Source organism: Arachis hypogaea, unplaced genomic scaffold, assembly GCF_003086295.3.
Source record: "Arachis hypogaea cultivar Tifrunner unplaced genomic scaffold, arahy.Tifrunner.gnm2.J5K5 arahy.Tifrunner.gnm2.scaffold_21, whole genome shotgun sequence".
NCBI lineage: Eukaryota > Viridiplantae > Streptophyta > Magnoliopsida > Fabales > Fabaceae > Arachis > Arachis hypogaea.
This window is the reverse complement of record NW_027255449.1, coordinates 1046584-1113464: the sequence shown is the minus strand read 5'-3', so window position 1 is coordinate 1113464 and position 66881 is coordinate 1046584. Positions and strand designations below refer to the sequence as shown.

Below are 66881 nucleotides of genomic sequence, written 5' to 3'. Positions count from 1 at the left end.
TTTTCAACTTGTTGGTAAAAGATTATTTTTTAGTTTCAAATTTTAAAATAAAAAGTTTTCATCTTTTTTTCTTGTCTCTTAATATTTCTGGACTTTATTTTATTTTTCTATTTTAAATAAAAATTTAATTTTTAAATTTAAAAATTCAAAAAATAAAAAATTTTGTCTTTTGAAATCCTAAATATTTTTCAAGAATATTTTTTATTTTTTAATCACCGGATAGTTCTATTTTTTCAAAATATAGAATAAGTTAGTTTTAAAAATTTAAACTTTTTAAATTTTTGTTGATTGGATATTTTTGAAAATCTTTATTTTTCAACTTTTTGGTAAAAAGATTATTTTTTTAGTTTCAAATTTAAAATAAAAAGTTTTCAACTTTTTTTCTTGTCTTCGTAATATTTCTTGACTTTATTTTTTTTCTATTTTAAATAAAAATTTAATTTTTAAATTTAAAAATTCAAAAAAATAAAAAATTTTGTCTTTTGAAATCCTAAATATTTTTTCAAGAATATTTTTTTATTTTTTAATCACCGGATAGTTCTATTTTTTCAAAATATAGAATAAGTTAGTTTTAAAAATTTAAACTTTTAAATTTTTGTTGATTGGATATTTTTGAAAATCTTTATTTTTCAACTTTTTGGTAAAAAGATTATTTTTTTAGTTTCAAATTTAAAATAAAAAGTTTTCAACTTTTTTTCTTGTCTTCGTAATATTTCTTGACTTTATTTTTTTTCTATTTTAAATAAAAATTTAATTTTTAAATTTAAAAATTCAAAAAAATAAAAAATTTTGTCTTTTGAAATCCTAAATATTTTTTCAAGAATATTTTTTATTTTTTAACACCGGATAGTTCTATTTTTTCAAAAATATAGAATAAGTTATTTTAAAAATTTAAACTTTTTAAATTTTTGTTGATTGGATATTTTTGAAAATCTTTATTTTTCAACTTTTTGGTAAAAGATTATTTTTTAGTTTCAAATTTAAAAATAAAAAGTTTTCAACTTTTTTTCTTGTCTTCGTAATATTTATTGACTTTATTTTATTTTTCTATTTTAAATAAAAATTTAATTTTTAAATTTAAAAATTCAAAAAAAAAAAAATTTTTCTTTTGAAATCCTAAATTTTTTTCAAGAATATTTTTTTATTCACCGGATAGTGCTATTTTTTCACAATATAGAATAAATTTGGTTTAAAAATTAAAACTTTTTAAATTTTGTTGATTGGATATTTTTAAAATCTTTATTTTTCAACTTGTTGGTAAAAAGATTATTTTTTTAGTTTCAAATTTTAAAATAAAAAGTTTTCATCTTTTTTTCTTGTCTTCTTAATATTTCTGGACTTTATTTTATTTTTCTATTTTAAATAAAAATTTAATTTTTAAATTTAAAAATTCAAAAAATAAAAAATTTTGTCTTTTGAAATCCTAAATATTTTTCAAGAATATTTTTTTATTTTTTTAATCACCGGATAGTTCTATTTTTTCAAAAATATAGAATAAGTTAGTTTTAAAAATTTAAAACTTTTAAATTTTTTTGATTGGATATTTTTGAAAATCTTTATTTTTCAACTTTTTGGAAAAAGATTATTTTTTTAGTTTCAATATTTAAAATAAAAAGTTTTCAACTTTTTTTCTTGTCTTCGTAATATTTCTTGACTTTATTTTTTTCTATTTTACATAAAAAATTTAATTTTTAAATTTAAAAATTCAAAAAAATAAAAAATTTTGTCTTTTGAAATCCTAAATATTTTTTCAAGAATATTTTTTTATTTTTTAACACCGGATAGTTCTATTTTTTCAAAATATAGAATAAGTTATTTTAAAAATTTAACTTTTTAAATTTTTGTTGATTGGATATTTTTGAAAATCTTTATTTTTCAACTTTTTGGTAAAATGATTATTTTTTAGTTTCAATATTTAAAAATAAAAAGTTTTAACTTTTTTTCTTGTCTTCGTAATATTTATTGACTTTATTTTATTTTTCTATTTTAAATAAAAAATTTAATTTTTAAATTTAAAAATTCAAAAAAAAAAAAATTTTCTTTTGAAATCCTAAATTTTTTTCAAGAATATTTTTTTATTCACCGGATAGTGCTATTTTTTCAGAATATAGAATAAATTTGGTTTAAAAATTAAAACTTTTTAAATTTTGTTGATTGGATATTTTTAAAAATCTTTATTTTTCAACTTGTTGGTAAAAAGATTATTTTTTTAGTTTCAAATTTTAAAATAAAAAGTTTTCATCTTTTTTTCTTGTCATCTTAATATTTCTGGACTTTATTTTATTTTTCATTTTAAATAAAAATTTAATTTTTAAATTTAAAAATTCAAAAAAATAAAAAATTTTGTCTTTTGAAATCCTAAATATTTTTCAAGAATATTTTTTATTTTTTTAATCACCGGATAGTTCTATTTTTTCAAAAATATAGAATAAGTTAGTTTTAAAAATTTAAAACTTTTAAATTTTTTTGATTGGATATTTTTGAAAATCTTTATTTTTCAACTTTTTGGTAAAAAGATTATTTTTTTAGTTTCAAATTTAAAATAAAAAGTTTTCATCTTTTTTTCTTGTCTTCGTAATATTTCTTGACTTTATTTTTTTTCTATTTTAAATAAAAATTTAATTTTTAAATTTAAAAATTCAAAAAAATAAAAAATTTTGTCTTTTGAAATCCTAAATATTTTTTCAAGAATATTTTTTTATTTTTTAATCACCGGATAGTTCTATTTTTTCAAAAATATAGAATAAGTTAGTTTTAAAAATTTAAACTTTTTAAATTTTTGTTGATTGGATATTTTTGAAAATCTTTATTTTTCAACTTTTTGGTAAAAAGATTATTTTTTTAGTTTCAATATTTAAAATAAAAAGTTTTCAACTTTTTTTCTTGTCTTCGTAATATTTCTTGACTTTATTTTTTTCTATTTTAAATAAAAAATTTAATTTTTAAATTTAAAAATTCAAAAAAATAAAAAATTTTGTCTTTTGAAATCCTAAATATTTTTTCAAGAATATTTTTTATTTTTTAACACCGGATAGTTCTATTTTTTCAAAATATAGAATAAGTTATTTTAAAAATTTAAACTTTTTAAATTTTTGTTGATTGGATATTTTTGAAAATCTTTATTTTTCAACTTTTTGGTAAAATGATTATTTTTTAGTTTCAATATTTAAAAATAAAAAGTTTTCAACTTTTTTTCTTGTCTTCGTAATATTTATTGACTTTATTTTATTTTTCTATTTTAAATAAAAAATTTAATTTTTAAATTTAAAAATTCAAAAAAAAAAAAATTTTCTTTTGAAATCCTAAATTTTTTTCAAGAATATTTTTTTATTCACCGGATAGTCTATTTTTTCAAAATATAGAATAAATTTGGTTTAAAAATTAAAACTTTTTAAATTTTGTTGATTGGATATTTTTAAAAATCTTTATTTTTCAACTTGTTGGTAAAAAGATTATTTTTTTAGTTTCAAATTTTAAAATAAAAAGTTTTCATCTTTTTTTCTTGTCTCTTAATATTTCTGGACTTTATTTTATTTTTCTATTTTAAATAAAAATTTAATTTTTAAATTTAAAAATTCAAAAAAATAAAAAATTTTGTCTTTTGAAATCCTAAATATTTTTTCAAGAATATTTTTTTATTTTTTAATCACCGGATAGTTCTATTTTTTCAAAAATATAGAATAAGTTAGTTTTAAAAATTTAAAACTTTTAAATTTTTTTGATTGGATATTTTTGAAAATCTTTATTTTTCAACTTTTTGGTAAAAAGATTATTTTTTTAGTTTCAAATTTAAAATAAAAAGTTTTCAACTTTTTTTCTTGTCTTCGTAATATTTCTTGACTTTATTTTTTTCTATTTTAATAAAAATTTAATTTTTAAATTTAAAAATTCAAAAAAATAAAAAATTTTGTCTTTTGAAATCCTAAATATTTTTTCAAGAATATTTTTTATTTTTTAATCACCGGATAGTTCTATTTTTTCAAAATATAGAATAAGTTAGTTTTAAAAATTTAAACTTTTAAATTTTTTTGATTGGATATTTTTGAAAATCTTTATTTTTCAACTTTTTGGTAAAAAGATTATTTTTTTAGTTTCAAATTTAAAATAAAAAGTTTTCACTTTTTTTCTTGTCTTCGTAATATTTCTTGACTTTATTTTTTTCTATTTTAATAAAAATTTATTTTTAAATTTAAAAATTCAAAAAATAAAAAATTTTGTCTTTTGAAATCCTAAATATTTTTTCAAGAATATTTTTTTATTTTTTACACCGGATAGTTCTATTTTTTCAAAAATATAGAATAAGTTATTTTAAAAATTTAAACTTTTTAAATTTTTGTTGATTGGATATTTTTGAAAATCTTTATTTTTCAACTTTTTGGTAAAAGATTATTTTTTTAGTTTCAATATTTAAAAATAAAAAGTTTTAACTTTTTTTCTTGTCTTCGTAAATTTATTGACTTTATTTTATTTTTCTATTTTAAATAAAAAATTTAATTTTTAAATTTAAAAATTCAAAAAAAAAAAAATTTTCTTTTGAAATCCTAAATTTTTTTCAAGAATATTTTTTTATTCACCGGATAGTGCTATTTTTTCACAATATAGAATAAATTTGGTTTAAAAATTAAAACTTTTTAAATTTTGTTGATTGGATATTTTTAAAAATCTTTATTTTTCAACTTGTTGGTAAAAAGATTATTTTTTTAGTTTCAAATTTTAAAATAAAAAGTTTTCATCTTTTTTTCTTGTCTCTTAATATTTCTGGACTTTATTTTATTTTTCATTTTAAATAAAAATTTAATTTTTAAATTTAAAAATTCAAAAAATAAAAAATTTTGTCTTTTGAAATCCTAAATATTTTTTCAAGAATATTTTTTTATTTTTTAATCACCGGATAGTTCTATTTTTTCAAAATATAGAATAAGTTAGTTTTAAAAATTTAAAACTTTTAAATTTTTTTGATTGGATATTTTTGAAAATCTTTATTTTTCAACTTTTTGGTAAAAAGATTATTTTTTTAGTTTCAAATTTAAAATAAAAAGTTTTCACTTTTTTTCTTGTCTTCGTAATATTTCTTGACTTTATTTTTTTTCTATTTTAAATAAAAATTTAATTTTTAAATTTAAAAATTCAAAAAAATAAAAAATTTTGTCTTTTGAAATCCTAAATATTTTTTCAAGAATATTTTTTATTTTTTAATCACCGGATAGTTCTATTTTTTCAAAAATATAGAATAAGTTAGTTTTAAAAATTTAAACTTTTTAAATTTTTGTTGATTGGATATTTTTGAAAATCTTTATTTTTCAACTTTTTGGTAAAAAGATTATTTTTTTAGTTTCAAATTTAAAATAAAAAGTTTTCAACTTTTTTTCTTGTCTTCGTAATATTTCTTGACTTTATTTTTTTCTATTTTAATAAAAATTTAATTTTTAAATTTAAAAATTCAAAAAATAAAAAATTTTGTCTTTTGAAATCCTAAATATTTTTTCAAGAATATTTTTTTATTTTTTAACACCGGATAGTTCTATTTTTTCAAAATATAGAATAAGTTATTTTAAAAATTTAACTTTTTAAATTTTTGTTGATTGGATATTTTTGAAAATCTTTATTTTTCAACTTTTTGGTAAAAGATTATTTTTTAGTTTCAATATTTAAAAATAAAAAGTTTTAACTTTTTTTCTTGTCTTCGTAATATTTATTGACTTTATTTTATTTTTCTATTTTAAATAAAAATTTAATTTTTAAATTTAAAAATTCAAAAAAAAAAAAATTTTCTTTTGAAATCCTAAATTTTTTTCAAGAATATTTTTTTATTCACCGGATAGTGCTATTTTTTCACAATATAGAATAAATTTGGTTTAAAAATTAAAACTTTTTAAATTTTGTTGATTGGATATTTTTAAAAATCTTTATTTTTCAACTTGTTGGTAAAAAGATTATTTTTTTAGTTTCAAATTTTAAAATAAAAAGTTTTCATCTTTTTTTCTTGTCTCTTAATATTTCTGGACTTTATTTTATTTTTCTATTTTAAATAAAAATTTAATTTTTAAATTTAAAAATTCAAAAAAATAAAAAATTTTGTCTTTTGAAATCCTAAATATTTTTTCAAGAATATTTTTTATTTTTTAATCACCGGATAGTTCTATTTTTTCAAAAATATAGAATAAGTTAGTTTTAAAAATTTAAACTTTTTAAATTTTTTTGATTGGATATTTTTGAAAATCTTTATTTTTCAACTTTTTGGTAAAAAGATTATTTTTTTAGTTTCAAATTTAAAATAAAAAGTTTTCACTTTTTTTCTTGTCTTCGTAATATTTCTTGACTTTATTTTTTTTCTATTTTAATAAAAATTTAATTTTTAAATTTAAAAATTCAAAAAATAAAAAATTTGTCTTTTGAAATCCTAAATATTTTTTCAAGAATATTTTTTTATTTTTTAATCACCGGATAGTTCTATTTTTTCAAAATATAGAATAAGTTAGTTTTAAAAATTTAAACTTTTTAAATTTTTTTGATTGGATATTTTTGAAAATCTTTATTTTTCAACTTTTTGGTAAAAAGATTATTTTTTTAGTTTCAATATTTAAAATAAAAAGTTTTCAACTTTTTTTCTTGTCTTCGTAATATTTCTTGACTTTATTTTTTTTCTATTTTAATAAAAAATTTAATTTTTAAATTTAAAAATTCAAAAAAATAAAAAATTTTGTCTTTTGAAATCCTAAATATTTTTTCAAGAATATTTTTTTATTTTTTAACACCGGATAGTTCTATTTTTTCAAAAATATAGAATAAGTTATTTTAAAAATTTAACTTTTTAAATTTTTGTTGATTGGATATTTTTGAAAATCTTTATTTTTCAACTTTTTGGTAAAATGATTATTTTTTAGTTTCAATATTTAAAAATAAAAAGTTTTAACTTTTTTTCTTGTCTTCGTAACATTTATTGACTTTATTTTATTTTTCTATTTTAAATAAAAAATTTAATTTTTAAATTTAAAAATTCAAAAAAAAAAAAATTTTCTTTTGAAATCCTAAATTTTTTTCAAGAATATTTTTTTATTCACCGGATAGTGCTATTTTTTCAGAATATAGAATAAATTTGGTTTAAAAATTAAAACTTTTTAAATTTTGTTGATTGGATATTTTTAAAAATCTTTATTTTTCAACTTGTTGGTAAAAAGATTATTTTTTTAGTTTCAAATTTTAAAATAAAAAGTTTTCATCTTTTTTTCTTGTCTCTTAATATTTCTGGACTTTATTTTATTTTTCAATTTTAAATAAAAATTTAATTTTTAAATTTAAAAATTCAAAAAAATAAAAAATTTTGTCTTTTGAAATCCTAAATATTTTTCAAGAATATTTTTTTATTTTTTTAATCACCGGATAGTTCTATTTTTTCAAAATATAGAATAAGTTAGTTTTAAAAATTTAAAACTTTTAAATTTTTTTGATTGGATATTTTTGAAAATCTTTATTTTTCAACTTTTTGGAAAAAGATTATTTTTTTAGTTTCAATATTTGAAAATAAAAAGTTTTCAACTTTTTTTCTTGTCTTCGTAATATTTCTTGACTTTATTTTTTTCTATTTTACATAAAAAATTTAATTTTTAAATTTAAAAATTCAAAAAAATAAAAAATTTTGTCTTTTGAAATCCTAAATATTTTTTCAAGAATATTTTTTATTTTTTAATCACCGGATAGTTCTATTTTTTCAAAAATATAGAATAAGTTATTTTAAAAATTTAAACTTTTTAAATTTTTGTTGATTGGATATTTTTGAAAATCTTTATTTTTCAACTTTTTGGTAAAATGATTATTTTTTAGTTTCAATATTTAAAATAAAAAGTTTTAACTTTTTTTCTTGTCTTCGTAAATTTATTGACTTTATTTTATTTTTCTATTTTAAATAAAAAATTTAATTTTTAAATTTAAAAATTCAAAAAAAAAAAAATTTTCTTTTGAAATCCTAAATTTTTTTCAAGAATATTTTTTTATTCACCGGATAGTGCTATTTTTTCACGAATATAGAATAAATTTGGTTTAAAAATTAAAACTTTTTAAAATTTTGTTGATTGGATATTTTTAAAAATCTTTATTTTTCAACTTGTTGGTAAAAAGATTATTTTTTTAGTTTCAAATTTTAAAATAAAAAGTTTTCATCTTTTTTTCTTGTCTCTTAATATTTCTGGACTTTATTTTATTTTTCATTTTAAATAAAAATTTAATTTTTAAATTTAAAAATTCAAAAAATAAAAAATTTTGTCTTTTGAAATCCTAAATATTTTTCAAGAATATTTTTTTATTTTTTAATCACCGGATAGTTCTATTTTTTCAAAATATAGAATAAGTTAGTTTTAAAAATTTAAAACTTTTTAAATTTTTTTGATTGGATATTTTTGAAAATCTTTATTTTTCAACTTTTTGGAAAAAGATTATTTTTTTAGTTTCAATATTTAAAATAAAAAGTTTTCACTTTTTTTCTTGTCTTCGTAATATTTCTTGACTTTATTTTTTTTCTATTTTAAATAAAAATTTAATTTTTAAATTTAAAAATTCAAAAAATAAAAAATTTGTCTTTTGAAATCCTAAATATTTTTTCAAGAATATTTTTTATTTTTTAATCACCGGATAGTTCTATTTTTTCAAAATATAGAATAAGTTAGTTTTAAAAATTTAAAACTTTTAAATTTTTTTGATTGGATATTTTTGAAAATCTTTATTTTTCAACTTTTTGGAAAAAGATTATTTTTTTAGTTTCAATATTTAAAATAAAAAGTTTTCACTTTTTTTCTTGTCTTCGTAATATTTCTTGACTTTATTTTTTTCTATTTTAATAAAAATTTAATTTTTAAATTTAAAATTCAAAAAAATAAAAAATTTTGTCTTTTGAAATCCTAAATATTTTTTCAAGAATATTTTTTTATTTTTTAATCACCGGATAGTTCTATTTTTTCAAAAATATAGAATAAGTTATTTTAAAAATTTAACTTTTTAAATTTTTGTTGATTGGATATTTTTGAAAATCTTTATTTTTCAACTTTTTGGTAAAAAGATTATTTTTTAGTTTCAATATTTAAAAATAAAAAGTTTTCAACTTTTTTTCTTGTCTTCGTAATATTTATTGACTTTATTTTATTTTTCTATTTTAAATAAAAAATTTAATTTTTAAATTTAAAAATTCAAAAAAAAAAAAATTTTCTTTTGAAATCCTAAATTTTTTTCAAGAATATTTTTTTATTCACCGGATAGTGCTATTTTTTCACAATATAGAATAAATTTGGTTTAAAAATTAAAACTTTTTAAATTTTGTTGATTGGATATTTTTAAAAATCTTTATTTTTCAACTTGTTGGTAAAAAGATTATTTTTTTAGTTTCAAATTTTAAAATAAAAAGTTTTCATCTTTTTTTCTTGTCTCTTAATATTTCTGGACTTTATTTTATTTTTCATTTTAAATAAAAATTTAATTTTTAAATTTAAAAATTCAAAAAAATAAAAAATTTTGTCTTTTGAAATCCTAAATATTTTTTCAAGAATATTTTTTTATTTTTTTAATCACCGGATAGTTCTATTTTTTCAAAAATATAGAATAAGTTAGTTTTAAAAATTTAAAACTTTTTAAATTTTTTTGATTGGATATTTTTGAAAATCTTTATTTTTCAACTTTTTGGTAAAAAGATTATTTTTTTAGTTTCAATATTTAAAATAAAAAGTTTTCAACTTTTTTTCTTGTCTTCGTAATATTTCTTGACTTTATTTTTTTTCTATTTTAAATAAAAATTTAATTTTTAAATTTAAAAATTCAAAAAAATAAAAAATTTTGTCTTTTGAAATCCTAAATTTTTTTCAAGAATATTTTTTTATTCACCGGATAGTCTATTTTTTCAAAATATAGAATAAATTTTTTAAAAATTAAACTTTTTAAATTTTTGTTGATTGGATATTTTTAAAATCTTTATTTTTCAACTTTTGGTAAAAGATTATTTTTTAGTTTCAAATTTAAAATAAAAAGTTTTCATCTTTTTTTCTTGTCTTCTAATATTTCTGACTTTATTTTATTTTCTATTTTAAATAAAAATTTAATTTTAAATTTAAAATTCAAAAAATAAAAAATTTTGTCTTTTGAAATCCTAAATATTTTTTCAAGAATATTTTTTATTTTTTAATCACCGGATAGTTCTATTTTTTCAAAATATAGAATAAGTTATTTTAAAAATTTAAACTTTTTAAATTTTTGTTGATTGGATATTTTTGAAAATCTTTATTTTTCAACTTTTTGGTAAAAAGATTATTTTTTTAGTTTCAAATTTAAAATAAAAAGTTTTCATCTTTTTTTCTTGTCTTCGTAATATTTTTGACTTTATTTTATTTTTCTATTTTAAATAAAAATTTAATTTTTAAATTTAAAAATTCAAAAAAATAAAAAATTTTGTCTTTTGAAATCCTAAATTTTTTTCAAGAATATTTTTTTATTCACCGGATAGTTCTATTTTTTCAAAATATAGAATAATTTGGTTTAAAAATTAAAACTTTTTAAATTTTTGTTGATTGGATATTTTTAAAATCTTTATTTTTCAACTTGTTGGTAAAAAGATTATTTTTTTAGTTTCAAATTTTAAAATAAAAAGTTTTCATCTTTTTTTCTTGTCTCTTAATATTTCTGACTTTATTTTATTTTTCTATTTTAAATAAAAATTTAATTTTTAAATTTAAAAATTCAAAAAATAAAAAATTTTGTCTTTTGAAATCCTAAATATTTTTTCAAGAATATTTTTTTATTTTTTTAATCACCGGATAGTTCTATTTTTTCAAAAATATAGAATAAGTTAGTTTTAAAAATTTAAACTTTTTAAATTTTTGTTGATTGGATATTTTTGAAAATCTTTATTTTTCAACTTTTTGGTAAAAAGATTATTTTTTAGTTTCAATATTTAAAATAAAAAGTTTTCACTTTTTTTCTTGTCTTCGTAATATTTCTTGACTTTATTTATTTTTCTATTTTAAATAAAAATTTAATTTTTAAATTTAAAAATTCAAAAAAATAAAAAATTTTGTCTTTTGAAATCCTAAATTTTTTTCAAGAATATTTTTTTATTCACCGGATAGTGCTATTTTTTCAAAATATAGAATAATTTGTTTAAAAATTAAAACTTTTTAAATTTTTGTTGATTGGATATTTTTAAAATCTTTATTTTTCAACTTTTGGTAAAAAGATTATTTTTTTAGTTTCAAATTTAAAATAAAAAGTTTTCATCTTTTTTTCTTGTCTTCTAATATTTCTGACTTTATTTTATTTTTCTATTTTAAATAAAAATTTAATTTTTAAATTTAAAAATTCAAAAAATAAAAAATTTTGTCTTTTGAAATCCTAAATATTTTTTCAAGAATATTTTTTATTTTTTTAATCACCGGATAGTTCTATTTTTTCAAAAATATAGAATAAGTTAGTTTTAAAAATTTAAACTTTTTAAATTTTTGTTGATTGGATATTTTTGAAAATCTTTATTTTTCAACTTTTTGGTAAAAAGATTATTTTTTTAGTTTCAATATTTAAAATAAAAAGTTTTCAACTTTTTTTCTTGTCTTCGTAATATTTCTTGACTTTATTTTTTTTCTATTTTAAATAAAAAATTTAATTTTTAAATTTAAAAATTCAAAAAAATAAAAAATTTTGTCTTTTGAAATCCTAAATTTTTTTCAAGAATATTTTTTTATTCACCGGATAGTGCTATTTTTTCAAAATATAGAATAAATTTGTTTAAAAATTAAAACTTTTTAAATTTTTGTTGATTGGATATTTTTAAAATCTTTATTTTTCAACTTTTGGTAAAAAGATTATTTTTTAGTTTCAAATTTTAAAATAAAAAGTTTTCATCTTTTTTTCTTGTCTTCTAATATTTCTGACTTTATTTTATTTTTCTATTTTAAATAAAAATTTAATTTTTAAATTTAAAAATTCAAAAAAATAAAAAATTTTGTCTTTTGAAATCCTAAATATTTTTTCAAGAATATTTTTTATTTTTTTAATCACCGGATAGTTCTATTTTTTCAAAAATATAGAATAAGTTAGTTTTAAAAATTTAAACTTTTTAAATTTTTGTTGATTGGATATTTTTGAAAATCTTTATTTTTCAACTTTTTGGTAAAAAGATTATTTTTTTAGTTTCAAATTTAAAATAAAAAGTTTTCATCTTTTTTTCTTGTCTTCGTAATATTTTTGACTTTATTTTATTTTTCTATTTTAAATAAAAATTTAATTTTTAAATTTAAAAATTCAAAAAAATAAAAAATTTTGTCTTTTGAAATCCTAAATTTTTTTCAAGAATATTTTTTTATTCACCGGATAGTGCTATTTTTTCAAAATATAGAATAAATTTGTTTAAAAATTAAAACTTTTTAAATTTTTGTTGATTGGATATTTTTGAAAATCTTTATTTTTCAACTTTTTGGTAAAAAGATTATTTTTTTAGTTTCAAATTTAAAATAAAAAGTTTTCATCTTTTTTTCTTGTCTTCTAATATTTCTTGACTTTATTTTATTTTTCTATTTTAAATAAAAAATTTAATTTTTAAATTTAAAAATTCAAAAAAATAAAAAATTTTGTCTTTTGAAATCCTAAATATTTTTTCAAGAATATTTTTTTATTTTTTTAATCACCGGATAGTTCTATTTTTTCAAAAATATAGAATAAGTTAGTTTTAAAAATTTAAACTTTTTAAATTTTTGTTGATTGGATATTTTTGAAAATCTTTATTTTTCAACTTTTTGGTAAAAGATTATTTTTTAGTTTCAATATTTAAAAATAAAAAGTTTTCAACTTTTTTTCTTGTCTTCGTAATATTTTTGACTTTATTTTTTTTCTATTTTAAATAAAAAATTTAATTTTTAAATTTAAAAATTCAAAAAAATAAAAAATTTTGTCTTTTGAAATCCTAAATTTTTTTCAAGAATATTTTTTTATTCACCGGATAGTGCTATTTTTTCACAAATATAGAATAAATTTGGTTTAAAAATTAAAACTTTTTAAATTTTTGTTGATTGGATATTTTTAAAAATCTTTATTTTTCAACTTGTTGGTAAAAAGATTATTTTTTTAGTTTCAAATTTTAAAATAAAAAGTTTTCATCTTTTTTTCTTGTCTTCTTAATATTTCTGACTTTATTTTATTTTTCTATTTTAAATAAAAATTTAATTTTTAAATTTAAAAATTCAAAAAATAAAAAATTTTGTCTTTTGAAATCCTAAATATTTTTTCAAGAATATTTTTTTATTTTTTTAATCACCGGATAGTTCTATTTTTTCAAAATATAGAATAAGTTAGTTTTAAAAATTTAAACTTTTTAAATTTTTGTTGATTGGATATTTTTGAAAATCTTTATTTTTCAACTTTTTGGTAAAAAGATTATTTTTTTAGTTTCAAATTTAAAATAAAAAGTTTTCATCTTTTTTTCTTGTCTTCGTAATATTTCTTGACTTTATTTTTTTTCTATTTTAAATAAAAATTTAATTTTTAAATTTAAAAATTCAAAAAAATAAAAAATTTTGTCTTTTGAAATCCTAAATATTTTTTCAAGAATATTTTTTATTTTTTAATCACCGGATAGTTCTATTTTTTCAAAATATAGAATAAGTTAGTTTTAAAAATTTAAACTTTTTAAATTTTTGTTGATTGGATATTTTTGAAAATCTTTATTTTTCAACTTTTGGTAAAAAGATTATTTTTTTAGTTTCAATATTTAAAATAAAAAGTTTTCAACTTTTTTTCTTGTCTTCGTAATATTTCTTGACTTTATTTTTTTTCTATTTTAATAAAAAATTTAATTTTTAAATTTAAAAATTCAAAAAATAAAAAATTTTGTCTTTTGAAATCCTAAATATTTTTTCAAGAATATTTTTTTATTTTTTAATCACCGGATAGTTCTATTTTTTCAAAATATAGAATAAGTTATTTTAAAAATTTAAACTTTTTAAATTTTTGTTGATTGGATATTTTTGAAAATCTTTATTTTTCAACTTTTTGGTAAAAGATTATTTTTTAGTTTCAAATTTAAAAATAAAAAGTTTTCAACTTTTTTTCTTGTCTTCGTAATATTTATTGACTTTATTTTATTTTTCTATTTTAAATAAAAAATTTAATTTTTAAATTTAAAAATTCAAAAAATAAAAAATTTTGTCTTTTGAAATCCTAAATTTTTTTCAAGAATATTTTTTTATTCACCGGATAGTGCTATTTTTTCAAAATATAGAATAAATTTGGTTTAAAAATTAAAACTTTTTAAATTTTTGTTGATTGGATATTTTTAAAAATCTTTATTTTTCAACTTGTTGGTAAAAAGATTATTTTTTTAGTTTCAAATTTAAAATAAAAAGTTTTCATCTTTTTTTCTTGTCTTCTTAATATTTCTGACTTTATTTTATTTTTCTATTTTAAATAAAAATTTAATTTTTAAATTTAAAAATTCAAAAAATAAAAAATTTTGTCTTTTGAAATCCTAAATATTTTTTCAAGAATATTTTTTTATTTTTTTAATCACCGGATAGTTCTATTTTTTCAAAATATAGAATAAGTTAGTTTTAAAAATTTAAACTTTTTAAATTTTTGTTGATTGGATATTTTTGAAAATCTTTATTTTTCAACTTTTTGGTAAAAAGATTATTTTTTTAGTTTCAAATTTAAAATAAAAAGTTTTCAACTTTTTTTCTTGTCTTCGTAATATTTCTTGACTTTATTTTTTTCTATTTTAAATAAAAATTTAATTTTTAAATTTAAAAATTCAAAAAAATAAAAAATTTTGTCTTTTGAAATCCTAAATTTTTTTCAAGAATATTTTTTTATTCACCGGATAGTGCTATTTTTTCAAAATATAGAATAAATTTGTTTAAAAATTTAAACTTTTTAAATTTTTGTTGATTGGATATTTTTGAAAATCTTTATTTTTCAACTTTTGGTAAAAAGATTATTTTTTTAGTTTCAAATTTAAAATAAAAAGTTTTCATCTTTTTTTCTTGTCTTCTAATATTTCTTGACTTTATTTTATTTTTCTATTTTAAATAAAAATTTAATTTTTAAATTTAAAAATTCAAAAAAATAAAAAATTTTGTCTTTTGAAATCCTAAATATTTTTTCAAGAATATTTTTTATTTTTTCACCGGATAGTTCTATTTTTTCAAAATATAGAATAATTAGTTTAAAAATTTAAACTTTTTAAATTTTTGTTGATTGGATATTTTTAAAATCTTTATTTTTCAACTTTTGGTAAAAAGATTATTTTTTAGTTTCAAATTTAAAATAAAAAGTTTTCATCTTTTTTTCTTGTCTTCGTAATATTTCTGACTTTATTTTATTTTTCTATTTTAAATAAAAATTTAATTTTTAAATTTAAAAATTCAAAAAATAAAAAATTTTGTCTTTTGAAATCCTAAATATTTTTTCAAGAATATTTTTTATTTTTTAATCACCGGATAGTTCTATTTTTTCAAAATATAGAATAAGTTAGTTTTAAAAATTTAAACTTTTTAAATTTTTGTTGATTGGATATTTTTGAAAATCTTTATTTTTCAACTTTTTGGTAAAAAGATTATTTTTTTAGTTTCAAATTTAAAATAAAAAGTTTTCAACTTTTTTTCTTGTCTTCGTAATATTTATTGACTTTATTTTATTTTTCTATTTTAAATAAAAATTTAATTTTTAAATTTAAAAATTCAAAAAAATAAAAAATTTTGTCTTTTGAAATCCTAAATTTTTTTCAAGAATATTTTTTTATTCACCGGATAGTGCTATTTTTTCAAAATATAGAATAATTTGTTTAAAAATTAAACTTTTTAAATTTTTGTTGATTGGATATTTTTAAAATCTTTATTTTTCAACTTTTGGTAAAAGATTATTTTTTTAGTTTCAAATTTAAAATAAAAAGTTTTCATCTTTTTTTCTTGTCTTCTAATATTTCTGGACTTTATTTTATTTTTCTATTTTAAATAAAAATTTAATTTTTAAATTTAAAAATTCAAAAAAATAAAAAATTTTGTCTTTTGAAATCCTAAATATTTTTTCAAGAATATTTTTTTATTTTTTAATCACCGGATAGTTCTATTTTTTCAAAATATAGAATAAGTTAGTTTAAAAATTTAAACTTTTAAATTTTTGTTGATTGGATATTTTTGAAAATCTTTATTTTTCAACTTTTTGGTAAAAAGATTATTTTTTTAGTTTCAAATTTAAAATAAAAAGTTTTCATCTTTTTTTCTTGTCTTCGTAATATTTCTTGACTTTATTTTTTTTCTATTTTAAATAAAAATTTAATTTTTAAATTTAAAAATTCAAAAAAATAAAAAATTTTGTCTTTTGAAATCCTAAATATTTTTTCAAGAATATTTTTTTATTTTTTAATCACCGGATAGTTCTATTTTTTCAAAATATAGAATAAGTTAGTTTTAAAAATTTAAACTTTTTAAATTTTTGTTGATTGGATATTTTTGAAAATCTTTATTTTTCAACTTTTTGGTAAAAGATTATTTTTTAGTTTCAATATTTAAAAATAAAAAGTTTTCAACTTTTTTTCTTGTCTTCGTAATATTTATTGACTTTATTTTATTTTTCTATTTTAAATAAAAATTTAATTTTTAAATTTAAAAATTCAAAAAAATAAAAAATTTGTCTTTTGAAATCCTAAATTTTTTTCAAGAATATTTTTTTATTCACCGGATAGTTCTATTTTTTCACAAATATAGAATAAATTTGGTTTAAAAATTAAAACTTTTTAAATTTTTGTTGATTGGATATTTTTAAAAATCTTTATTTTTCAACTTTTTGGTAGAAAGATTATTTTTTAGTTTCAAATTTTAAAATAAAAAGTTTTCATCTTTTTTTCTTGTCTTCTAAATATTTGTTGATTTTATTTTATTTTTTTATTTTAAATAAAAAATTTAATTTTTAAATTTAAAAATTCAAAAAAATAAAAAATTTTGTCTTTTGAAATCCTAAATTTTTTTCAAGAATATTTTTTGAGTAATTACCCAAATTAGTCCCCGAGGATTTTAAAATCGGACGTTTTAGTCCCCGAAAAAAATTAATACCCAAATCAGTCCCCATAGTTTATCTCCGGCAGCCAAAACAATCCCCAGACCCATTTCTCCATTTTATGCCACCAAAAAAAGCTGAAGTGGCATAGTTTCTATCCAGCGTGTCCAGCAATAAGAACAGGTGTCATAGAAGGACAAATTAGTCCCCAGCCACCTTATGAAAACGGCACCGTTTAAGGATTGGTACCAAACTTTGTGTTTAAGTGGGAAACACAAAGTCACGCTTCTTCTCCTCTACCTCAACCCCTCTGTACTTGAACAGAAACGTCTTCTTCGTTGAAGCTTTTGGAACCCTAGCTTATCTGCAGCTGCAATGACACCAAGCAAAGGAAACTCGTCGTCTTCGAATCGCCATGGTGGGAGACTCGGCGGTGGCCATAGTTGTAGCGTTATCGAAGACGGTGAAATCAGCAGCCTAAGCAAAGTTGAAATCCCCAAAGGGCAACACCCAAAATGTCTATGTGGTTTGTATGCAATAATCTCCACTTCAAGGACTCATGAAAATCCGAGTAGACTGTTTTTTGGATGCCCACTATATAAGGTAAACAATTGTAGGATTTCGAATAATTTACATTCTATAAGAATTGTGTTGAAGACCTATTTTTGTGTGATGAGCAGGAAAAGTTATCTCATTGCAAGTTCTTTGCATGGGTTGACAAGATTTTTGACATTAAGTTAAAGAATGATGACTCAGTGAAGAATGTAACCATGGGTGGTGGTGAGATTGCTGCTGATATTTCACCCATGTATGATACCAATGATGCTGGTTTGGAACACAAACTAATGGAGTTGCAAAATAGAATTGATTTGTTAGAGCTTCAGAAAAATGTAGTTCCAAAAGCTGAGGGCAAGAGTAAATGTACGAATGTAGTACTTGTTATCATGTTCTTTGCAATGATAGTGTTGATTTTGTCAGTAACAATAGCTATTTTGTAAGTTATATCTTAGTATTAAGAGTTCACTGAAACCTGTATGCAAATTTGTATGCTTTTTTGTGATCTACATACTTGTGAGAAGAAAAAAATTTATGCAATATATCAGCTTTAAAGTTTTCTTCCAAAATTGTTTGGTTGATGACCTTTATGAATCCAAACAAAAAATCATATTGCTATGTCATGTAGTAAAATGAATAATGAAAAAAAAAAAGCAACAACACCATTACTTATAAGTTCAGTAACAAGTAGCATGAAATGAATAATGGAAAAAAACAACAGCACCGTTACTTATAACAGCAAATATATTGCTTTAATGTCAAATAGCAACTTCAAATCATAGAATGCAAGTCACAGATTCGACCTAATCAAAACAACATAACTGTCATAGTAGCAACTTAAACTAAAGTCAGAATTCGAGAATTCGGCCATACATGAGCCGAAACATAATTCACTAAAAAAGTTTCATCCACACTACTCTATCATCAATCTCTAAATTAAGAGTATTTCAAGTTTAGGTCCATCAACTTGAAAGCTCACTACCAAAATACAAACCAAACTATTACATCAAAAAGCATAATCATTTGTCTTCGTTCATTTCTGTCTCAGATGCTTGAACCCATGATTAGGAATAAACTGGAACATCCTTGATGTAGTACCTTCACTTGCCGCTGCAATTGTTTCTACCGAGACGCCTTGACTTGGTCTAGGTGGTGGAATAGGAGGTGGAGTGCTAGACTGGACTGGTGCAGGATATTATGGTCTAATAATAGGCTGCTTGGCCCTTACACTTTGGAGAATTGTCGCTCTAGAATTTGCTGCACCCTGTGATAAAGAAGATAGCATATGCATAGAGTAAACAAATTTATGGTAGCAAATCTAACAGTGCAGTAACACAAATTACACATCTTTACATTTAGTTTTTCACTCACCATACTAGACACAAAACCTGGTGCATTAGCTGTGGGCTGAGTTGAATTAGGATGATCGACCATATTCTAAAATAATGAAAAAATTAGCCAAATAAAAATCGATATTGGTCCTTGTGGAATTTAAAAAAAGACATATAAGTCTCCAATGTTTTCTAAAGTATCCACCTAAGTCCCTATAGAAGCCTTAAAAACTCAATTTAACAATCGCGAGCAACAATTAACAGGTTATTTATGGTGGTTTACCTGCACCTGGGGTGCTGATTGTGAGAAATGTATCTCCTCTGCAGGTTGGTTTGATGTTCCAGGATTTGCACCAGCCTTTGTCTTTCTTCTATTTGGATTAGTTGGACGTCTAGTTGTTGCTGCTGGAGGTCCTTTGCAAGTCTTGTAATTATGGCCAATCTCTCCACACTTGCTACAAGTAACTCGAAATGTCTTATTAACTTTGTTGCCGTCAGTTCTGCTCACTTTAGTCTCGGATGACTCTTTTCTTCTTCTCTTGACAGGTCTGCCAACTGGCCTCTTCTTCTCAAAATTTGGCAATCCAGCCTTTGTTCTAACAGTTTTTGGCCCATTTGCAGTTGGGCCAGATGAAGTTGACCCATAACCTTTTTGTCCAGCATTTTTTGGAGCCCTAATGTTGGGCCTAGCAGCAACAGCAGCCCTTGACATGTTTGGGCCTGCATACTTTGATCTAGAACCAGTAGCTCCATTAGTGTTTGTCTTGATTGTACTTGGCCCATCTGTAGCTTTCTTATTCTCTTTTAAAGCCTTCCTTCTTGCACCTATATTCCTCTGTAAACTCTGCATTCCTACACCATCCTCTGTTTTTTTTTTTGCCAACTTTTCTAGTATTTCTCTTCACAATCAAACAATCTGAGTCACTATCTTCATCCTCAAATTCTTCTGGGGGTGGTCTATATGGTTCATCCTCTGTCGTTTCATATCCGTCATCACTAGACTCCTCCTCAACATCTGCATCAGCATCAAAGTCCAAATTGATGTCCTCTGGTGGAGTAACCATTATTGGGTGATCGAAATATAGATAAAACTCGTCAGTCTCCTGGTTCATTTGTTTATTTTCACGCAAATGATTAATCTCCAAATCTCCTTTTATAGGGTGCAGCCCCCTCTCCAAGTCAGGAGCCTTAGGATCAAACCAGTACATAGTCTTGTAATCTAAATAGCCTAAACCTTTGAACAGAGTTTCCAGGTCAAAGAAGCATATGAGGTCAATATCCATCTTAGGAAATTTGTCAACTTTTCCATCAATATATAGAAGAACTCCCTGGTTATCCCTTACAAAATGTCCACCACAGTGAAAAACAGGAACTACATAATCCTTCATCTAACTGCAAGTACAACATACTTGAAATCAACAAACAGAATCATCAAACCCTAAACTACTCTATTTTGAGAATTTTGGTAACTGAACCCTAACCAAACACTATACAGTCACAACATAACAACCAAACCATTATACTCCATAATTATCACAGAACAGAAACTCAAAATCCAACATACTCTGTAATGGTGACATTCAGCATTGTACTTAACTAATTCAAAATTCCATAAATCTAATCAACATAAGAAAGAGAATACAAGCTCACCTTCCTCAATGAGCGTGTTCAACGATCGTAACATCCACTTCCCTCCGTCTTGCGCGCCAATTGTTGCTTCTGTTTCGGGAGCGACGCGTCAACAGAGTCACCCAATGCTAGCGTTGATGATCGAATTCTTCAGCTACTCTGAGAGATTAGGTGCGAGGGATTGACAGCCACCTTCTTTGTAATAGTTTGAAAAATGTGTGGGGTTTCATTTCTATTTGAATAGAAAGGGGTTGAAGTTGAGAAGAAGAAGCCTGACCTTGTGTCTCCCACTAAAACAACGTACGCTTGGTTCCAAGCCCTAAATGATGCCATTTTGATGAGGTGGCTGGGGACTAATTTGTCCTGCTATGACACCTGTTCTTATTGCTGGACACGCTGGATAGTAACTGTGCCACTTTAGCTTTTTTCGGTGGCATAAAATGGAGAAATAGGTCTGGGGATTATTTTGGCCGCCAGAGATAAATCATGGGGACTGATTTGGGTATTAATTTTCTTCGGAGACTAAAACGTCTGATTTTAAAATCCTCGGGGACTGATTTGGGTAATTACTCATTTTTTTTATTCACCGGAATGTGCTATTTTTTAAAAAATATAGAATAAATTTGGTTTAAAAATTAAAACTTTTTAAATTTTTGTTGTTTGGATATTTTTCAAAATCTATATTTTTCAACTTGTTGGTAAAAAGATTATTTTTTTAGTTTCAAATTTTAAAATAAAAAGTTTTCATCTTTTTTTCTTGTCCTCTTAATATTTCCGGACTTTATTTTATTTTAGTATTTTAAATAAAAATTTAATTTTTAAATTTAAAAAAACAAATAATTTTGTCTTTTGAAATCCTAAATATTTTTCAAGAATATTTTTTATTTTTTAATCATCGGATAGTTCTATTTTTTCAAAAATATAGAATAAGTTACTTTTAAAAATTTAAACTTTTTAAATTTTTGTTGATTGGATATTTTTGAAAATCTTTATTTTTCAACTTTTTGGTAAAAAGATTATTTTTTAGTTTCTAAACTTAAAAATAAAAACTTTTCATCTTTTTTTCTTGTCTTTGTAATATTTATTGATTTTATTTTATTTTTTTATTTTAAATAAAAAATTTAATTTTTAAATTTAAAAATTCAAAAAAATAAAAAATTTTGTCTTTTGAAATCCTAAATTTTTTTTCAAGAATATTTTTTTATTCACCGGATAGTGCTATATTTTCACAAATATAGAATAAATTTGGTTTAAAAATTAAAACTTTTTAAATTTTTGTTGATTGGATATTTTTAAAAATCTTTATTTTTCAACTTGTTGGTAAAAAGATTACTTTTTTAGTTTTAAATTTTAAAATAAAAAGTTTTCATCTTTTTTTTCTTGTTTTCTTAATATTTCTGGGCTTTATTTTATTTTTCTATTTTAAATAAAAATTAAATTTTTAATTTTAAAAAATAAAAAAAATTTGTCTTTTGAAATCCTAAATATTTTTTCAAGAATATTTTTTATTTTTTTAATCACCGGATAGTTCTATTTTTTCAAAAATATAGAATAAGTTAGTTTTAAAAATTAAACTTTTTAAATTTTTGTTGATTGGATATTTTTGAAAATCTTTATTTTTAAACTTTTTGGTAAAAAGAATATTTTTTTAGTTTCAAAACTTAAAAATAAAAAGTTTTCATCTTTTTTTCTTGTCTTCGTAATATTTATTGATTTTATTTTATTTTTTTATTTTAAATAAAAAATTTAATTTTTAAATTTAAAAATTCAAAAAAATAAAAAATTTTGTCTTTTGAAATCCTAAATTTTTTTTAAAGAATATTTTTTTATTCACCGGATAGTGCTATATTTTCACAAATATAGAATAAATTTGGTTTAAAAATTAAAACTTTTTAAATTTTTGTTGATTGGATATTTTTAAAAATCTTTATTTTTCAACTTGTTGGTAAAAAGATTACTTTTTTAGTTTTAAATTTTAAAATAAAAAGTTTTCATCTTTTTTTTTCTTGTTTTCTTAATATTTCTGGGCTTTATTTTATTTTTCTATTTTAAATAAAAATTAAATTTTTAATTTTAAAAAATAAAAAAAATTTGTCTTTTGAAATCCTAAATATTTTTTCAAGAATATTTTTTATTTTTTTAATCACCGGATAGTTCTATTTTTTCAAAAATATAGAATAAGTTAGTTTTAAAAATTAAACTTTTTAAATTTTTGTTGATTGGATATTTTTGAAAATCTTTATTTTTAAACTTTTTGGTAAAAAGAATATTTTTTTAGTTTCAAAACTTAAAAATAAAAAGTTTTCATCTTTTTTTCTTGTCTTCGTAATATTTATTGATTTTATTTAATTTTTTATTTTAAATAAAAATTTAATTTTTAAATTTAAAAATTCAAAAAAATAAAAAAATTTATATTTTGAAATCCTTAATATTTTTTAAAGAATATTTTTTTATTTTTTTAATCATTGGATAGTTCTATTTTTTCAAAAATACAGTATAAGTTAGTTTTAAAAATGTAAACTTTTTAAATTTTTGTTGATTGGATATTTTTGAAAATCTTTATTTTTCAACTTTTTGGTAAAAAGATTATTTTTTTAGTTTCAATATTTAAAAATAAAAAGTTTTCAACTTTTTTTCTTGTCTTCGTAATATTTATTGACTTTATTTTATTTTTCTATTTTAAATAAAAAATTTAGTTTTTAAATTTAAAAATTCAAAAAAATAAAAAATTTTGTTTTTTGAAATCCTAAATTTTTTTCAAGAATATTTTTCTATTCACCGGATAGTGTTATTTTTTCACAAATATAGAATAAATTTGGATTAAAAATTAAAACTTTTTAAATTTTTGTTGATTGGATATTTTTAAAAATCTTTATTTTTCGACTTGTTGGTAGAAAGATTATTTTTTAGTTTCAAATTTTAAAATAAAAAGTTTTCATCTTATTTTTTTAGTAATTACCCAAATCAGTCCCCGAGGATTTTAAAATTGGACGTTTTAGTCCCCGAAAAAATTTACTCAAATTAGTCCCCAAGGTTTATCTCCGACGGCCAAAACAATCCCCAGACCCATTTCTCCATTTAATGCCACCGAAAAAAGCTGAAGTGGCACAGTTTCTATCCAGCGTGTCCAGCAATAAGAACAGGTATCATAGAAGGACAAATTAGTCCCCAACCACCTTATAAAAAGGGCACCGTTTAAGGATTGGTACCAAACGTTGCGTTTAAGTGGGAAACACAAGGTCATGCTACTTCTCCTCTACCTCAACCCCTCTGTACTTGAACAGAAACGTCTTCTTCGTTGAAGCTTTTAGAATAAATTTGGATTAAAAATTAAAACTTTTTAAATTTTTGTTGATCGGATATTTTTAAAAATCTTTATTTTTCAACTTGTTGGTAAAAAGATTATTTTTTTAGTTTCAAATTTTAAAATAAAAAGTTTTCATCTTTTTTTCTTTTCTTCTTAATATTTCTGAACTTTATTTTATTTTTCTATTTTAAATAAAAATTTAATTTTTAAATTTAGAAATTCAAAAAAATAAAAGATTTTATCTTTTGAAAACCTAAATATTTTTTCAAGAATATTTTTTTATTATTTTAATCACTGGATAGTTCTATTTTTTTAAAAATATTGAATAAGTTAGTTTTAAAAATTTAAAATTTTTAAATTTTTGTTGATTGGATAATTTTAAAAATCTTTATTTTTCAAATTTTTAGTAAAAAGATTATTTTTTTAGTTTCAATATTTAAAAATAAAAAGTTTTCAGCTTTTGTTCTTGTCTTCGTAATATTTCTTGACTTTATTTTTTTTCTATTTTAAACAAAAAATTTAATTTTCAAATTTAAAAATTCAAAAAAATAAAAAAATTTTGCCTTTTGAAATCCTAAATTTTTTTTAAGAATATTTTTTTATTCACCGGATAGTGCTATTTTTTCACAAATATAGAATAAATTTGGTTTAAAAATTAAAACTTTTTAAATTGTTGTTGATTGGATATTTTTAAAAGACTTTATTTTTCAACTTGTTGGTAAAAAGATTATTTTTTAGTTTCAAATTTTAAAATAAAAAGTTTTCATCTTTTTTTCTTGTCTTCGTAATATTTATTGATTTTATTTTATTTTTTTATTTTAAACAAAAAATTTAATTTTTAAATTTAAAAATTCAAAAAAATAAAAAATTTTGTCTTTTGAAATCCTAAATTTTTTTTGAAGAATATTTTTTTATTCACCGGATAGTGTTATTTTTTCAAAAATATAGAATAAATTTGGTTTAAAAATTAAAACTTTTTAAATTTTTGTTGTTTGGGTATTTTTAAAAGTCTATATTTTTCAACTTGTTGGTAAAAAGATTATTTTTTTATTTTCAAATTTTAAAATAAAAAATTTTCATCTTTTTTTCTTATCTTCTTAATATTTCTAAACTTTATTTTATTTTAGTATTTTAAATAAAAATTTAATTTTTAAATTCAAAAAAATAAAAAATTTTGTCTTTTGAAATCCTAAATATTTTTTCAAGAATATTTTTTTTATTTTTAATCACCGGATAGTTCTATTTTTTCAAAATTATATAATATGTTACTTTTAAAAATTTAAACTTTTTAAATTTTTGTTGATTGGATATTTTTAAAAATCTTTATTTTTTATCTTTTTGGTAAAAAGATTATTTTTTTTAGTTTCAAAACTTAAAAATAAAAAATTTTCATCTTTTTTTCTTGTCTTCGTAATATTTATTGATTTTATTTTATTTTTTAATTTTAAATAAAAATTTAATTTTTAAATTTAAAAATTCAAAAAAATAAAAAATTGTCTTTTGAAATCCTAAATATTTTTTCAAGAATATTTTTTTATTTTTTAATCATCGAATAATTCTATATTTTCAAAAATAGAATAAATTAGTTTTAAAATTTTAAACTTTTTTAATTTTTGTTAATTATATATTTTTGAAAATCTTTATTTTTTAACTTTTTGGTAAAAAGATTATTTTTTTAGTTTCAATATTTAAAAATAAAAAGTTTTCAACTTTTTTTCTTGTCTTCGTAATATTTATTGACTTTATTTTATTTTTCTATTTTAAATAAAAAATTTAATTTTTAAATTTAAAAATTCAAAAAAATAAAAAATTTTGTCTTTTGAAATCCTAAAATTTTTTTCAATAATATTTTTGTAACACCCTCACTATCAGAAGTCACGCTTCCGGCTGCGCTACTCTGATAGCAAGAAGTATTACGACTACTTTACATACTAAATACTAAAATAGGAGCCTGTGACTCGACACTGTATCGCTGTTTTCTTAGAAAATCGGAAATAAATACTTTATCTTAAGAACAAAACACATGCAGGCATAAATTCATATACAAGACTCTTTACGTAATATCTTATAATATAATATACATATAAAACATACAACTCATATCCCTCTTACAAACTTGTAATAGCAAAGACGAGGGAAGAAAATAATCTATTTAACACAACAGCATATAAACCAGACGCAGTATAACTCCTCTTAATGCTTCTTCATCTGGTTTTTAAAAAGGTAAAGCTATAGGGGGTGAGAACCTAACCACACGGTCTCATCACTAAATTTCAAAGTTGTTATAAGAAGATATTTAATAAGAAAACTGTGTTCAACCTCAGTGATTATTATTACCTTATAAATCTTTTAAAAACCAATAGGTAATTGTTCCAAACTTTTTCAAAGAAATAATGTTTAATCTTTCAAAAATCCAAAACCTTTCATTTCTTATAAGAAAATCTCAATCAGAAACCAACCACGCAACCAAACATACAATCATTAATTCAACACCAGAATTCATTCTCAAATGTGCACGCCAGGACACACACAGGCAAGACAGATAAGGAAAGCACAAGTAGGTAGCAGTTACAGCAAATAGTCAAGTAGCAATTAAGAACAAGTTAACAATTAGGCAAACAAAAACAAGTTCAAACCCAAGCAAAACATACAAATGCATATGATGCATGTCTGTCCTATGGCTGATGAGGCTCATCTGTCGGTTATCCAGCCAACCCGACAAGTCTGAATTGTCCTTAGACTGTCCCCCGACGTACATCCCCAAGAGTCTATGCATAGCTTTTTCTCAAATAATCAATATTGCTCAATGAGGGTAACATTCCCGGGAATTTATATAGTGCCCGGTCACACTTACGTCGTAGGGTCAACAGAGTATCGAGTTTTCAACCTGGTACACGTGGTGGCAAGCCACGGCACTTAATCCAGGAAACCTCGTATCTCAAATCATTAAATCATTTAAGCCAAATTTCATACATAATCATTCATCAATATCTAAGTCATTCTCAATATCGTTATCATTCGTCAATCCATATCTCATTTCTAAATTCATTCAGAAATCATATTTCAAAATCAATCCTTATCATCCTTCTTTCCATTCCATTAATCAACAAATCTCAGTCCAAAACATAATTCTTTCCTTTCTAAATAAATCAATCTTAAAACATATAACGTTCAAAAACTAAATCTTTTTAAATAATTACTTCAGGCAAAACTTCCAATTTTATAAAATTTCGGCAGCATCTCCTCTAAAACTTGGACACTGCCACCCTTTTCGGGTCCCACCCAAATATTTCTCAAACCTTTTCTCAACCATTCCCAAATTTCAAACATTTTCCAGAGTTGAACCAGTTCCAATATCAAATTATTCTCAAATCAGACCAATTCCAATAATAAAACTCTTTTTAAAATCAAACCAGCTCAAGTATTAAATCTTTTATAAAGTTAGACCAACTCAAAATCAAACCGCTTTAACTCCAAACCAAGAAAAACCATTTTCATAATAATCAAGTAGATAACTTTTCAAACCCATTTCTTAACAACAACCGTACTTCACTCAAACAATCAAGCAACCAATAATTCAGTCCAACATACCATCACATCCGTAAGACAAATATAATCACAGAAGTAAATCTTTTCGTATCAATATCTATTTATCACAACTCTGTAATGTAAAATAGATTTTAAGAAAAACCCCTACCTCGATTAACCGAGTTCGCACAAATTTATCTTGATAATTCCCTCTCCTTTTAGTTCATGGAAGCAACGATTAGTATTAACCCCACGAAAATAGCAACAGCTCTAATGCCTCTTATAGCGACCACATTATTACAAATCGCAATTACAGCAGCTGAAACAACTTCAAGAAACCCAAACAATTACATATTCAAAAATTGAATCAGAATAAGCATGGCAAAAATAGTAAAACATGTAAATAACCTAGAATAGAAAAAGATATCAGCCCAGAATCATTAGGAACAGTTCTGGTGTCGGCTCCTAGCGGCAGAAGAACAGGAATCTGACCCGGACACCCGTCCTAGCGGTAGTAACATCACTCAGAGTGATTAAGGCAGCAGAGACACCAACAATAATAAGAATAGTGGAACAAAATAGAAGCAGAACAAATTCAAGAAAGGAAGAAACCGTTACCGGTAAATCTGGACCGGTTTCGGCAACGGCGCACAACTAAGTAATTTGCGGCAATAGAAACTCAAGAAGACAGAGGCTTTAGCTGTGGTCTCCGGCAACGCAGCAGCATCCTGGGTGCAACCACGGCGGGCCCAACAGCTTCAGTGACAACTCCCGGCAAGCACAACAACTCTAATCGCACATATAATAACTGAAACTCAATTATATAACAAATACCACCATAAATTCCTCAGTAACTTATAACAGAACGATAATTATGGATGTTTGGAATGAGGAATAGCTTACTGTAATTAGGGGACCTATAGAAACAGAGCGGCGGCGGAATTCCAGCACTAAGAAGAACCGAAATCAGCTTAAACAAGTCGGGCCAGTACCAAAACTAGAACCAGACGGGGTTCGGAATGGTAAGAGCGTCCTCCTGCAACTGCAATAGCATTTTCCAGTATCCTTCAACGAGCAGAGTTAGAATTGTAACGGCAACTCCCACCACCGTCACCTTCTCTCTTCCGGTGGCCAGCTCAAGCGGCAAGGACGGTGAAGGCTTCGGCGGCGACAACCATGGGAGCTCGGCGCGAAGCTGACAGCGACAGTAGACACGAACGGCGGCGATTCCTCCCGCGGACGCAGCTGGCGGCGCGGATTGTTCTCCCTTTGCCCGATCCCTCTCTCTCCTCTTCGCGACATCGCCGGCGACGATGGTGGCGGAAGCTCGTGCTCCTTCCTTCCTCAGCGACAGAGACGCGGCTTGTGGCCCTCGTGAACGGCGACGATAGGGCGTGGGTCCTCTTCCTCCTGCTGCGCCTTTCATCTGCGAACCTTCTCTCTCTCACGCGGCTGGACTAGCGGCGACGGCGGCAGCAAGACCCTCCGCGCGCCAGCGCGTTCTTCCTCTCTTCCCACTTTTCTTCTCAGTTTTCCCTCTCTCCTCTCTATCCCTTCTCCGTTCTCCCTCTTCTTTCTTTTTCTTTTTTTTTGTTTTGTTTTGGTGAATGGGGGTGAGCAGCCGAGGGGTTTGGGGGGGGGGGGGGGTGTTAGTATTAGGAAGATTAGGATTTAATTTGGGAATATTTGGGTTAATTAGGATTTGATAATTCTAATTAAATTAGGGTATATTTTATTAATTTGAAATCTAATTTAATCTCTTGAAATTACTTTAAAAATATTATTTAATTATCAATTTGTTAATTAGATTTTAATCAAGTATCTTAATTTAAAATTAAAGATGATATAATTTATTTTTACGAAATTAAAATATTAAATTTTAAAATCTCAATTATTTAAACTAAATCATATAAAATTTGTATTCTTTTACAACTGTTAAATTTTATAATTTAAGTATAGAAAATTATTCAATAATAATGAAATTAAGTAAAATTTATATTTTAATTATCAAAACCTGATTTAATTATTTTCAATGAAATAATTTCTAAAAATAAAATACCTAATAAATAAATAAATTTGAAATTGGCTCAAAATGAAATTTTTCCAAAATTTTTGGGTCTTACAATTTTTTTCTTCACCGAATAGTACTATTTTTTCACAAATATAGAATAAATTTGGTTTAAAAATTAAAACTTTTTAAATTTTTGTTGATTGGATATTTTTTAAAATCTTTATTTTTCAACTTGTTGGTAAAAAGATTATTTTTTTAGTTTCAAATTTTAAAATAAAAAAGTTTTCATCTTTTTTTCTTGTCTTCTTAATATTTCTGGACATTATTTTATTTTTCTATTTAAAATAAAAATTTAATTTTTAATTTTAAAAATCCAAAAAAATAAAAAAATTTGTCTTTTGAAATCCTAAATATTTTTTCAAGAATATTTTTTATTTTTTTTAATCACCGGATAGTTCTATTTTTTCAAAAATATAGAATAAGTTAGTTTTAAAAATTTAAATTTTTTAAATTTTTGTTGATTGGATATTTTTGAAAATCTTTATTTTTCATCTTTTTGGTAAAAAGATTATTTTTTTAGTTTCAAAACTTAAAAATAAAAAGTTTTCATCTTTTTTCTTGTCTTCGTAATATTTATTGATTTTATTTTATTTTTTATTTTAAATAAAAAATTTAAAAACATAAAAAATTTTGTCTTTTGAAATCCTAAATTTTTTTTCAAGAATATTTTTTTATTCACCAGATAGTGCTATTTTTTCACAAATATAGAATAAATTTGGATTAAACATTAAAACTTTTTAAATTTTTGTTGATTGGATATTTTTAAAAATCTTTATTTTTCAACTTGTTAGTAAAAAGATTATTTTTTTAGTTTCAAATTTTAAAATAAAAAGTTTTCATCTTTTTTTCTTCTCTTCTTAATATTTCTGTACTTTATTTTATTTTTCTATTTTAAATAAAAAATTTAATTTTTAATTTTAAAAATTCAAAAAAATAAAAAATTTTGTCTTTTGAAATCCTAAATATTTTTTCAAGAATATCTTTTATTTTTTTAATCACCGGATAGTTCTATTTTTTCAAAAATATAGAATAAGTTAGTTTTAAAAATTTAAACTTTTTAAATTTTTGTTGATTGGATAATTTTGAAAATCTTTATTTTTCAACTTTTTGGTAAAAAGATTATTTTTTTAGTTTCAAAACTTAAAAATAAAAAGTTTTCATCTTTTTTTCTTGTCTTCGTAATATTTATTGATTTTATTTTATTTTTTTATTTTAAAGAAAAAAATTTAATTTTTAAATTTAAAAATTCAAAAAAATAAAATATTTTGTCTTTTGAAATCCTAAATTTTTTTCAAGAATATTTTTTTATTCACCGGATAGTGCTATTTTTTCCCAAATATAGAATAAATTTGGTTTAAAAATTAAAACTTTTTAAATTTTTGTTGATTGGATATTTTTAAAAATCTTTATTTTTCAACTTGTTGGTAAAAAGATTATTTTTTTAGTTTCAAATTTTAAAATAAAAAGTTTTCATCTTTTTTTCTTGTCCTCTTAATATTCTGGACTTTATTTTATTTTACTATTTTAAACATGGTTCTAAAAACCGGACCGGACCGGCCGGTTCAACCGGAAAAACCGGGAACCGATCACCTAACAGGTCCGGGTAACACTAATAACCGGCTGGCAAAAAACCGGCCAAAAAACCGGTCAAACCGGCGGTTAACCGGCGAACTGAAAGAATCGCCCGATTTTTTTGCGGTTCAGTGGTTTGCAAATTCATATGCCAAACGACGTAGTTTTGGCATTTTTTTTTAAAAAAAAAAAAGAGAAAGCTGTTCGCGAAACCACTAACCCTAATCTGATACTCCCCCCTTTCTTCCCTTTTCTTCCCCTTTCCCCTAACCTAAATGAGATTCGGCGCCAGCGTCCAGAGCCACCCACAGCCATCAAGGCCACCAAGGCAACCATAGCCGAGCCCGCGACCACCACCAGCCGAGCCCGCCTCCTCGTCGCCACCCACAACCATCGACAGCAACAGCGACCACCACCGGCCGAGCCCGCCTCCTCGTCGCCACCCACAACTATCCACAACAGTGATGATTGGATTTTTGACGGTTTAGAATTTCACTAATGAAATCTTGTTGTAAAGTATAGTTTCTAAACCAAACAATAATCCTTTCATACAAAAAGTTGTTTGTCACTAGTACAAACCCCTAAAATTTATAAACCGAAGTATTCAAACCTCGGGTCGTTCTCCCTAGGAATTGTAATGAAGTGTCTTGTTATTGGTTGTGAGTTATATTTGGGGTTTTTAAGATTTTAGACAAGAAACATAAGTGGCAAAGAAAATAAACTAACAACTAACAAAGCTCTTGGCAAGATATGAGAACTAGAAGTCATATCCTAGTTATCCTCCTCAATTGTGATGAGAATTGTTCATTGCTCCCACTTAGTTAACCTCTAACCATGGAGGGAAGTCAAGTGGATGAATCAATTTGATTCCTCAAGTCCTAATCAACTCCTAAAGGAAAGACTAGCTTTAGAGGCATTCAAATCAATTAGCAACTTCTAATTATCAATCAACAAAGGAATTAGATAATTCAAGAGTCACTAATTACTCTACCTAGGCTAAGAGGAACAAAACCTACACTAAAATCCAACCAAGCATTTCATCAAACACTTGGAAGGCATATAAGAAAAGCATAGTAAATTGATAACAAGAATAAAATCTAACAACAATTATTGCAAAGAATTAACAACAACAATCAAGGAAATCACAATTATCATGAATTACCTCAAATTGCATTATTGAAAGAAAACAAAGAAACAATAATCTATCCAAAACAAAATGAAGAATTACAATTATTAAAGCACATAATTAGAAAGAGGAAGAGGAGAAGATTAAGAATTGATAAAGGAAAAGTGAATCAAAGCATGAATTAAACCTAGATCTAAAAAGAGAGATTAGCCTAAATCTAATCCTAATTCTAGAGAGAAGTGAGAGCTTCTCTCTCTAAAACTAACTAATCCTAATCCTAATGATGCTCAAAATGATTCCAAGATTGTCTTCCCCTTCAATCCTTGATCCTTTTATTCCTTTCTATCAGCAATTGGCGCTAAAATGGGTTCAGAAACCCTTCCAAATCGCCAGGCACGTGTTGCTTTAATGAAGTCATGTGCCGACTTCGACGCGTGCGCGCACGGTACGCGTGCGTGCCCCTGGTCGATTCTGCAATGTGCGCGCGAGCGCCTTGTGCGCGTGCGCGTGCTTGGCTGATTTCACTTCTTTGACTTTTCATGCTTCTCTCCACTTGTATGCTTCCTTCCTTGCTCCCTTTGATCCATGCCTAGCCTATTTCACTCCTGGAATTACTAGCAAACACATCAAGGCATCTTATGGAATCAAAGAGGAATTAGAATTCATCAAAATAAAGCTTAAAAAGCATGTTTTTACACTTAAGCACAAATACGGGAGAGATTACAAAACCATGCTAATTCATAGGTTAAATGCGAGAAAAGGTCATCAAAATACTCTAAATTCAATACAAGATAAACCGTCAAATTGGGGTTTATCAACCTCCCCACACTTAAACCTTAGCATGTCCTCATGCTAAAATAAGAAGGAACTAAGGGGTAAGACATTCATTAAATGCAACTAAACTATATGTACCTATCTAAATGCAATTATCTAAAGCAAGTGGGAATGCTTAGTCCAAACATATCAATTCCCAAGAGACATGTATAAGCACAATAGCTAGGGCAATAGGAATCAAGTCCAAACCACAATTGTATTGAATTATCAAAAGAAATTCATGCTTGCAAGAATATAGATAATATGAGTGAACACATGTGATTGAACTTTTGAACCCTCACCGGATGTGTATCCGCTATATTCACTCAAGTGTTTAAGGGTTAATTCACTCAATTCTCTTCTAATCATGCTTTCCAAAAATTGATCTTCTTTTAATAATCAACACTTATTCCATGCATGCATACATTCATCATGAGGTCTTTCATTTAGGTTGTAATGGGGTTATGATCAAGGTAGGATCATTTATGGTTAAGTGGACTAGAGTTTAGATCTTGGATTAGCATATACTTTCCCACCTAACTATGTAATGACCTATACAAATTCAAACTACTCTAACTACCCATTCTTCACTTTTTTTTCTTACATATTCATGCATCTTACTCCTTGATTCATAACGCTTATGCATTGATTCCCTTCTATTGAACTTCACTTTGGGGCATTTTGTCCCTTTTTTATTACTTTTCTTTTTCTCTTTTTTTTCTTTTTCTATTTTTTTCTTTTCTTTTCATTTTTCTCTTCTCTTTTTATTTTCCCTTTTTTTATACTTTCTACAAGGACATCAATTGCATAAGGTCTTATACATTCAATCAATACATGAATATGTTCCCAATTCCTAAATATGAAAGTGTACCACCCTTTTTATCCCATTCAATGTTCCCAAGCCTCACCAACTTTGAATAATAAACACTCTCACTAGCCTAGGCTAATCAAAGATCCAAACAAGGGACTTTCATTGGTTTTTTGCCTTGGGCTTGTAATGAGCTAAAATGAGAATAAGTTGGTTAAGCATAGGCTCAAAATTGGCTAACAATGGAGAGTAAAAGGTAGGCTATTTGGGTATGTGGGCTAATGAAATAATGGCCTCAATTATACAAATGCATGAATACAAGAAATAAATGGACATATAGAATCAAGCAGATTAAGGATCACAATCACAGAAAGAGAACAATTGCACACAAGAATGGAAAATAAGTGGTTATAAAATGTAACCACATCAATAGGCTCAAGTCTCATAAGCTTGTGTTCTTAGCTCAATACATGATCCACACAATATGAAATTCAAGCAAGTTACCTCAAAATATTTTTCTTCAACCAATTGGGTTGGTGCCCTATAAGTAAGTTTTCTTGGAAAATCTCAATATTTGACTAAGCATTGTTGTGATTGAGAAATTCAAAAAAACTTTCCTTAGTTTACCCTTTTCTTTTTCACTTAAAACCAATTTCTTATGCGAAAAGGGTGACTAAGTTTTTGCAATTTCAAACATGGTTTCTAATCACAACCACAAACTAAAAAGGAAGATATACAAAAGAAGATATGCACAAATGTATAAAGAAAAATCCAACTAAAAGTATGGAATCTATCATCCAAAACATCTAAAAATCCAAAATAAGCAGTAAAGGTATCCAAAACGAACCAAAATAGTAAGAGTATCCAAAATAAACTCAAAGTGCATCAAATATATACAAAGGTATGCAAAATGAGATACTAGGCAGCATAATTAAAATGTTCACCGGTCCTCTAATGATGCTACCGGTGACCTCCCCACACTTAAGATCGAGCATCGTCCTCGATGCTAAACCGGAGGATCAGGAGAAGGTACAACGGTAGGTGTTGACTCTGGCTGAGGCTGTGGGACCAGCTCCTCATGAGGCTGCGGAGTCTCTGTGGTGGCAGGTGCAGCTGGAGGTGCATCCTGCTGAAGTGGTGCGTCAGCATCCTCCTCCTGATGACCCTGCTCATCGGAGGTTGAAGAGTCTGGAAGGGGAGGTAACTCAGTGCCCAGGGAGATGAGTGCCTGATCCATACGATCCAGTCGGTGCCTGATGTAGCGCTTCTCGTGCTCCAAAAACCGAAACAGATGCTGAACCAGTAGGTAAGTCGGCTCAGGTGCTGAAGAAGGGGCTGTCGAAGAAGATGGAGCTGCTGTAGAAGAAGATGGGGCTGCTGAAGGGCTAGCTGTCCCTACTACTGCTCTAGCCCTAGATCGGCATCTAGCCGGGGGCTTCTCGTGCACCCAACCACCCCAAGGAATAGTAACCTCCTTGTCATTGCCGTCTGGGGTGGTGGTGTCACATCATCATCCAACCAGGGGACCTCAGCCAAGGTGGCCATACTGGTAATCAAGGTGGGAAATGGAAGGAGGCCACGAATATGTGCTCGCCACATACACTGCCGAATCAATCGAGGAAAATACACTTCCTTGCCCTCCATCACACAGCCAATCAAAGTAGCATCTCCATAGGGATCTCAGAAAAGTGACTGGTGGGTAAGACGTAGTGAGCAAATATTATCTGCCAAGTCTTGACCTCTCGAGTCAGATGAGCAAAGAGCATCCCTTTAGGCTAAGTATTGGTCGCATCCATGACCCAAGTGGCATCCGGCAAACCAATCACGTGCCTAAGCGCCTCATAGTCAAAGGTCATGCTGTGAATAGCTAACTCAGCCTGCTGATGAGCGCAGGTGCCATCAGTGAGATATCGGCATTGCAATTCTCTATGGCTAACTCAGTGAGCATAATCTCTCTACCCCTCACCTGAACTGAATCCAAAGTGGGACGAAAGAAGTTGCAATAGAATTCCTTAACCCAAGAAATGTTGATATCTCCCAAATCTCTATCAACAAAGTCGATACCCAACTCTAGGATGCGACTAGTAATGGCTCGTCTCACATCATTAGGTAGGAGCAATTTCTTCTCAGTATTCAGCTTCGTCGCCCGATATTTTTGGAAGCGAAGCTCACAGTAAAGATTTGAAAACTTGGTTGGATCGGTAGAGGGTAGCAACTGATTTTCCTTTTCTTCATCATTCAATGGATTCTTAGCATAATTCTTGTAAGTGGAGGGGATAGAGGGTGTAGAATGTTTTCTTTTCTTGGAGGTAGTGGCTATAGCTTTTCCTTTATTCGACATCCTAAAAAAATATGATAGAATATAAGCAATGAAACACTTAGCATGTAACCAAGAAGGCATGTTCAGGATATCAATTGACTAATAAACAATCATTATGTTGAACTGAACTTGAAAAGAATTGGTAACAAGTAAGCATAAGTGAACAAGTAAACCAAGAATGCAAAGTTCACTAAAGTTAACAACTCTTACTCATTAAGCAATAATAGCATCATACGTTTGAAAGAATGGTTAAAGAGGGTTAAATGTGAGTAGAGGTTAAATGGTTAAAGGAATTAGTAAGTTAGAAAGGTGGATTAGTGGTATGATGATATTTAGGCTCAAATAAAAGAGAAGTTGTGGTTCATGTTCACAATGACTGGTGCAAATCTGGGAAGTCAAAAGGAAACGGAAATTAGCCCAAATTACAATAGAGACTAAAAGGAAAATAGATTTCTTGAAAATTGGGCAGCATTTCGGCTTAAAATTGGACGTTCCCGGATAGCAACATAGCAAAAGCAACAAGAATACAACATCAATCAAGTATAACAGCAGTGGTACAGCATGCAGGCAACACAATGTGCATAAAATAGCAACCCAAAATCAGCATACAACACCTAAGTAAACAGACAGCAAATATGCACAAACGGAGCACTTATCAGGCCTAGAATCCTCTATCCAGTCCTAGCTACCTAATCGCAATTATTTCTAACTAACCTAACATGCAAAATTTCAATTATAACTTATTAACAAAAAACCAACAGTAGCTAACAGAAACGAAAAGGTAACAGAAAGTAGAGTTGGAGCATGGAACCTGGGAGCAGAGTAAAAAGAAATGGAAGTGGGAAGTAGGGGCGGCAGGGAAATGAGCTGGGCAGAGCACCGCCGCGGAGGATGGCGGTCACAGCGGAACAGTGGTGGTTCTGCCAGCAGTGACGAGGGAGTGAGAGACAGGGGTGGAGTGGCGGTGGGGCAGAGGAGCTGAGAGATGGAGAGAGTGAGAGAGAACTGTTGATGGAGGAAGAGAGTGGGCGGCCTTGCGGTGGTGGCCGGCGGTGATGCGGAAAGAAGAGGGAGGTCAGATGGGGGAAGAAGCGAGGGGGAAAGGGGATGAGAGATTGGAAGTGAGAGATGAAGACGGCGGACGAAGGTTAGGTGGTGGTGGCGGCGACCGCTGTTAGTGGCGGGGGTTGAAGGAGGGAAGAGGAAGGAGATGGGGGGAAAGGAGAAGAAGAAGGGTGCGCGACTGCGCAGTGTTCTTCACGCATTAGGGTTATCCCCTTCTTTTGAATCGACGCGGGCGCGCACCGTCCGCGTCCACATACATTGATGAGATTAAGGACCTACGCGTGCGCGTACAGCGCGCTCACGCGTGGATGGGGAAACTCTAAAGGTGCGCGTGCGCGTAGAGCGCGCGCACGCGTACATTGAGTTGGGCTAGAGGCTTAGAGTGGGCTTGACGCACGCCCAACTCTCTGGACAATAGCCTGGAGTGGCGGCATCATATAGGGGACGCGCACGCGGCAAGTGCGCATTCGCGTACGTTGGTAGTGCAGCATAAAGCGCGCAAGCGCGACGCGTGCGCTCGCGTTCTTTCCTCCTGTTAGCATATGGGTGCGCACGCGGCGAGTGCGCGTCCGCATGAGACGAGTTGGGCTGGGGGCTCAAAGTTGGCCCAGATCCAGCGCAACTTTCTGGATATTGGCTCAGAAGATGCAGCAGCAGATCGACGCGGACGCGGCAGGTGTGCGTCCGCGTGCTTCCTTGCTCTCGTGAGCGGCGCGCACGCACGTAGTGCGCGTCAGCGTGGGTTGTGTTGGGTTCGGGGCATAGTGTTTGCCCAAGAGAGGCCCAACTCTCTGGAATTTGGGTGATGATGCATCCGCTCATGGACGCGTGCGCGTACATCGTGCGCGTGCGTCCACCCCCCCTTTTTTTTTCATGACTCTTTAAGCAGAAAAATTGTGCTCAGGTGCTCCCTATACTGCTCACAACTCTTTATTCAATCAACCATCATACAATTCACAAAAATGCAATTTGATATTATTTATCTACTACTAAACACAACATACATGTGACTATGCTAACAATTAAGTTGTTCAAACAAATCTATATGAGACATCTACCTACAATGGCAACTCAAATCACGTATTAAGCAAAATTAAAAGAGAATGGAAAGAGTTTACCATGGTGGGGTATCTCCCACCTAGCACTTTTATTTTAAGTCCTTAAGTTGGACATGTTGAGAGACTCATTGTCATGGTGGCTTGTGCTTGTACTCATCCTTGAATTTCCAAGGATCTTTGCTTCTCAATTGGTTGACAGAATTTCCAACCATCTTCATCAATCTAGGGTAGAGTTCTACCCAAGATATGAGTCCCCATAGATGGTCTTCACTTAGCGGACCGGGATCCCATATCTTATCTTCACACCCATCCATGAGTTGAGTTTCATGATTTTCCCGTACGGGTGGTTGACATAAGGGCGATCGACACATAGAATCCTCGTTAGTCCACCCATTCTTCCTTCTAGATCCATACAAAGTGATTCTTGTCCCATCATAATCCCTATACCTTAAAGCTTTGATCTTAGTGAGCTTTATACCAAATTTCCAACCACTACACAATTCTCTTTTTCCTTTAAGTCCACAAAGAGCTCTAAGTTGCCCATCCGTTTCAATCAAACCATATTCAAGTGAGAAAGTAAAGCTTAGGGATAAGAATTTTACCCACTTGAATGTTGTGTTGGATGATGACTTGGGAAGCGAGACCTCCCCACACTTAGACAATGCAAGGTCTACTTCCTTGTGCTTTTTTTTTTGTGTATTTCCACCTCTTTGCGAGCTTCCTCGATTTCAACCTTTTCCCCTTTTTCACTTGGCTTGGTGTTGTCTTCAAGAACTTCATCTTGCCCAATGGGAGGTGATTCAATTTTGGATAGGAATTCATTGATGAATGAATCCATCTCTTGATCAACCTCTTCATATTCTTCAATTTCGATATACACCATGCCAACTTTTTCCTCTTGGTAGCTCTCCTCCAATTCACTCTCTTTTTCGTTGCTCACCAAGGGTATGGGAGGTTGTGCACATTCTTTTATAATTTCAACTTCATGTCCAATGGGAGAGGATTCTATTGTAGAGAGAAATTCATCCATGATTGAATCCATCTCTTGATAAGCCTCTTCCAAGTCTCCAACGATGATATGCCTTGGAGGTTGCGCACCCTCTTCAACATCAATATCAAGCTTATTGGGAGAGTGCTCCATGATGCTACATTTCCATGGACTTTCAACATCTCCTAAATCTTCGACCACTTCTTCCTTCTCTTCAATGATCATAGGCTCCTCCAATTGTTCCAACACAAAACTTGGTTCTCCTTCTCTACCGGATTGTCCAATTTCTCCTTCATACTTTGCTCTTCTTTAGGTTTTTCGCATGTGGCTACGGGAGTACCTTGAGTGTTCAAACATTGGTAGGCTACGGCGTGCACTACCTTAGTCAAGTTGGCCACAAACTCAAGTGTATCCCGCTTCATGGCCTCTTGTCCTTGAAGTAACAAAGTGAGAGAATCGTCTATTGGGGCTTGGGGTGGGTAGAAAGGCTCATCATTTTGGAGAGAGGGTTCATAATAGGAAGGTGGTTCTTCTTGGTAAGGTTGTGGAGATTGTGTGTATTGAGGTGGTTCTTGGGAGTAATCTTGATAGGGTTGTGGTGGTTCTAAGGGTTCTTGCTCATAATGGTCATAAGAATATGGCATGGATAATTGGTCATATGGTAGATATGGATCATAGGAAGGTGCTTGATGTGGAAAAGCTTGTGAGTATGGTTGAGGTCCATGTTGAGGATGAGATTCATAGGCATATGATGGTGGTTGTTGATTATCATAAAAGGAATCACCATAGCCATTGAATTGACATGCATTAGGATGAGAATTATACCTATAAGTATCCGGAGGTTGTTGCCAATAGGAGTGATCAATTCCTTGAGGCTCTTCCCATCTTGGAGTGTTCCATCCACAATGAGCGTCATCATTGAAATTCACATTTCCTACAACACAATTAGAACCAAACTCATAGCCAAAGTGAGAATTCATAGTGGAAGAACAAAATAAAACTAACAAAAACTAGAAAACAAGCAAAAGACAATCCTATTCACACTATTCACATATGTACAATAACCAATAACATAACACCATTGAAACATCCCCGGCAACGGCGCCATTTTGATGATTGGATTTTTGACGGTTTAGAATTTCACTAATGAAATCTCGTTGTAAAGTATAGTTTCTAAACCAAACAATAATCCTTTCATACAAAAAGTTGTTTGTCACTAGTACAAACCCCTAAAATTTATAAACCAAAGTATTCAAACCTCGGGTCGTTCTCCCAAGGAATTATAATGAAGTGTCTTGTTATTGGTTGAGTTATATTTGGGGTTTTTAAGATTTTAGACAAGAAACATAAATGGCAAAGAAAATAAACTAACAACTAACAAAGCTCTTGGCAAGATATGAGAACTAGAAGTCCTATCCTAGTTATCTTCCTCAATTGTGATGAGAATTGTTCATTGCTCCCACTTAGTTAACCTCTAACCATGGAGGGAAGTCAAGTGGATGAATCAATTTGATTCCTCAAGTCCTAATCAACTCCTAAAGGAAAGACTAGCTTTAGAGGCATTCAAATCAATTAGCAACTTCTAATTATCAATCAACAAAGGAATTAGATAAATCAAGAGTCACTAATTACTCTACCTAGGCTAAGAGGAACAAAACCTACACTAAAATCCAACCAAGCATTTTATCAAACACTTGGAAGGCATATAAGAAAAGCATAGTAAATTGATAACAAGAATAAAATCTAACAACAATTATTGCAAAGAATTAACAACAACAATCAAGGAAATCACAATTATCATGAATTACCTCAAATTGCATTATTGAAAGAAAACAAAGAAACAACAATCTATCCAAAACAAAATGAAGAATTACAATTATTAAAGCACATAACTAGAAAGAGAAAGAGGAGAAGATTAAGAATTGATAAAGGAAAAGTGAATCAAAGCATGAATTAAACCTAGATCTAAGAAGAGAGATTAGCCTAAACCTAATCCTAATTCTAGAGAGAAGTGAGAGCTTCTCTCTCTAAAACTAACTAATCCTAATCCTAATGATGCTCAAAATGATTCCAAGATTGTCTTCCCCTTCAATCCTTGATCCTTTTATTCCTTTCTATCAGCAATTGGCGCCAAAATGGGTTCAGAAACCCTTCTAAATCGCCAGGCACGTGTTGCTTTAATGAAGTCATGTGCCGACTTCGACGCGTGCGCGCACGGTACGCGTGCGTGCCCCTGGTCGATTCTGCAATGTGCGCGCGAGTGCCTTGTGCGCGTGCGCGTGCTTGGCTGATTTCACTTCTTTGACTTTTCATGCTTCTCTCCACTTGTATGCTTCCTTCCTTGCTCCTTTTGATCCATGCCTAGCCTATTTCACTCCTGGAATTACTAGCAAACACATCAAGGCATCTTATGGAATCAAAGAGGAATTAGAATTCATCAAAATAAAGCTTAAAAAGCATGTTTTTACACTTAAGCACAAATACGGGAGAGATTACAAAACCATGCTAATTCATAGGTTAAATGCGAGAAAAGGTCATCAAAATACTCTAAATTCAATACAAGATAAACCGTCAAATTGGGGTTTATCAAGCAGCCGCGACCACCACCGGCCGAGCCCGCCTCCTTCTGAATTTGGTAAGACTCTGTTCTTTCACCTATGCTTCTTGATTTTGATTTTCTGAGGTTCTGATCTTGTTCTGTGAGCTCGCCTATTCTATGCTTGATTTTGGATTTTGATTTTCTAGCTGCTTCATGAATCATGATGAATATTGCATTGCTGCTTCTGTTAGCTACTTTTGTTTTGCATTGCTGCTTCTGTTTTGCATTGCTGCTTCTGTTACCTACTTCTGTTTTGCATTGCTGCTTCTGTTTTGCATTGCTGCTTCTGTTTTGAATTGCTGCTTCTGTTTTGCATTGCTGCTTCTGTTACCTGCTTCTATTTGCTGTTTCATTATTTTCATCATTGCTGTTATTGATTTTGAATATGTTTTGCTGCTTCTGTTTGTTGCTTCATGATGAATATTTTGATTATTTTCATGGTTTTTTGAAGTTGTTTTCTGGTCTTTGGTTTTCTGATTGTTATAGATGGAACAATCACAAAGTAACCCACAGCCACAAGATTCTCAAACTGGTTCATCCAGAGGTAAATCTGATCCAGCTTGGTAGTATTTTACAGTGAAGTATGACAAAAATAACAAGGCTCAATATACATGTATTTTCTGCTTGAATACTTACAATGGAGGGGGGATATATAGAATGAAATATCATCTTGCAAAGATCCCTGGACAAATTAAAGTTTGTAACAAAGTAACTGAAGATGTTGAACTTCAATTCAAAAGGCTTTTGGAGGAAAACAAAAAAATAAGGCAGAAAAAAGAAAATATACAGCTAATTATTATGATGTGGAAAGTGAAACACAAGCGGAAGAAGAGGGTGAAGCACCTAATCCTGTACAACCTCCGACTCCTGCAACAATGGGAGACAAAGGAAAGAGAAGAGCGATTGCTGCTACTCCAATTGGAAGTTATTTTAAGGAAAGGACTATGCCAGGCTCTCAACCAGCTTTGAAAAGTGTCTTGGCCAGTAAACAAGTTAATCACAAGGTTAAGTTGGGGCTTGCAAGATGGATCATTGATGCACGGATTCCATTCAATGCAATTCAATCGCCTTACTTTCAACCTGCCTTGGACGATGTTGCTGCAATTGGACCTGGTTTCAAGGGACCGTCGTATGACGAAATGAGAGTTCATTTGCTGGCCGATCTTAAGAAGGAGTGTCAGTTGCTTGTGGAAGGTTATAGGAGCTCGTGGAAAAGGACTGGTTGTACACTGATGGCAGATGGCTGGACTGATCAAAGGCAGCGTACGTTAATTAATTTTCTAGTTTATTGTCCTGCTGGTATGTCATTTGTTAAGTCTGTTGATGCTTCTGATATGATAAAAACTGCCGATACCTTGTTTAAATTGTTTGCTGAGGTTATTGAGTGGGTTGGGTCTAGTAACATTGTGCATGTGGTTACTGATAATGCTGCGAATTATGTATCTGCTGGAAAACTCATTCATGAAAAGTATCCAAACATTTTTTGGTCTCCTTGTGCTGCTCATTGCATCAATCTTATATTGAAAGACATAGCAAGTCTTCCTCATATAGCTGACCTTGCCTCTCGTGCTTCAAAAGTGACTGTCTTTGTTTACAATCATATGATTTTATTGTCATGGCTTAGAAAAAGAAAAGAGTGGAAAGAAATTGTTCGACCAGGAGTAACACGTTTTGCTACTGTATTCATTACTTTGAAAAGTATATATGATCATAAAGAAGACTTGCAATCATTGGTGATTGACAAATATTTCACTTCTCATAAATTATCTAAGAATGTCAATGGGAAGATGGTTAGTTCAATTATCTTGGATAGTAAGTTTTGGGAGGATTGTTTTACTACTGTTATGCTTGTTGGTCCTCTAATTAAGTTATTGAGGCTTGTTGATGCTGATGAGAAACCTTCTCTGGGTATCGTGTATGCGGGCATGCAAAGAGCCAAAATTAATATCAAGACAATGTTTAGAAATAGGAAATCTGCATACACACCTTATACAAGTATCTTGAAAATGCGGTGGGATAAGCATTTGAAGCGTGACCTCCATGCAGCAGCATACTTTTTGAATCCAGATTACTTCTATAGTGAGGGGTTTGTTGAGAAGGCAAATATCTTGAGGTCTTTGCTTGATTTATTTGATATTGAAACTCTTTGCGATGACTCGGTTGCCGCAATGCAAGAGATACAGTTGTATCGAGATCGAAAAGGAAGTTTTGGAAGGGAAAGTGCATTGAAAGCAATTAAGAGACTTGAACCTGGTGAGTATTTATATTTCTATGTTCAATTTACTTTGAATGTTTTTTAAATATTGAATGAGAATTGATGGTTGAATTACATATTCTGGTAGGTGAATGGTGGAGGCTACATGGTGGGAGTGCTCCTAACTTGCAAAAAATGGCAATTCGTCTTCTTCATCAAACATCTTCATCATCCGGCTGCGAGAGGAACTGGAGCCTCTTTGAACAAATCCATTCAAAGAGGAGGAACCGATTAGAGCATCAAAGGCTAAGTGACATTGTTTATGTCACTTATAATCTACGCCTTCAATCTAGAATGCATCGCAAGAAGAAGAATTATGATCCAATTGACATTCAAAGCATTGACACAGTAGATTTTTGGGTAATGCCGGATGAAAGTGATCCTGAATTTACTAATGGAGACATCGAAGGCATTGAAAATTTAATTTATACGGATAATGCTATGCCTTCATATCCTACAGGTGATTGAAATAGCAAAACTTGTTTCATTTCCTCTCAATATCTGATGTAAAGTTGTAAATTTAATTTTTTCTTGGTTTTCTATTTTATTTTATTAGATGGAGGAGATGTGGAACTTGATGTGGATTTCCCTAATGGTGCTGATTCTTCAAATACAGCTTCTTTTGGTGGTACTTCTGATGATGGTGGCTTTGGATTACCTGTTTATGATGGAGATGTTGGAACACTTAATGATAATTATGATTTTTGATGAGTTGCACCTTTGATTAGTTGAAAACTTGCTAGTAATTGTATCTTTTGAATGTAGAACATTATGGGTTTGTCATTATGTACGTTTTATTTTTTGTTTACTTATAAACTTTGATGTTTGAAGTTGTTTGTGAACCTCTAATATTAAGTAATGGATAATTTATTATGTGAAATATTAAATTTTATTAAGTTAGAGATCATTGAATTTATATACTTAAGATTATTTTAAATTTTTTAATAATTTTATTTAATATTTAATTAAACCGGTTGAATCCCGGTTGAACCCCGGTCGAACCAGTGAACCATTGAACCAGTGGCCTCGCCGGTTTATTGACCGGTCTGGTTCTCGCAACCTTGATAACAGCGATGATGAAAATAATGAAACAGCAAATAGAAGCAGGTAGCAGAAGCAGCAATGCAAAACAGAAGCAGGTAATAGAAGCAGCAATGCAAAACAGAAGCAGCAATTCAAAACAGAAGCAGCAATGCAAAACAGAAGCAGCAATGCAAAACAGAAGTAGGTAACAGAAGCAGCAATGCAAAACAGAAGCAGCAATGCAAAACAAAAGCAGCTAATAGAAGCAGCAATGCAATATTCATCATGATTCATGAAGCAGCTAGAAAATCAAAATCCAAAATCAAGCATAGAATAGGCGAGCTCACAGAACAAGATCAGAACCTCAGAAAATCAAAATCAAGAAGCATAGGTGAAAGAACAGAGTCTTACCAAATTCAGAAGGAGGCGGGCTCGGCCGGTGGTGGTCGCGGCTGCTTGATAAACCCCAATTTGACGGTTTATCTTGTATTGAATTTAGAGTATTTTGATGACCTTTTCTCGCATTTAACCTATGAATTAGCATGGTTTTGTAATCTCTCCCGTATTTGTCCTTAAGTGTAAAAACATGCTTTTTAAGCTTTATTTTGATGAATTCTAATTCCTCTTTGATTCCATAAGATGCCTTGATGTGTTTGCTAGTAATTCCAGGAGTGAAATAGGCTAGGCATGGATCAAAGGGAGCAAGGAAGGAAGCATACAAGTGGAGAGAAGCATGAAAAGTCAAAGAAGTGAAATCAGCCAAGCACGCGCACGCGCACAAGGCACTCGCGCGCACATTGCAGAATCGACCAGGGGCACGCACACGTACCATGCACGCACGCGTCGAAGTCGGCACATGACTTCATTAAAGCAACATGTGCCTGGCGATTTGGAAGGGTTTCTGAACCCATTTTTGGCGCCAATTGCTGATAGAAAGGAATAAAAGGATCAAGGATTGAAGGGGAAGACAATCTTGGAATCATTTTGAGCATCATTAGGATTAGGATTAGTTAGTTTTAGAGAGAGAAGCTCTCACTTCTCTCTAGAATTAGGATTAGGTTTAGGCTAATCTCTCTTCTTAGATCTAGGATTAATTCATGCTTTGATTCACTTTTCCTTTATCAATTCTTAATCTTCTCCTCTTTCTCTTTCTAGTTATGTGCTTTAATAATTGTAATTCTTCATTTTGTTTTGGATAGATTGTTGTTTCTTTGTTTTCTTTCATAATGCAAGTTGAGGTCATTCATGATAATTGTGATTTCCTTGATTGTTGTTGTTAATATTTTGCAATAATTGTTGTTAGATTTTATTCTTATTATCAATTTACTATGCTTTTCTTATATGCCTTCCAAGTGTTTGATAAAATGCTTGGTTGGATTTTAGTGTAGGTTTTGTTCCTCTTAGCCTAGGTAGAGTAATTAGTGACTCTTGATTTATCTAATTCCTTTGTTGATTGATAATTAGAAGTTGCTAATTGATTTGAATGCCTCTAAAGCTAGTCTTTCCTTTAGGAGTTGATTAGGACTTGAGGAATCAAATTGATTCATCCACTTGACTTCCCTCCATGGTTAGAGGTTAACTAAGTGGGAGCAATGAACAATTCTCATCACAATTGAGGAGGATAACTAGGATAGGACTTCTAGTTCTCATATCTTGCCAAGAGCTTTGTTAGTTGTTAGTTTATTTTCTTTGCCATTTATGTTTCTTGTCTAAAATCTTAAAAACCCCAAATATAACTCAACCAATAACACGACACTTCATTACAATTCCTAGGGAGAACGACCCGAGGTTTGAATACTTTAGTTTATAAATTTTAGGGGTTTGTACTAGTGACAAACAACTTTTTGTATGAAAGGATTACAACGAGATTTCATTAGTGAAATTCTAAACCGTCAAAAATCCAATAATCAAAATGGCGCCGTTGCCGGGGATGTTTCAATGGTGTTATGTTATTGGTTATTGTACATATGTGAATAGTGTGAATAGGATTGTCTTTTGCTTGTTTTCTAGTTTTTGTTAGTTTTATTTTGTTCTTCCACTATGAATTCTCACTTTGGCTATGAGTTTGGTTCTAATTGTGTTGTAGGAAATGTGAATTTCAATGATGACGCTCATTGTGGATGGAACACTCCAAGATGGGAGGAGCCTCAAGGAATTGATCACTCCTATTGGCAACAACCTCCGGATACTTATAGGTATAATTCTCATCCTAATGCATGTCAATTCAATGGCTATGGTGATTCCTTTTTTGATAATCAACAACCACCATCATATGCCTATGAATCTCATCCTCAACATGGACCTCAACCATACTCACAAGCTTTTCCACATCAAGCACCTTCCTATGATACATATCCACCATATGACCAATTATCCATGCCATATTCTTATGACCATTATGAGCAAGAACCCTTAGAACCACCACAACCCTATCAAGATTACTCCCAAGAACCACCTCAATACACACAATCTCCACAACCTTACCAAGAAGAACCACCTTCCTATTATGAACCCTCTCTCCAAAATGATGAGCCTTTCTACCCACCCCAAGCCCCAATAGACGATTCTCTCACTTTGTTACTTCAAGGACAAGAGGCCATGAAGCGGGATACACTTGAGTTTGTGGCCAACTTGACTAAGGTAGTGCACGCCGTAGCCTACCAATGTTTGAACACTCAAGGTACTCCCGTAGCCACATGCGAAAAACCTAAAGAAGAGCAAAGTATGAAGGAGAAATTGGACAATCCGGTAGAGAAGGAGAACCAAGTTTTGTGTTGGAACAATTGGAGGAGCCTATGATCATTGAAGAGAAGGAAGAAGTGGTCGAAGATTTAGGAGATGTTGAAAGTCCATGGAAATGTAGCATCATGGAGCACTCTCCCAATAAGCTTGATATTGATGTTGAAGAGGGTGCGCAACCTCCAAGGCATATCATCGTTGGAGACTTGGAAGAGGCTTATCAAGAGATGGATTCAATCATGGATGAATTTCTCTCTACAATAGAATCCTCTCCCATTGGACATGAAGTTGAAATTATAAAAGAATGTGCACAACCTCCCATACCCTTGGTGAGCAACGAAAAAGAGAGTGAATTGGAGGAGAGCTACCAAGAGGAAAAAGTTGGCATGATGTATATCGAAATTGAAGAATATGAAGAGGTTGATCAAGAGATGGATTCATTCATCAATGAATTCCTATCCAAAATTGAATCACCTCCCATTGGTCAAGATGAAGTTCTTGAAGACAACACCAAGCCAAGTGAAAAAGGGGAAAAGGTTGAAATCGAGGAAGCTCGCAAAGAGGTGGAAATACACAAAAAAGAGCACAAGGAAGTAGACCTTGCATTGTCTAAGTGTGGGGAGGTCTCGCTTCCCAAGTCATCATCCAACACAACATTCAAGTGGGTAAAATTCTTATCCCTAAGCTTTACTTTCTCACTTGAATATGGTTTGATTGAAACGGATGGGCAACTTAGAGCTCTTTGTGGACTTAAAGGAAAAAGAGAATTGTGTAGTGGTTGGAAATTTGGTATAAAGCTCACTAAGGTCAAAGCTTTAAGGTATAGGGATTATGATGGGACAAGAATCACTTTGTATGGATCTAGAAGGAAGAATGGGTGGACTAACGAGGATTCTATGTGTCGATCGCCCTTATGTCAACCACCCGTACGGGAAAATCATGAAACTCAACTCATGGATGGGTGTGAAGATAAGATATGGGATCCCGGTTCGCTAAGTGAAGACCATCTATGGGGACTCATATCTTGGGTAGAACTCTACCCTAGATTGATGAAGATGGTTGGAAATTCTGTCAACCAATTGAGAAGCAAAGATCCTTGGAAATTCAAGGATGAGTACAAGCACAAGCCACCATGACAATGAGTCTCTCAACATGTCCAACTTAAGGACTTAAAATAAAAGTGCTAGGTGGAAGACACCCCACCATGGTAAACTCTTTCCATTCTCTTTTAATTTTGCTTAATAAGTGATTTGAGTTGCCATTGTAGGTAGATGTCTCATATAAATTTGTTTGAACAACTTAATTGTTAGCATAGTCACATGTATGTTGTGTTTAGTAGTAGATGAATAATATCAAATTGCATTTTTGTGAATTGTATGATGGTTGATTGAATAAAGAGTTGTGAGCAGTATAGGGAGCACCTGAGCACAATTTTTCTGCTTAAAGGGTCATGAAAAAAAAAGGGGGGTGGACGCACGCGCACGATGTACGCACACGCGTCCATGAGCGGATGCATCATCACCCAAATTCCAAAGAGTTGGGCCTCTCTTGGGCAAACACTATGCCCCGAGCCCAACACAACCCACGCTGACGAGCACTACGTGCGTGCGCGCCGCTCACGAGAGCAAGGAAGTGCACGCGGACGCACACCTGCCGCGTCCGCGTCGATCTGCTGCTGCATCTTCTGAGCCAATATCCAGAGAGTTGCGCTAGATCTGGGCCAACTTTGAGCCCCCAGCCCAACTCGTCTCGTGCGGACGCGCACTCACCGCGTGCGCGCCCATATGCTAACAGGAGGAAAGAACGCGAGCGCACGCGTCGCGCTTGCGCGCTTTATGCTGCACTACCAACGTACGCGAATGCGCACTTGCCGCGTGCGCGTCCCCTATAGGATGCCGCCACTCCAGGCTATTGTCCAGAGAGTTGGGCGTGCATCAAGCCCACTCTAAGCCTCTAGCCCAACTCAATGTACGCGTGCGCGCGCTCTACGCGCACGCGCACCTTTAGAGTTTCCCCATCCACTCGTGAGCGCGCTGTACGCGCACGCGTAGGTCCTTAATCTCATCAATGTACGCGGACGCGCACGGTGCGCGCCCGCGTCGATTCGAAAAAAGGGGATAACCCTAATGCGCGAAGAACACTGCGGAGTCGCGCACCCTTCTTCTTCTCCTTTCCCCCCATCTCCTTCCTCTTCCCTCCTTCAACCCCCGCCACTAACAGCGGTCGCCGCCACCACCACCTAACCTTCGTCCGCCGTCTTCATCTCTTACTTCCAACCTCTCATCCCTTTTCCCCCTCGCTTCTTCCCCTTTCTGACCTCCCTCTTCTTTCCGCATCACCGCCGGCCACCACTGCAAGGCCGCCCCCCCTCTTCCTCCATCAACAATTCTCTCTCACTCTCTCCATCTCTCAGCTCCCCTGCCCCACCGCCACTCCACCCCTGTCTCTCACTCCCTCGTCACTGCCGGCAGAACCACCACTGTTCCGCCGTGACCGCCATCCTCCGCGGCGGTGCTCTGCCCAGCTCATTTCCCTGCCGCCCCTACTTCCCACTTCCATTTCTTTTTACTCTGCTCCCAGGTTCCATGCTCCAACTCTACTTTCTGTTACCTTTTCATTTCTGTTAGCTACTGTTGGTTTTTTGTTAATAAGTTATAATTGAAATTTTGCATGTTAGGTTAGTTAGAAATAATTGCGATTAGGTAGCTAGGACTGGATAGAGGATTCTAGGCCTGATAAGTGCTCCGTTTGTGCATATTTGCTGTCTGTTTACTTAGGTGTTGTATGCTGATTTTGGGTTGCTATTTTATGCACATTGTGTTGCCTGCATGCTGTACCACTGCTGTTATACTTGATTGATGTTGTATTCTTGTTGCTTTTGCTATGTTGCTATCCGGGAACGTCCAATTTTAAGCCGAAATGCTGCCCAATTTTCAAGAAATCTATTTTCCTTTTAGTCTCTATTGTAATTTGGGCTAATTTCCATTTCCTTTTGACTTCCCGGATTTGCACCAGTCATTGTGAACATGAACCACAACTTCTCTTTTATTTGAGCCTAAATATCATCATACCACTAATCCACCTTTCTAACTTACTAATTCCTTTAACCATTTAACCTCTACTCACATTTAACCCTCTTTAACCATTCTTTCAAACATATGATGCTATTATTGCTTAATGAGTAAGAGTTGTTAACATTAGTGAACTTTGCATTCTTGGTTTACTTGTTCACTTATGCTTACTTGTTACCAATTCTTTTCAAGTTCAGTTCAACATAATGATTGTTTATTAGTCAATTGATATCCTGAACATGCCTTCTTTGTTACATGCTAAGTGTTTCATTGCTTATATTCTATCATATTTTTTCAGGATGTCGGATAAAGGAAAAGCTATAGCCACTACCTCCAAGAAAAGAAAACATTCTACACCCTCTATCCCCTCCACTTACAAGAATTATGCTAAGAATCCATTGAATGATGAAGAAAAGGAAAATCAGTTGCTACCCTCTACCGATCCAACCAAGTTTTCAAATCTTTATTGTGAGCTTCGCTTCCAAAAATATCGGGCGACGAAGCTGAATACTGAGAAGAAATTGCTCCTACCTAATGATGTGAGACGAGCCATTACTAGTCGCATCCTAGAGTTGGGTATCGACTTTGTTGATAGAGATTTGGGAGATATCAACATTTCTTGGGTTAAGAAATTCTATTGCAACTTCTTCCGTCCCACTTTGGATTCAGTTCAGGTGAGGGGTAGAAAGATTATGCTCACTGAGTTAGCCATAGAGAATTGCAATGCCGACATCTCACTGATGGCACCTGCGCTCATCAGCAGGCTGAGTTAGCTATTCACAGCATGACCTTTGACTATGAGGCGCTTAGGCACGTGATTGGTTTGCCGGATGCCACTTGGGTCATGGATGCGACCAATACTTAGCCTAAAGGGATGCTCTTTGCTCATCTGACTCGAGAGGTCAAAACTTGGCAGATAATATTTGCTCACTACGTCTTACCCACCACTCACTTTTCTGAGATCCCTATGGAGATGCTACTTTTGATTGGCTGTGTGATGGAGGGCAAGGAAGTGTATTTTCCTCGATTGATTCAGCAGTGTATGTGGCAAGCACATATTCGTGGCCTCCTTCCATTTCCCACCTTGATTACCAGTATGGCCGCCTTGGCTGAGGTCCCCTGGTTGGATGATGATGTGACACCACCACCCCCAGACGGCGATGACAAGGAGGTTACTATTCCTTGGGGTGGTTGGGTGCACGAGAAGCCCCCGGCTAGATGCCGATCTAGGGCTAGAGCAGTAGTAGGGACAGCTAGCCCTTCAGCAGCCCCATCTTCTTCTACAGCAGCTCCATCTTCTTCGACAGCCCCTTCTTTAGCACCTGAGCCGACTTACCTACTGGTTCAGCATCTGTTTCAGTTTTTGGAGTGCGAGAAGCGCTACATCAGGCGCCGACTGGATCGTATGGATCAGGCACTCATATCCCTGGGCGCTGAGTTACCTCCCCTTCCAGACTCTTCAACCTCCGATGAGCAGGGTCATCAGGAGGAGGATGCTGACGCACCACTTCAGCAGGATGCACCTCCAGCTGCACCTGCCACCACAGAGACTCCACAGCCTCATGAGGAGCTGGTCCCACAGCCTCAGCCAGAGTCAGCACCTACCGTTGTACCTTCTCCTGATCCTCCGGTTTAGCATCGAGGACGATGCTCGATCTTAAGTGTAGGGAGGTCACCGGTAGCATCATTAGAGGACCGGTGAACATTTTAGTTATGCTGCCTAGTATCTCATTTTGCATACCTTTGTATATATTTGATGCACTTTGAGTTTATTTTGGATACTCTTACTATTTTGGTTCGTTTTGGATACCTTTACTGCTTATTTTGGATTTTTAGATGTTTTGGATGATAGATTCCATACTTTTAGTTGGATTTTTCTTTATACATTTGTGCATATCTTCTTTTGTATATCTTCCTTTTTAGTTTGTGGTTGTGATTAGAAACCATGTTTGAAATTGCAAAAACTTAGTCACCCTTTTCGCATAAGAAATTGGTTTTAAGTGAAAAAGAAAAGGGTAAACTAAGGAAAGTTTTTTTGAATTTCTCAATCACAACAATGCTTAGTCAAATATTGAGATTTTCCAAGAAAACTTACTTATAGGGCACCAACCCAATTGGTTGAAGAAAAATATTTTGAGGTAACTTGCTTGAATTTCATATTGTGTGGATCATGTATTGAGCTAAGAACACAAGCTTGTGAGACTTGAGCCTATTGATGTGGTTACATTTTATAACCACTTATTTTCCATTCTTGTGTGCAATTGTTCTCTTTCTGTGATTGTGATCCTTGATTTGCTTGATTCTATATGTCCATTTATTTCTTGTATTCATGCATTTGTATGATTGAGGCCATTATTTCATTAGCCCACATACCCAAATAGCCTACCTTTTACTCTCCATTGTTAGCCAATTTTGAGCCTATGCTTAACCAACTTATTCTCATTTTAGCTCATTACAAGCCCAAGGCGAAAAACCAATGAAAGTCCCTTGTTTGGATCTTTGATTAGCCTAGGCTAGTGAGAGTGTTTATTATTCAAAGTTGGTGAGGCTTGGGAACATTGAATGGGATAAAAAGGGTGGTACACTTTCATATTTAGGAATTGGGAACATATTCATATATTGATTGAATGTATAAGACCTTATGCAATTGATGCCCTTGTAGAAAGTATAAAAAAAAGGAAAATAAAAAGAGAAGAGAAAAATGAAAAGAAAAGAAAAAAATAGAAAAAGAAAAAAAAAGAGAAAAAGAAAAGTAATAAAAAGGGGACAAAATGCCCCAAAGTGAAGTTCAATGAAAGGGAATCAATGCATAAGCGTTATGAATCAAGGAGTAAGATGCATGAATATGTAAGAAAAAAAAGTGAAGAATGGGTAGTTAGAGTAGTTTGAATTTGTATAGGTCATTACATAGTTAGGTGGGAAAGTCTATGCTAATCCAAGATCTAAACTCTAGTCCACTTAACCATAAATGATCCTACCTTGATCCTAACCCCATTACAACCTAAATGAAAGACCTCATGATGAATGTATGCATGCATGGAATAAGTGTTGATTATTAGAAGAAGATCAATTTTTGGAAAGCATGATTAGAAGAGAATTGAGTGAATTAACCCTTAAACACTTGAGTGAATATAGCGGATACACATCTGGTGAGAGTTCAAAAGTTCAATCACATGTGTTCACTCATATTATCTATATTCTTGCAAGCATGAATTTCTTTTGATAATTCAATACAATTGTGGTTTGGACTTGATTCCTATTGCCCTAGCTATTGTGCTTATACATGTCTCTTGGGAATTGATATGTTTGGACTAAGCATTCCCACTTGCTTTAGATAATTGCATTTAGATAGGTACATATAGTTTAGTTGCATTTAATGAATGTCTTACCCCTTAGTTCCTTCTTATTTTAGCATGAGGACATGCTAAGGTTTAAGTGTGGGGAGGTTGATAAACCCCAATTTGACGGTTTATCTTGTATTGAATTTAGAGTATTTTGATGACCTTTTCTCGCATTTAACCTATGAATTAGCATGGTTTTGTAATCTCTCCCGTATTTGTGCTTAAGTGTAAAAACATGCTTTTTAAGCTTTATTTTGATGAATTCTAATTCCTCTTTGATTCCATAAGATGCCTTGATGTGTTTGCTAGTAATTCCAGGAGTGAAATAGGCTAGGCATGGATCAAAGGGAGCAAGGAAGGAAGCATACAAGTGGAGAGAAGCATGAAAAGACAAAGAAGTGAAATCAGCCAAGCACGCACACGCGCACAAGGCGCTCGCGCGCACATTGCAGAATCGACCAGGGGCACGCACGCGTACCTGGCGATTTGGAAGGGTTTCTGAACCCATTTTGGTGCCAATTGCTGATAGAAAGGAATAAAAGGATCAAGGATTGAAGGGGAAGACAATCTTGGAATCATTTTGAGCATCATTAGGATTAGGATTAGTTAGTTTTAGAGAGAGAAGCTCTCACTTCTCTCTAGAATTAGGATTAGATTTAGGCTAATCTCTCTTCTTAGATCTAGGTTTAATTCATGCTTTGATTCACTTTTCCTTTATCAATTCTTAATCTTCTCCTCTTACTGTTTCTAATTATGTGCTTTAATAATTGTAATTCTTCATTTTGTTTTGGATAGATTGTTGTTTCTTTGTTTTCTTTCAATAATGCAATTTGAGGTAATTCATGATAATTGTGATTTCCTTGATTGTTGTTGTTAATTCTTTGCAATAATTGTTGTTAGATTTTATTCTTGTTATCAATTTACTATGCTTTTCTTATATGCCTTCCAAGTGTTTGATGAAATGCTTGGTTGGATTTTAGTGTAGGTTTTGTTCCTCTTGGCCTAGGTAGAGTAATTAGTGACTCTTGAATTATCTAATTCCTTTGTTGATTGATAATTAGAAGTTGCTAATTGATTTGAATGCCTCTAAAGCTAGTCTTTCCTTTAGGAGTTGATTAGGACTTGAGGAATCAAATTGATTCATCCACTTGACTTCCCTCCATGGTTAGAGGTTAACTAAGTGGGAGCAATGAACAATTCTCATCACAATTGAGGAGGATAACTAGGATAGGACTTCTAGTTCTCATATCTTGCCAAGAGCTTTGTTAGTTGTTAGTTTATTTTCTTTGCCACTTATGTTTCTTGTCTAAAATCTTAAAAACCCCAAAAATAACTCACAACCAATAACAAGCACTTTATTGTAAATCCTAGGGAGAACGACCCGAGGTTTAAATACTTCGGTTTATAAATTTTAGGGGGTTTGTACTAGTGACAAACAACTTTTTGTATGAAAGGATTATTGTTTGGTTTAGAAACTATACTTTACAACGAGATTTCATTAGTGAAATTCTAAACCGTCAAAAATCCAATCATCACTGCTGTGGATGGTTGTGGGTGGCGACGAGGAGGCGGGCTCGGCCGGTGGTGGTCGCGGGCTCGGCTATGGTTGCCTTGGTGGCCTTGATGGCTGTGGGTGGCTATGGACGCTGGCGCCGAATCTCATTTAGGTTAGGGGAAAGAGGAAGAAAAGGGAAGAAAGGGGGGAGTATCAGATTAGGGTTAGTGGTTTCGCGAACAGCTTTCTCCTTTTTTTTTAAAAAAATGCCAAAACTATATCGTTTGGCATATGAATTTGCAAACCACTGAACCGTAAAAAAATCGGGCGGTTCTTCCGGTTCGCCGGTTAACCACCGGTTTGACCGGTTTTTTGCCAGCCGGTTATTAGCGTTACCCGGACCTGTTAGGTGACCGGTTCCCGGTTTTTCCGATTGAACCGGCCGGTCCGGTCCGGTTTTCAGAACCATGGCTGTTATTGATTTTGAATATGTTTTGCTGCTTCTGTTTGTTGCTTCATGATGAATATTTTGATTATTTTCATGGTTTTTTGAAGTTGTTTTCTGGTCTTTGGTTTTCTGATTGTTATAGATGGAACAATCACAAAGTAACCCACAGCCACAAGATTCTCAAACTGGTTCATCCAGAGGTAAATCTGATCCAGCTTGGTAGTATTTTACAGTGAAGTATGACAAAAATAACAAGGCTCAATATACATGTATTTTCTGCTTGAATACTTACAATAGAGGGGGGATATATAGAATGAAATATCATCTTGCAAAGATCCCTGGACAAATTAAAGTTTGTAACAAAGTAACTGAAGATGTTGAACTTCAATTCAAAAGGCTTTTGGAGGAAAATAAAAAAATAAGGCAGAAAAAAGAAAATATACAGCTAATTATTATGATGTGGAAAGTGAAACACAAGCGGAAGAAGAGGGTGAAGCACCTAATCCTGTACAACCTCTGACTCCTGCAACAATGGGAGACAAAGGAAAGAGAAGAGCGATTGCTGCTACTCCAATTGGAAGTTATTTTAAGGAAAGGACTATGCCAGGCTCTCAACCAGCTTTGAAAAGTGTCTTGGCCAGTAAACAAGTTAATCACAAGGTTAAGTTGGGGCTTGCAAGATGGATCATTGATGCACAGATTCCATTCAATGCAATTCAATCGCCTTACTTTCAACCTGCCTTGGATGGCGTTGCTGCAATTGGACCTGGTTTCAAGGGACCGTCATATGACGAAATGAGAGTTCATTTGCTGGCCGATCTTAAGAAGGAGTGTCAGTTGCTTGTGGAAGGTTATAGGAGCTCGTGGAAAAGGACTGGTTGTACACTGATGGCAGATGGCTGGACTGATCAAAGGCAGCGTACGTTAATTAATTTTCTAGTTTATTGTCCTGCTGGTATGTCATTTGTTAAGTCTGTTGATGCTTCTGATATGATAAAAACTGCCGATACCTTGTTTAAATTGTTTGCTGAGGTTATTGAGTGGGTTGGGTCTAGTAACATTGTGCATGTGGTTATTGATAATGCTGCGAATTATGTATCTGCTGGAAAACTCATTCATGAAAAGTATCCAAACATTTTTTGGTCTCCTTGTGCTGCTCATTGCATCAATCTTATATTGAAAGACATAGCAAGTCTTCCTCATATAGCTGACCTTGCCTCTCGTGCTTCAAAAGTGACTGTCTTTGTTTACAATCATATGATTTTATTGTCATGGCTTAGAAAAAGAAAAGAGTGGAAAGAAATTGTTCGACCAGGAGTAACACGTTTTGCTACTGTATTCATTACTTTGAAAAGTATATATGATCATAAAGAAGACTTGCAATCATTGGTGATTGACAAATATTTCACTTCTCATAAATTATCTAAGAATGTCAATGGGAAGATGGTTAGTTCAATTATCTTGGATAGTAAGTTTTGGGAGGATTGTTTTACTACTGTTATGCTTGTTGGTCCTCTAATTAAGTTATTGAGGCTTGTTGATGCTGATGAGAAACCTTCTCTGGGTATCGTGTATGCGGGCATGCAAAGAGCCAAAATTAATATCAAGACAATGTTTAGAAATAGGAAATCTGCATACACACCTTATACAAGTATCTTGAAAATGCGGTGGGATAAGCATTTGAAGCGTGACCTCCATGCAGCAGCATACTTTTTGAATCCAGATTACTTCTATAGTGAGGGGTTTGTTGAGAAGGCAAATATCTTGAGGTCTTTGCTTGATTTATTTGATATTGAAACTCTTTGCGATGACTCGGTTGCCGCAATGCAAGAGATACAGTTGTATCGAGATCGAAAAGGAAGTTTTGGAAGGGAAAGTGCATTGAAAGCAATTAAGAGACTTGAACCTGGTGAGTATTTATATTTCTATGTTCAATTTACTTTGAATGTTTTTTAAATATTGAATGAGAATTGATGGTTGAATTACATATTCTGGTAGGTGAATGGTGGAGGCTACATGGTGGGAGTGCTCCTAACTTGCAAAAAATGGCAATTCGTCTTCTTCATCAAACATCTTCATCATCCGGCTGCGAGAGGAACTGGAGCCTCTTTGAACAAATCCATTCAAAGAGGAGGAACCGATTAGAGCATCAAAGGCTAAGTGACATTGTTTATGTCACTTATAATCTACGCCTTCAATCTAGAATGCATCGCAAGAAGAAGAATTATGATCCAATTGACATTCAAAGCATTGACACAGTAGATTTTTGGGTAATGCCGGATGAAAGTGATCCTGAATTTACTAATGGAGACATCGAAGGCATTGAAAATTTAATTTATACGGATAATGCTATGCCTTCATATCCTACAGGTGATTGAAATAGCAAAACTTGTTTCATTTCCTCTCAATATCTGATGTAAAATTGTAACTTTAATTTTTTCTTGGTTTTCTATTTTATTTTATTAGATGGAGGAGATGTGGAACTTGATGTGGATTTCCCTAATGGTGCTGATTCTTCAAATACAGCTTCTTTTGGTGGTACTTCTGATGATGGTGGCTTTGGATTATCTGTATATGATAGAGATGTTGGAACACTTAATGATAATTATGATTTTTGATGAGTTGCACCTTTGATTAGTTGAAAACTTGCTAGTAATTGTATCTTTTGAATGTAGAACATTATGGGTTTGTCATTATGTACGTTTTATTTTTTGTTTACTTAAAAACTTTGATGTTTGAAGTTGTTTGTGAACCTCTAATATTAAGTAATAAATAATTTATTATGTGAAATATTAAATTTTATTAAGTTAGAGATCATTGAATTTATATACTTAAGATTATTTTAAATTTTTTAATAATTTTATTTAATATTTAATTAAATCGGTTGAACCCCGGTCGAACCAGTGAACCATTGAACCAGTGGCCTCACCGGTTTATTGACCGGTCTGGTTCTCGCAACCTTGATTTTAAATAAAAATTTAATTTTTAAATTTAAAAATTCAAAAAAAGAAAAAATTTTGTCTTTTGAAATCCTAAATATTTTTTCAAGAATATTTTTTTATTTTTTTAATCACCGGATAGTTCTATTTTTTCAAAATATAGAATAAGTTAGTTTTAAAAATTTAAACTTTTTAAATTTTTGTTGATTGGATATTTTTGAAAATCTTTATTTTTTAACTTTTTTGTAAAAAGATTATTTTTTTAGTTTCAATATTTAAAAATAAAAAGTTTTCAACTTTTGTTCTTGTCTTAGTAATATTTCTTGACTTTATTTTTTTCTATTTTAAATAAAAAATTTAATTTTTAGATTTAAAAATTCAAAAAAATAAAAAATTTTGTCTTTTGAAATCCTAAATTTTTTTTCAATAATATTTTTTTATTCACCGGATAGTGCTATTTTTTCAAAATTATAGAATAAATTTGGATAAAAAATTAAAAATTTTTAAATTTTTGTTGATTGGATATTTTTAAAAATCTTTATTTTTCAACATGTTGGTAAAAGATTATTTTTTTAGTTTCAAATTTAAAAAAAAAAGTGTTCATCTTTTTTCCATGTCTTCTTAATATTTTTGGACTTTATTTTATTTTTCTATTTTAAATAAAAAATTAATTTTTAATTTTAAAAATTCAAAAAAATAAAAAATTTTGTCTTTTGAAATCCTAAATATTTTTTCAAGAATATTTTTTATTATTTTAATCACCGGATAGTTCTATTTTTTCAAAAATATAGAATAAGTTAGTTTTAAAAATTTAAACTTTTTAAATTTTTGTTGTTTGGATATTTTTGAAAATCTTTATTTTTCAACTTTTTGGTAAAAAGATTATTTTTTTAGTTTCAATATTTAAAAATAAAAAGTTTTCAGCTTTTGTTCTTGTCTTCGTAATATTTCTTGATTTTATTTTTTTTCTATTTTAAATAAAAAATTTAATTTTTAAATTTAAAATTCAAAAAAATAAAAAATTTTGTCTTTTGAAATCCTAAATTTTTTTTCAAGAATATTTTTTTATTCACCGGATAGTGCTATTTTTTCACAAATATAGAATAAATTTGGTTTAAAAATTAAAACTTTTTAAATTTTTGTTGATTGGATATTTTTAAAAATCTTTATTTTTCAACTTGTTGGTAAAAAGATTATTTTTTTAGTTTCAAATTTTAAAATAAAAAGTTTTCATCTTTTTTTCTTGTCTTCTTCATATTTCTTGACTTTATTTTATTTTTCTATTTTAAATAAAAAATTTAATTTTTAATTTTAAAAATTCAAAAAAATAAAAAATTTTGTCTTTTGAAATCCTAAATATTTTTTCAAGAATATTTTTTTATTATTTTAATCACCGGATAGTTATATTTTTCCAAAAATATAGAATAAGTTAGTTTTAAAAATTTAAACTTTTTTAAATTTTTGTTGTTTGGATATTTTTGAAAATCTTTATTTTTGAACTTTTTGGTAAAAAGATTGTTTTTTTAGTTTCAATATTTAAAAATAAAAAGTTTTCAGCTTTTGTTCTTGTCTTCGTAATATTTCTTGACTTTATTTTTTTCGATTTTAAATAAAAAATTTAATTTTTAGATATAAAAATTCAAAAAAATAAAAAATTTTGTCTTTTGAAATCCTAATTTTTTTTCAAGAATATTTTTTTATTCACCGGATAGTGCTATTTTTTCACAAATATAGAATAAATTTGGATAAAAAATTAAAACTTTTTAAATTTTTGTTGGTTGGATATTTTTAAAAATCTTTATTTTTCAACTTGTTGGTAAAAAGATTATTTTTTTTAGTTTCAAATTTTAAAATAAAAAGTTTTCATTTTTTTCTTGTCTTCTTAATATTTTTGGACTTTATTTTATTTTTCTATTTTAAAAAAATAATTTAATTTTTAATTTTAAAAATTCCGAAAAATAACAAATTTTGTCTTTTGAAATCCTAAATATTTTTTCAAGAATATTTTTTATTTTTTTAATCACCGGATAGTTCTATTTTTTCAAAAATATAGAATAAGTTAGTTTTAAAAATTTAAACTTTTTAAATTTTTGTTGTTTGGATATTTTTGAAAATCTTTATCTTTCAACTTTTTGGTAAAAAGATTTTTTTTTAGTTTCAATATTTAAAAATAAAAAGTTTTCAACTTTTGTTCTTGTCTTCGTAATATTTCTTGACTTTATTTTTTTTCTATTTTAAATAAAAAATTTAATTTTTAAATTTAAAAATTCAAAAAAATAAAAAAATTTTGTCTTTTGAAAACCTAAATTTTTTTCAAGAATATTTTTTTATTCATCGGATAGTGCTATTGTTTCACAAATGTAGAATAAATTTGGTTTAAAAATTAAAACTTTTTAAATTTTTGTTGATTGGATATTTTTAAAAATCTATATTTTTCAACTTGTAGGTAAAAAGATTATTTTTTTAGTTTCAAATTTTAAAATAAAAAGTTTTCATCTTTTTTTCTTGTCTTCTTAATATTTCTGGACTTTATTTTATTTTTCTATTTTAAATAAAAATTTAATTTTTAATTTTAAAAATTCAAAAAAATAAAAAATTTTGTCTTTTGAAATTCTAAATATTTTTTCAAGAATATTTTTTTAATTTTTTAATCACCGGATAGTTCTATTTTTTCAAAAATATAGAATAAGTTAGTTTTGAAAATTTAAACTTTTAAAATTTTTGTTGATTGGATATTTTTGAAAATCTTTATTTTTCAAATTTTTGGTAAAAAGATTATGTTTTTAGTTTCAATATTTAAAAATAAAAAGTTTTCAACTTTTGTTCTTGTCTTCGTAATATTTCTTGACTTTATTTTTTTCTATTTTAAATAAAAAATTTAATTTTTAGATTTAAAAATTCAAAAAAATAAAAAATTTTGTCTTTTGAAATCCTATATTTTTTTTCAAGAATATTTTTTTATTCACCGGATAGTGCTATTTTTTCACAAATATAGAATAAATTTGGTTTAAAAATTAAAACTTTTTAAATTTTTGTTGATTGGATATTTTTAAAAATCTATATTTTTCAACTTGTTGGTAAAAAGATTATTTTTTAAGTTTCAAATTTTAAAATAAAAAGTTTTCATCTTTTTTTCTTGTCTTCTTAATATTTCTGGACTTTATTTTATTTTTCTATTTCAAATAAAAATTTAATTTTGAATTTTAAAAATTCAAAAAAATAAAAAATTTGTCTTTTGAAATCCTAAATATTTTTTCAAGAATAATTTTTATTTTTTTAATCACCAGATAGTTCTATTTTTTCAAAAATATAGAATAAGTTAGTTTTAAAAATTTAAAATTTTTAAATTTTTGTTGATTGGATATTTTTAAAAATTTTTATTTTTCAACTTTTTGGTAAAAAGATTATTTTTTAGTTTCAAGATTTAAAAATAAGAAGTTTTCAACTTTTGTTCTTGTCTTCGTAATATTTCTTGACTTTATTTTTGTTCTATTTTAAATAAAAAATTTAATTTTTAAATTTAAAAACAAAAAAAAATAAAAAAATTTGTCTTTTGAAATCCTAAATTTTTTTTCAAGAATATTTTTTTATTCACCGGATAGTACTATTTTTTCACAAATATAGAATAAATTTGGTTTAAAAATTAAAACTTTTTAAATTCTTGTTGATTGGATATTTTTAAAAATCTTTATTTTTCAACTTGTTGGTAAAAAGATTATTTTTTTAGTTTCAAATTTTAAAATAAAAAGTTTTCATCTTTTTTTCTTCTCTTCGTAATATTTATTGATTTTATTTTATTTTTTTATTTTAAATTAAAAGTTGAATTTTTAAATTTAAAAATTCAATAAATAAAAAATTTTGTCTTTTGAAATCCTAAATTTTTTTTCAAGAATATTTTTTTATTTTTTTAAATCACCGGATAATTCTATTTTTTCAAAAATATAGAATAAGTTACTTTTAAAAATTTAAAATTTTTAAATTTTTGTTGAATGGATATTTTTGTAAATCTTTATTTTTCAACTTTTTGGTAAAAATATTATTTTTTTAGTGTCATTATTTATAAATAAAAACTTTTCAACTTTTTTCTTGTCTTTGTAACATTTCTTGACTTTAGTTTTTTCTATTTTAAATAAAAAATATAATTTTTAAATTTATGAATTAAAAAAATAAAAAAATTTTGTCTTTTGAAATCCTAAATTTTTTTTGAAGAATATTTTTTATTTTTTTAATCACCGGATAGTTCTATTTTTTCAATAATATAGAATAAGTTACTTTAAAAATTTAAACTTTTTAAATTTTTGTTGATTGGATATTTTTGAAAATCTTTATTTTCCAACTTTTTTGTAAAAAGATTATTTTTCTAGTTTCAATATTTAAAAATAAAAAGTTTTCAACTTTTTTCTTGTCTTCGTAATATTTCTTGACTTTATTTTTTTCTATTTTAAATCAAAAATTATTTTTAAATTTAAAAATTTTAAAAAAAAATTTTCTTTTGAAATCCTAAATATTTTTTCAAGAATATTTTTTTATTTTTTTAATCACCGGATAGTTCTATTTTTTCAAAAATATAGAATAAGTTAGTTTTAAAAATTTAAACTTTTTAAATTTTTTTATTGGATATTTTTGAAAATCTTTATTTTTCAACTTTTTGGTAAAAAGATTATTTTTTTAGTTTCAATATTTAAAAATAAAAAGTTTTCAACTTTTGTTCTTGTCTTCATAATATTTCTAGACTTTATTTTTTTTCTATTTTAAATAAAAATTTAATTTTTAAATTTAAAAATTCAAAAATATAAAAAATTTTGTCTTTCGAAATCCTAAATTTTTTTCATGAATATTTTTTTATTCACCGGATAGTGCTATTTTTTCACAAATATAGAATAAATTTGGTTTAAAAATTAAAACTTTTTAAATTTTTGTTGATTGGATATTTTTTAAAATCTTTATTTTTCAAGTTGTTGGTAAAAAGATTATTTTTTTAGTTTTAAATTTTAAAATAAAAAGTTTTCATCTTTTTTTCTTGTCCTCTTAATATTTCTAGACTTTATTTTATTTTACTATTTTAAATAAAAATTTAATTTTTAAATTCAAAAAATAAATAATTTTGTCTTTTGAAATCCTAAATATTTTTTCAAGAATATTTTTTATTTTTTTAATCACGGGATAGTTCTATTTTTTCAAAAATATAGAATAAGTTACTTTCAAAAATTTAAACTTTTTAAATTTTTGTTGATTGGATATTTTTAAAATTTTATTTTTCAACTTTTTGGTAAAAAGGTTATTTTTTAAGTTTCAAAACATAAAAATAAAAAGGTTTCATCTTTTTTCTTGTCTTCGTAATATTTATTGATTTTATTTTAAATAAAAAACTTAATTTTTAAATTTAAAAATTCAAAAAAAAATTTGTCTCCTGAAATCCTAAATTTTTTTCAAGAATATTTTTTTATTCACCGGATAGTGCTATTTTTTCACAAATATAGAATAAATTTGGTTTAAAAATTAAAACTTTTTAAATTTTTGTTGATTGGATATTTTTAAAAATCTTTATTTTTCAACTTGTTGGTAAAAAGATTATTTTTTAGTTTCAAATTTTAAAATAAAAAGTTTTCATCTTTTTTTCTTGTCCTCTTAATATTTCTGGACTTTATTTTATTTTACTATTTTAAATAAAAATTTAATTTTTAAATTTAAAAATTCAAAAAATAAAAAATTTTGTCTTTTGAAATCCTAAATATTTTTTCAAGAATATTTTTTTATTTTTTAATCACTGGATAGTTCAATTTTTTCAAAAATATAGAATAAGTTAGTTTTAAAAATTTAAACTTTTTAAATTTTTGTTGATTGGATATTTTTGAAAATCTTTATTTTTCAACTTTTTGGTAAAAAGATTAATTTTTTACTTTCAATATTTAAAAATAAAAAGTTTTCAACTTTTGTTCTTATCTTCGTAATATTTCATGACTTTATTTTTTTCTATTTTAAATAAAAAATTTATTTTTAAATTTAAAAATTCAAAAAATAAAAAATTTTGTCTTTTGAAATCCTAAATTTTTTTTCAAGAATTTTTTTTATTCACCGAATAGTGCTATTTTTTCACAATTTTAGAATAAATTTGGTTTAAAAATTAAAAGTTTTTAAATTTTTGTTGATTGAATATTTTAAAAATCTTTATTTTCAACTTGTTGGTAAAAAGATTATTTTTTAGTTTCAAATTTTAAAATAAAAAGTTTTCATCTTTTTTTCTTGTCCTCTTAATATTTCTAGACTTTATTTTATTTTACTATTTTTAAATAAAAATTTAATTTTTAAATTTAAAAATTCAAAAAATAAAAAATTTTGTCTTTTGAAATCCTAAATATTTTTTCAAGAATATATTTTTTTTAATCACTGGATAGTTCAATTTTTTCAAAAATATAGAATAAGTTAGTTTTAAAAATTTAAACTTTTAAAATTTTTGTTGATTGGATATTTTTGAAAATCTTTATTTTTCAACTTTTTGGTAAAAAGATAAATTTTTTACTTTCAATATTTAAAAATAAAAAGTTTTCAACTTTTGTTCTTATCTTCGTAATATTTCATGACTTTATTTTTTTCTATTTTAAATAAAAAATTTTATTTTTAAATTTAAAAATTCAAAAAAATAAAAAATTTTGTCTTTTGAAATCCTAAATTTTTTTTCAAGAATATTTTTTATTTTTTAATCACGGGATAGTTCTATTTTTTCAAAAATATAGAAAAAGTTACTTTCAAAAATTTAAACTTTTTAAATTTTTGTTGATTGGATATTTTTGAAAATTTTATTTTTCAACTTTTTGGTAAAAAGGTTATTTTTTAAGTTTCAAACATAAAAATAAAAAGGTTTCATCTTTTTCTCTTGTCTTCGTAATATTTATTGATTTTATTTTATTTTTTATTTTAAATAAAAAACTTAATTTTTAAATTTAAAAATTCAAAAAAAAAATTTGTCTCTTGAAATCCTAAATTTTTTTCAAGAATATTTTTTTATTCACCGGATAGTGCTATTTTTTCACAAATATAGAATAAATTTGGTTTAAAAATTAAAACTTTTTAAATTTTTGTTGATTGGATATTTTTAAAATCTTTATTTTTCAACTTGTTGGTAAAAAGATTATTTTTTTAGTTTCAAATTTTAAAATAAAAAGTTTTCATCTTTTTTTCTTGTCCTCTTAATATTTCTGGACTTTATTTTATTTTACTATTTTAAATAAAAATTTAATTTTTAAATTTAAAAATTCAAAAAATAAAAAATTTTGTCTTTTGAAATCCTAAATATTTTTTCAAGAATATATTTTTTTTAATCACTGGATAGTTCAATTTTTTCAAAAATATAGAATAAGTTAGTTTTAAAAATTTAAACTTTTAAAATTTTTGTTGATTGGATATTTTTGAAAATCTTTATTTTTCAACTTTTTGGTAAAAAGATAAATTTTTTACTTTCAATATTTAAAAATAAAAAGTTTTCAACTTTTGTTCTTATCTTCGTAATATTTCATGACTTTATTTTTTTCTATTTTAAATAAAAAATTTATTTTTAAATTTAAAAATTCAAAAAAATAAAAAATTTTGTCTTTTGAAATCCTAAATTTTTTTCAAGAATATTTTTTATTTTTTAATCACGGGATAGTTCTATTTTTTCAAAAATATAGAAAAAGTTACTTTCAAAAATTTAAACTTTTTAAATTTTTGTTGATTGGATATTTTTGAAAATTTTATTTTTCAACTTTTTGGTAAAAAGGTTATTTTTTAAGTTTCAAACATAAAAATAAA

The 66881-nt window shown here is 28.1% G+C and overlaps 3 protein-coding genes across 12 annotated transcripts; 2 read left to right on the top strand and 1 right to left on the bottom strand.

Annotated features, from left to right (window-relative positions):
* Positions 1-18278: 18278 nt before the first annotated feature.
* On the bottom strand, positions 18279-28986 carry LOC114926171 (uncharacterized). Of its 10 annotated transcripts, none has more exons than XM_072231790.1 (6): positions 28267-28986; positions 27982-28171; positions 27533-27868; positions 19183-20291; positions 18940-19005; positions 18279-18832 (listed from the first exon to the last, which is right to left on the bottom strand). In XM_072231790.1, exons 4-6 carry the CDS (start codon positions 19747-19749, stop codon positions 18764-18766), a joined length of 702 nt encoding a protein of 233 aa, XP_072087891.1. In that variant the 5' UTR covers positions 19750-20291; positions 27533-27868; positions 27982-28171; positions 28267-28986; the 3' UTR covers positions 18279-18763. The 10 variants fall into 10 exon arrangements, 3 of the variants coding, with proteins under 3 accessions (XP_072087891.1, XP_029152572.1, XP_072087892.1); XM_029296739.2 differs by having other exon boundaries at positions 27533-27682; XR_011879386.1 differs by lacking the exons at positions 18940-19005; positions 19183-20291 and having other exon boundaries at positions 27533-27682; positions 27772-27868.
* Positions 28987-37128: 8142 nt separating this feature from the next.
* LOC114926168 (uncharacterized) lies at positions 37129-44745 on the top strand. The gene is made up of 6 exons (XM_029296729.1): positions 37129-37220; positions 41930-42170; positions 42270-42327; positions 42606-44036; positions 44126-44497; positions 44594-44745. Exons 1-6 carry the CDS (start codon positions 37129-37131, stop codon positions 44743-44745), a joined length of 2346 nt encoding a protein of 781 aa, XP_029152562.1.
* Positions 44746-56685: 11940 nt separating this feature from the next.
* On the top strand, positions 56686-58772 carry LOC114926167 (uncharacterized). Its single transcript, XM_029296728.1, has 3 exons — positions 56686-58063; positions 58153-58524; positions 58621-58772. Exons 1-3 carry the CDS (start codon positions 56686-56688, stop codon positions 58770-58772), a joined length of 1902 nt encoding a protein of 633 aa, XP_029152561.1.
* The last annotated feature ends 8109 nt before the right edge of the window (positions 58773-66881 follow it).

What these genes read in the sequence shown, in the direction of transcription:
- LOC114926171 (XM_072231790.1), bottom strand. Translation starts at nt 19,749, where the DNA reads ATGCAGAGTTTACAGAGGAATATAGGTGCAAGAAGGAAGGCTTTAAAA. An exon ending in AATCAGCACCCCAGGTGCAG is followed by an intron (nt 19,006 to 19,182) that starts GTAAACCACCAT and finishes TCATTATTTTAG; the next exon opens with AATATGGTCGATCATCCTAA. An exon ending in CAGGTTTTGTGTCTAGTATG is followed by an intron (nt 18,833 to 18,939) that starts GTGAGTGAAAAA and finishes TCTTTATCACAG; the next exon opens with GGTGCAGCAAATTCTAGAGC.
- LOC114926168 (XM_029296729.1), top strand. Translation starts at nt 37,129, where the DNA reads ATGCGGAAAGAAGAGGGAGGTCAGATGGGGGAAGAAGCGAGGGGGAAA. An exon ending in CTGTTATTGATTTTGAATAT is followed by an intron (nt 42,171 to 42,269) that starts GTTTTGCTGCTT and finishes TGATTGTTATAG; the next exon opens with ATGGAACAATCACAAAGTAA. An exon ending in TATGCCTTCATATCCTACAG is followed by an intron (nt 44,498 to 44,593) that starts GTGATTGAAATA and finishes TTATTTTATTAG; the next exon opens with ATGGAGGAGATGTGGAACTT.
- LOC114926167 (XM_029296728.1), top strand. Translation starts at nt 56,686, where the DNA reads ATGGGAGACAAAGGAAAGAGAAGAGCGATTGCTGCTACTCCAATTGGA. An exon ending in AATTAAGAGACTTGAACCTG is followed by an intron (nt 58,064 to 58,152) that starts GTGAGTATTTAT and finishes ATATTCTGGTAG; the next exon opens with GTGAATGGTGGAGGCTACAT. An exon ending in TATGCCTTCATATCCTACAG is followed by an intron (nt 58,525 to 58,620) that starts GTGATTGAAATA and finishes TTATTTTATTAG; the next exon opens with ATGGAGGAGATGTGGAACTT.